Source organism: Scylla paramamosain, unplaced genomic scaffold (genome assembly GCF_035594125.1).
Source record: "Scylla paramamosain isolate STU-SP2022 unplaced genomic scaffold, ASM3559412v1 Contig45, whole genome shotgun sequence".
Taxonomy (NCBI): domain Eukaryota; kingdom Metazoa; phylum Arthropoda; class Malacostraca; order Decapoda; family Portunidae; genus Scylla; species Scylla paramamosain.
In genome coordinates, this window is record NW_026973710.1 from 604,052 (window position 1) to 667,500 (window position 63,449).

Here is a 63,449-nt window from a genome sequence, read left to right on the forward strand (position 1 = left end):
GCTGTCAGGTTTCCCCATTGCAACTTGATCAGCCCCACACTCACAATATGGCATGCCATCAGAGTCGCTCCTGGGGTGGGGGTGGGATCCCCCTCCCCCCCTCCCCCCCCTCCCTCCCCCCCCCCTCCCTCCCTCTCCCATCCCCCAACACTCTATTTACAGTCAGGGTCTCCATCCTGAAATGGATTGCCACTCCGGGTAATTGCCATGGGGGTCGAGCCCCCCTAAAAAGGCTTGCCACTGAGGTCCCCATGCAATGGGGACCTCAGTGGCAAGCCTTTTTAGGGGGGCGACCCCCATGGCAATTTCCCAACTACTGGTGTTAGTGGGTGACGCAGAAATACCAGTTGTCGGTAAGGATAACAGTGAGACTGAAGACACTGATAAACACATTGAGGATAAGCAGCACAACACTGGCTATGAATTACAGGAAGTTCATCGTGATACCTCAAGTTATTACCCCTGAGAACCCCAGTAATTCAGGTGCAAGTGAAGGAAGTATCAGGCTACCCACCACTAAACCAACTGAACGTCCGAGGGAAAAAGCAAGAATGTTACATTTAATGTTTTTTTTTTTTCTTTACATATTATTTATAAAGCTCTCCAACCTTCAGCTTTCTACAAGTTTTTGCATTTACATTTCGTCATTTCACAAGACTATGACAATACTAATGGTAACAGCAGCAACGGAGGGGAAAAATAACTTGGCTATGTTTCTGACGAAGGCATCAATTTGATCCTCCTGAAGATGGTAATAGTAACCTGATGCATTGCGTCACCGTCGCTTCAAGTACCGCCATCGGGGCCTAGCTGTGGGTCCCAAAACACAATGTGGCGTCGGCGTTGCTGAGACTTGGCCATCGACCGCTGTGGCAAGTTGTGGGTTTGACAGACAAGCCTCACTACACCTCCTGTCCCCTGTGCCACTCTGTCACCCACAATTTGACGGATGTTTGCTATATACAACTTTTTTGTTAGTGTTAGTGTTGTGGGGGGAATAGACAGTGAGGGTGAGAGAAGACGGTAAAGAGTACAAGATTAAGGTTGGGTGAAAATATGAAGGAAAGTCGTAGAGCGAAAAATGACGGAATAACCGTCAATGTTGAATGATAATATATATTTTGATATAAGTTTTGAGAGTTAGCGTGAATTAACTGAGTGGCGTTTGTGTCTTTAACTTGTTCCGGAGTGGTTTTAATTATCAATTGCCGCTGGACACTGTTCATTAGTTTCTTACCTTTGTATAATAGGTAAAGTCACTCGTGGTGAGTTTCTGTGGTTTTCATGTGAATGTCAAAGGTGAACGTATAAAAATAGGTATATTTAGATATATGTACAGAGGTGTGGAGAAGGGTGTGGCGCTACGGGACAACGGATGTCCTCTGCGTGGTGCAGCGTTACACCCTGGCAAGAGACTGCCGGAGCCGGCACAAGGGACGCTTAGCGCCTTCAAAAAGTGCTGACAGTAGAAATAGGGGCGGGTTGACCGCACTCACAGTACATGAATATATTCATAATTATAACTCTCTAATTACATAAATAAGGCAAGGGAAAAGCTACTTATAGCTAAGAGTAATACACGCCAAAATACATTAGGGAAAGATTATTATGGAGAATACTTAGATACTATGATGTAGGTGCTACTGATTACTTATCCATGGCAATAAAAGGAGTATGGAAAGTTCTATGGTGTGTGTGTGCGTGTGTGTGTGTGTGTGTGACGTAGGGTGGCGTGATCATGTCGGCCCCACCCTTATCCGCCAACAGCCACTAGCTACACTTATGCATATATGTATACATACACTTATATTGCTAACCAGGCAAGGCATTATAAATACAATACTTATTATTATTAATTATGTGACACCGTTACAAATTGAGTTAATTCATAAATAAATAAAATGTATGAGCAATGTCTGATACTCATGTGAGTGTATGAATAGTATCAATTTTGAAAGGTTTATGTGTATAATGATCTCGGTGATGCCTTTGACATAGTGTTGACTGGTGTCTTGAACCAGGCGTGTTGCCTTCCCTGTTCGTGCTCGTGTCTTGTGCTTGTGTACGTGAAGGCCTTGAGTGAGTGTGTGTATTAGTTTGTGTTTGATTTGGTTTCCTCTTGCGTATAGTGTTTTAATGACTGGGTCTAGTTTTGCGAGTGCGTGCAGTTCTTTGGAATTTTTGGTGTATGTGTATTTTTCATTATAAACGAAGCGTAGTGCTTTGTTCTGTTGTCGTTGTAACGATAGTGAATGTGATGTAGAGATTGCGTTTAGAGCATGTGCTGGGTAGGTAAGTAATGGTAGTACGTACGCTTTTACAAGGTGTAGTTTGATGTTAGTGTTTAGTGCATTTAGTGATGTCCTTTATGTGTTTTGAGTATCCGTGTGTGCCCAGCTTAAGCCCCAATATTTCAGCGTCTTTTGCGTATGGTATGTTGTTCCCGTCTATGGTGACTGGTCTCATCTTTTTCATTGTTATAGGCAGTAATGTGAATTTTTGTGTGTTTGTTTTGATTTTTCATTTGTTTTCGTGGTTGTTGATGTTTTTTTTCATTTCTCTTTATATTCTGTTTGCGAAGATGTTTTATGATTTACCTGCATATGTGATGATATGTGTGATGTCGTCTACGTATTGGATATTTGTGCTGTCTGTGAGTGGTGTTGCAGTGTCGTGTGCCTATAATTGTAGGTGTTCTCAAATAGAGTGGTAGATGAGTGGAACGGACTCAGTAATCATGTTGTTAGTGGTAACACATTAGGGAGCTTTAAGAGAAGATTAGACGGGTTGATGGATGGGGATGATAGGTGGAAATAGGTAGGTATATTTCATACTGGGACTGCCACGTGTAAGCCAGGTGGCTTCTTGCAGCTTCCCTTATTTCTTTTGTTCTTATGTTCTTAAGTCATAAAAAGAGCTGCCTGTGAGTCGCACATGACAACACCGCTGAGGCTTCTCTGACAGAGGAGACTCACAGCATCCAAGACATCGCGCAGCTTGCACAATGTGGAGCTGGAGTGAGGCGGCAGCCGATGGCCAATCCAGCACGCTTCTGGTGGTTCCGTGTCAGGAGAAAAGATTGCACATCCTGCCATCCCGTCTGCCTGCACAGACCCATCCGTGTACTGTACATGTGGTGCAGTGAATCGATGGTAGTGGAGACAGTCGCTATGGCTTCCAGTGCTAGGTGTTTCTGCAGGACGGGAGGGTGAGCCTTGCATGTGGGGGTGTAGCGGACTGCCGAGTTAAGGGGAGTGGACGCCTGTTACTCTTAGAGCTGACGTTCATATTTGTCTGATCTTCATGATTTTGGTGTGTGTGTGTGTGTGTGTGTGTGTGTGTGTGTGTGTGTGTGTGTGTGTGTGTGTGTACCTTAGTACCTACAAAAGCAAATTCCCAATTTTCGCTGAAATTCGCCGATTAGTTTTTGTAGTTTTTTTTTTTTTACAAAAAAAAAAACAAAAAAAGTGACCGATAAAATTTTTTCTCACTTGTTTTTCAACCAATTCCTATAAAATTTAGTGTCGGTAATATACATACATGTATCTTCACTTCCCCAAAGATAGATTTTTATTAGACATTTCGTTCTGAAATAAAAACTAAGATTTTTTTCTTCAAACTTTTTCATTTTTTTTGACAAAAAAAAAAAAAACCTAGCACAGTATGACGAGCCTTCTTTGAAAATCTCATTGGGGAAAAATATCCCGTTGTTTCCTCTTTCCAGCAATACCTTTACATTTCCATTATCTTGTAGGTCAACGAGGGAGAAACACTTCATGTATGAAAAACTTAAGTTTTGAGATACGAGCCGTTTTCTTCTGAGAAGTGTGTGTAATTCCATATGTTGGGTTTTTCTGGTAAAATTTTACATACATTAGGATAATAATTATATAAGCAAAAGGAAACCATCGTTTATGATCATATTGAGGGCTAACTGGCACCTGGTCCCCTACTGCATGACAGGATATTAGTCACTGGCAGGTGAGTTTATCAGAGGGCGCCACGCTCCTCTTTGTCGCCAGGATCATTAGCAGCTGCCTGGCTGGTAGTCTTCACTTCCTTCTCTTGAATGGGGCTTCTTTTCAGTCCTCTTCTGTACAGGAGTTGTTGTTCTGCTTTCTTGAATGCCTCACCCAGCGAGTGTTCTGTGAGGCACCAACCCACTATGAGTTAGTAAACTTGGATTCAAGTACCCGAAGTTGTGATGTAATACGGTCACAGCGGCAACAGATTTGACTCTTTTGGTCCCATCATACTTAGTTTTGCTGCATTTAGCCCATAGATGATAATGTTATGGTGGTGGTGGTGGTGAAACAAAGGCAGCGTGTGGTGGCGACCTGTTGCCACAACGCAACTCCTCTTATTATTCTTTTCCGTCATCTTGTTTGGCGCATCTATCCGTGCACGCTTTGCTTTATTATAACGAGGCATGCTCCCAAATACAAATGAAAATGAAGTAGCCTTGGATAGCAGAGCATAAACACATTCTGACCTCTGGCAGGACTGACCGCAGTGGCCAGCCTTCCTTTGAGTCCCTCGTGGCTCATCAGTGGTGTTGCTAACTGAACCTCCACATATATTAAAAAAAATAAATAAATAAATAAATAAATAAATAAATTTACGAATTTGTAAGCCAGGTGACCGAGCACGTGGCAAGCACGTGGCGCGCGGGACATTTAAAGCCCTTTAATAATGGTAAATAAAAGTGATTTTTTTAAATATAAGGAATAATGGTATCAACTTGTGGTTTTCACAGAAAACGCCAGACATGTTAAGGGTGACTATGATGTTAATAACTCAATTTTTAACCTCCGGGTCGAAAAACGTAATTTTTTAAGGCGTCTCCTCCCCTTACGACCTCAGGGAACACACTGCATTAGATTAGTAGCTTCCTTTTGGGTTGACTCTTGCAAGTTTCCATCAGTTTGGTTGGCGGGCAGACTGGGGCATGGAGTGTACCTTCTGATTTAGTGTGGGAATCAGTTTTTTGCTGAATTTCATACACTTTGGTTTGAGGAACAGAAGGTTTCAATGCATTTCTTTTTCAATTTTTTTTCAATTATCTCCAAGTCCGATTTAATCTGATTTAATTGTAGTCATTTGCAGCCATTAGGAATCTAGAAGCCTTATGTTTGTACCACAGTAATTTTTGGAATGAATAAGGTATGTTTTCTTTTTTTTTTTCACACTGCGATTCCACTTGTCACACGTCGATCATAATCGTTACAGATTCACAGGCGGACTGATGTTGGGTTCAGCTGTGCCTGTGCTTCCCCACTACATCGCCTGGCCTTGCTCTGTTCCCACTAATCGTGCATAGAAGGATCAATTTATCTTCAACAGTTGCTTCCTGGGGGTTGAGATTTGCCATTAATAAATATGCCCATCTTTGTTGTGTCAGACAACACCTTGCTGCGGAGCTCTTCACTCCCTTAATGGTGTCCCCATTAGTCTCTGCTTTCATGAAGATCTTGACAGCAGACAAATTTCACTATGTCACAAGTGCAGTTGCAAACATTACAGGTATTGCTACAGACTTACTGAATCCTATTGTCTGAGAGAGAGAGAGAGAGAGAGAGAGAGAGAGAGAGAGAGAGAGAGAGAGAGAGAGAGAGAGAGAGAGAGAGAGCCCAGGTAGCATGCTTGAGTGATGTGCATCCAGAGTGGGAGGTGTGTAATAAAAAGAATGAAAGAGCTGAGCAGTGTTAGGGAAGAAAGCATAAATATGATCAGGATGACACTAGATGAAACTGAAAGAGAGCTGTAATGCTATACTGAAAACAAATACTGGAGAAGAGAAGGCAGGCTGGCAGACGGAAGACACAGAGAGGCAAGGTTGTGAGGGTGGGAGGTGGATGAGGTGCTGAGTGAAGTGAGGGTGTGAGGCAAGCCAGAGACAACCTGCAGTACCTCCATGAGAGGAGAGTCACTGTATCTCACTTTTGTGATCCTGGAGTCTCACGCTGAGTCATAAATTCTTACCTTCCTGACTTTCACGCATTATTTCTTTGAGTTGCGTATGGGTCACGCATTCCTACCATTGGCATCACAAGTAGTAAAAACAAATACATACGTGTTATGTATAGTATACAGTGGGTGTCTGAGTTACAAGCATTCAGAGATACAAGTAGCTTACTTGCAGAATTAAATTGTGCTCAGTGTTGTTCCCTTTGCCAACCGTAAGTTTAAGATTGGCACTATGGACCAAATTAGTTGTTTTATGGCAGCCAAGGTGGCCAGAACACAACAACATTGTCCCCGAGGAAGGAATAATCTATCCAAAAATAAATGTTCTGAGTGTTTCAAGTGATGGAGAACATCATCATCAGAACAACTTTTGAGTACATACAAATGCTCCTTATACTGTTAAAAAAGAAAAGAGGGACCGTGTATGCGTCCAGTAAAGCTTGTGGGAGCAGGAGCATCAGGGTGTGGAGAGAGAGGGCTGAGGGAGTGCAAAGTTCCAGCCTTCACCACAGGTCATGTAGGAAGAGTAGTCTTGTCAGTTTTATAAAAGATTCAGTGATTTTTTCCTCTTATTTTTCATTATTCAATATAAACTTTGAGATATTTTTCTCATGCACTTCATTGTGTTGTGCACCTGCTGTGCCTCAGTGCTAATGAGATATGGGGGGATAGTATTACTAATTAGTATAGTCTTACATTCTGGGAAAGAAAAAAAATCCTATTTTGCAGGTTTTCATTGCATTTTATTTCTCACCATTGTAAAACAACTCAGATGATTGTTTACAATGAGGCGCTTTAATGGAATTGCATTTAACATAACATTTCAATGAATGAATCACTGTTTTATCCACTGTACCTTTTCTCCAAACACACATAAGCACAGGAATTATTTGTAAAACATCGTATTTGATGGCTCATAAGACGCATGGGCTCATAAGACGCACCCAGTTTTGCCAGACATTGAAATAAAAAAAAAGTAAATAAATAAATAAATAAATATTAATAAATAAATAAATAAAAATAAATAAATAAATGAGCGGACTTAAGCTCTGAATATGAAGTGCAGTATTTCACCTGACATTTGAAGACTCTCACATGCATTTAGATCATTATTAGATCCCAATATTTTGCATCTAAAAACTTTAATATTTGCTAGTAGCCTACTTACTAATCCTCTTGTGAGGTGTAAACATGTACCTGGCATATGGCGTCGGCAGCGACTGAGAGAGACTACGGGGGTAATAAAGTTTGTTCATAAGAATGTCAAAAGATAGATGTAATTTTAATTGTATGAAAGTGCGTCTTACCTCAAGGAGTAACGGCATCACAGTATTAAGAACGCAGTGAAGCTTGCCCGTGTCACCGGGTTAGGCGCGTAACCGACCACGTGTTTGTTTTGGTACATGCAATGCGTGTGCATGGTCACTTGGGCAAATCCTTCCTGACTGGCGTCATTCTGTGTGAATTACCGGTAAGTATGACCTAATATATATTGTTACCTTGAAAGAAAGACTTGTTTTGTGGTGTAGTATAAATCATCACTTTGTTTACATGTGCGAAGATTTCTGGGGTTTGATTTCAGAGCCTCTGTTGTCATAGTCTTACAACCAACCACTGCCTCAATGCTGAACCTTGGCCTCATAGGACGCAGACTCATTTCATGACACTTTTTTTTTTTAGTGGGGGGGGGAGAAAAGGTGCGTCTTATGAGCCATCAAATACGGTATAAAATGTTGCAAATAACACCTTATATTTTGTCATGTAGTATTTTAAAATAAGTAAGCGCTACATCTGGCAAGACACTTATGACAGACTTCTGATAAATGTATTATGAAAAGTGTTCAAAGTTGTGATACACATCTGTCTTAACTGTGACACATTGCATATCTCGGTGAAGAATATGGGCCCACTCCCTTCTACCTCCGCCAGCAGTACGACAAGATCTGGTGTGGCGTTACATTGTGGAATATGCAATTTTTTTAATGTTACCAAAAAATTATGATGAGTTTTGAGCAAAACGAGTTGCAAAGAACCTTCCAGAACGCACATCCCTTGCAACTCCAACATTTGCTGTACTCATCTCCATGTCCAGTTCTTATACCTCAACATACAAATCTTCATGTGGATAAACTACTTGTTAATCACAACACTAGTAATGCCTCAGGAACCAAGGCAATGGAAAGGAGCTAATGTAGTGCCAATACACAAAGGGAGAAATAAAATGGAAACATTAAATTATGGATCAGTGTCACTAACAAGTATTGGAAGCAAGCTTTGTGAAATAGTAATTAAAGACAGATTGGTGCAGTATTGAGAAGATGAAAAGATTATTACAGAAAAGCAATTTGGATTCAGGAAAGGAAGATCCAGTGTCACAAATCTACTGAGCTTCTACATGAGAGTAATAGATGGAGTGCAAGAGAGGGACGGATGGGTTGATGTGGTATACCTGAATCTCAAAAAAGCATCCGATAAAGCTCCCCACAAAAGTCGTATGTGGAAGCCAGAGAATGGAGGAGGGCTAAAGGGAGCAACATTGAAATGGATGGAGGACTATTTACAAGGGAGGGAAGTGAGAGATGGGTCGATCCGGTACACCAGGATCTCTAAAAAGCATCTGATAAAGTTCCCCTTAAGAGTCTTATGTGGAAGCTAGAGAATGGAGAAGGACTAAAGGGAGCAACATTGAGATGGATGGAGGATTATTTACAAGGGAGGGAAGTGAGAACAGTAATTAGAGATGCTAATTCAAGTTAGCAGAAAGTGACAAGTGGGGTACCGCAAGGGTCTTTGTTGGCACCTATTATGTTTCAGATATATGTAGATGATATGACAGGGCATCTATATAGTTATATAAATCTTTTTGCTGATGATGCAAAAATAATGAAAATAAAGAATGAAACTGACAGCAAGGAATTACAAAAGGATATTGGCAAGATACATGCATGGAGCCAAAGATGGAAACTAGAATTTAATGCCAGAAAATGCCACATGATGGAAATAGAAAAAGTAAAAAGAGACCATGGAATTACAAAATGGGAGGAGAAATAATAACAAAAAGTAATGAGGAAAAAGATTTTTGAGTAATGATTCAGGACACACTATCACCTGAAAGGCACATAATCAGAATATTTAGCTCTATATACAGCTTGTTGATAGACATTAGGGTGGTGTTTAACTATTTAGATAAAGAAATTATGAAGCAAGTTATAATAAGCATGATACATCCTAAATTGAACATGCAGCAGTAGTTTGAGCTCCACGTAGAAAAAAAGACATATGGAGACTGGAAAGAATACAGAGGATAGCGACAAAGATGGTACCAGAATTAAAAGACTTAAGCTATGAAGAAAGACTTGAAGAGATGGGATTACCAACACTACAAGGGAGAAGAGAAAGAGGAGACCTGATAACAATGTACAAATTAGTAATAGTAAACAATACAGAAAGAACAGACAGAAATGACTTGGTACCACAGATGGAGCAGGGAGAGAGACAGACAAGGAGGCATGGGAAGAAAATAAAGGAGTGTATGTTCAAGCAACGTCAAGAAATACAGCTTCCCATATAGAACTATTGAAATCTGGAATGATTGGAAGGAAAAAGTAGTTGTGGTTAACAGTGTTTAAAGACAAACCAGATAAATATGGTTATGGAGACAGGACAAAATGAGCTTTGGCTCGTGCCCTGTACAATACGGCTAGGTTAATACACACACACTGAAGTACACTGTGGACTACATGCAAGAATTAAATGTAAGATACAAAGTACACTTCCTGTTGTAAACAGGGTACAATAGTGCCACTCAATAAAAACAAGGGAGACATCCAGGATGTTAGTAATTACAGGGGCATCACCTTACTTAGCTGCATGGGGAAGCTCTTCACCTCCATACTTAATGAAAGACTTATGATTATTCAAACACCTTATCTATCATTAATGAAACATGAGCGGGCTTTAGACATGGATATTCCACTCTGGATCATATATTTTTGTTGAAATGTGTAATTGATTTATTTAACTGGAAGAAGAGAAAGTTATTTTGTTTATTTGTTGATCACAAGAAAGCCTTTGATATGGTATGGCGTGAAGGTTTATGGTGTAAGCTTGTGAAGGAAAAGGTGCAAGGGAAAATTCTAAATGTAATAAAAAATATGTATAATAATATCAGATCATGTGTCATGCTTAACCAGGAGATTTCAGACACCTTTGTTTGCAATGTAGGGGTAAGACAGGGGGAAAATTTATCACCGGTGCTTTTTGCTTTTTATTTGAATGATATTGAAAGTAAATTAATTGAATATAATTGCAGTTATGTAAATTTTGGTGATGATTTCTTAAACATGTACCTTAAACTATTTGTTATTATGTATGCAGATGATACAGTTATTTTGTGTGACAGTGAGGATGGAATGAAGCAGGCACTGGTTGCTCTGAATTTATATTGTAATGAATGGAAATTGAAGCTAAATTGTAACAAAACAAAAGTAGGGGAAGACAAAATTTATCTATGAATTTGAATTTGGTGGTAAAAACATTGAAGTAGTGACAGAGTATAAGTATATTGGAGTGTTATTAAATTATAATTGGAGGTTTCACAAAGGTGAGCTGGAGCTAAAAGAGATGGCCACAAGAGCAATGTACTCATTAATAAGTAAGTGTAGGAAGTTTGACTTGCCAGTGGATATACAACTCGAATTATTTACCGCCACGGTGTTACCTATATTGTCTTATGCATCTGAAATTTGGGGTTACCATATTGCTAGGGAGTTAGAGTATATGTACATGAAATTTCTAAAACAGGTTTTGGGTGTTCATAAGAATACTTGTAATGACATGGTGTATGGTGAACTGGGTGTATTTCCACTTGATATTTATATAAAGAAAAAAATGATAGGTTATTGGTCTAGGCTAATTTCAGGTAAAAATACTAAATTGTGTTATGTAATGTACCAATGTCTATTGCAGCTGGATAGGTTAGGGCTTTATATTTCTCCATGGTTAGCTTGTATAAAGAATATTTGTAATGACTGTGGAATGTTTGGTATGTGGTTGTTGCAAGATGTTCCTAATTCATGATGGGTGAAGAAAGCTGTGGAACAGAGATTGAAAGATCAGTGGCTTGTAACTTGGCATCATAATTTTGAAACAAAATCATTAAGAAGTAATTATAGGGTGTTTAAGACAGATTTTGGCAGAGAACAGTATTTAGAAAAGTTAACAAAGGGTGACAGATTATTAGTAACTAAATTTAAAACTTGTAATAATGGACTTCCTGTAAATGTTGGTAGGTATCAAGGTATCAGTAGAGAAGATAGGGTATGTAACAAGTGTAATGCTGAGGTAGTAGGAGAAGAATTTCATGTTCTTTTAGAATGTACGGATGTGGAAATTGTTAGGTTACATAATATGTATATAGCAAATTATTACATAAATAGGCCAACACAATTCAAATATGTTTTGTTCATGCAAAATACAAGTTCAGGTGTGATGAAGAAATTATCTTTGTTTTTGAGGATGGTGCTACACATGTTTAGGTAAAAAGTGTGCAAAACAGCCCAATAGTTTTTCTAATTTCTTAATTAATAATAAAATGTATCATTATATATGTATACACATTTTGTTTTATTAGTTTTTGCCATTGCTTACAGTGTATTTCATTTGTATGTATTTTTTTATGTAATATTATGCACATTCTGTATATAATTTATAGTGTTTGTATTCTTTTGCTTGAGAGCTGTGCTCCATACTTTTATATAAAGTCTGAGCTTACTCAATAAATTTAATTCAATTCAACTCAGTTCAGTTCAATTCACACACACACACACACACACACACACACACACACACACACACGCATGTGTGTGTGTGTGTGTGTGTGTGTGTGTGCATGCATGCACGCATGCACACATGCACGCACACACACACAGATACACACACACAGATTTAGATGCATTAGTGCTGCACTGCTGCATTGCCAGACTCAATCAAAACCTTTTGATATGTTTGAGGCAACAGTTAAAGTTTCACTCAAATCCTTAAAAGAGGATGACCAAGACTCAGTAAGGAAAGCCAGATCACCAGTAGAGCGGCAGTTATGGAACCCATACTGCCAATCCAATAGAAGGTTGTGAAGTGATAGATATTTAAGAATCTTCCTGTTAAGGATAGGATTCAAGAAATTTAGAAAGGCAAGAAATTCAGGCGATAGGACGGTGGTTTGAGGGATTAGAGCAGTCATCCAGTTTAGGAACAGGCTGAATGTAGGCAAACTTCCAGCAGTGACAGTGATGTTTGAAGGTGACTCATCACCAGGAAACTCATGCACAACATAATGTCTTCCACTCATAAGCTGGTCACAAATACACCAAGGTGACAGATGGACACTCAAACACTCCCTGGTGTTTTCCTCCTCCAGGCTGCACTTACACACATGCCACAGATCATATGGATAATATTCTGTTAGTGAATATAAAAATGGTCATAGTTTAATGTAATGTCAAATTTTAAGTGTCTCAATATATTAATGAGAAAATGAGCTGTAAATTTGGTGTTTAGGTGTCACAATGGGTTGTCTGGTAGATACCCATTCACTCATAACTCTGAAGATGTTAAGGCAACATGAGTCTCACTAACATATGTTAAATCATTCCGGGCTTTACTTACATTTGTCTTAGTGAGAGTTGACAGCCTTATAATTTATGCATTCATAACTACTCTCAGTTCAGCCCTGTCATGACCACCATTTCTCCTTGCTCCACTGACATCACTCTTGCATTTACCATTCTCTTCACATCATCCGTCTACTCCACTCGGCCCTATCATGACCACCGTTCTTCCTCGCTCTGCAGGAGAAGCCAGAGTCCAGGCAGGATGCCCTGCTCAGAACCAGCCAGGCTACCTCTGTGCAGCTTCCTCAAAAGGTGCTGCAAGACTGGCCATGGCATGTGCTGCTGGAAGTAGTGCTGTAGTAGAAGCTGTGAGGCTGGGCTGCAGTGTGAGTGACTGGCAGCAGCAGCAGCAGTCTGCCTGGGTGTGGGGAGGTGCAGGTGTGATGACCAAGGATCACCAGGAGGCGGGCAGCTCTAGCTACAAAGCAGAGAGGAAGTTTGAGTGCCAGCAGTGTGAAAAAACCATGGAGTCTAGAACTGGTCTGAAGCACCACGTCCTGACACACGGTAGTGTTGGAAATTATGAGTGTCCAGGATGTGGAAAGAAATTTATCAACAAGTCTAACTTAACCAGACACACCTTGACACACAGTGGTGTTAAAAATTATGAGTGTCTGAAATATGGAAGGAAATTTACTCAAGTCTAACCTCACCAAACACATCCTAACACACAATGGTATTAAAAATTATGAATGTCTAGAATGCAGAGAATTTTCCCAAAAGCCTCATCATGAGAAACTATGAATGTCTAGTGTGGGAAAAATTTACCCAAAAGACTGACCTCACCAAACACAGAGACACACTATAGTGTTAAAAGTTACAAATGTCAAGAACATGGAGAGAAATTTACGTGTAAGTCTTGCCTCACCACACAACATGACATCCAGTGGTGTTAAAAACTATGAATGTCTGCAGTGTGGAATGAAATTTCCCTGAAAGTCTAACCTGACCAGACACACTGTGACACACAGTGGTGTAAGAAAGTATGAGTGTGAAGAGTGTGGCAAAAGATTCACTACTGGTTCGAGGCTCAATGAACACACCTTCAGACACACTGGCTTGAGCGAGTTCCAAGTGTGACGTCTGTAGGCAAGTGTTTTAAGACAAAGTCTGAGATTACCAAGCACATGAAAGTCCACTTTTGAGGTAGTGTGGACAAGTGGACTTGTGGACAAGTGTGGTTACACCCATGCCTGTGGGAGTGTCATCTGTGGCAATGTGTGGTGGTGGTGGTGGGGAGTGTGTTGTGCCTGTGGGGGACAGCTAACTTGGCACACGAACAACTCATCACTTGGGTGAGTACATAATTATTTTTTGTGGTTTTACTGGTAAACAATCTGCAAAAAAAAAAATATATATATATATATATATATATATATATATATATATATATATATATATATATATATATATATATATATATATATATATATATATATATATATATATATATTTTAGAAAGTGTTGCCACATGACTGTTCTTTGCTTCTGATGGCAATTCTGGAATTGAATGGTAAGTCAAATGCACCAGTGTTGGTATGAGTTGTGAGTGGGCTGAATTGCTTCTGGTTTTGTCAAACTTTACTTGTATACATATTTCATTATATGCTCTGAGTCAGTGATTTTAAATAAGTTTGTAAATATACCCAACTTTCTTACAGTCACTGAAAATTAAAATGTGAAAAAAAATCCTTAAAATTTGCAAACAAGTTTTGATGCATGCAAGATATAGAGTGTTTAATGGTGCCTGATTACTGGGAAGAAAAGAATGAAGGCTGCCGGCAAGCCCAGCGTTATCTTTGTCACACTGAGGTGGTTGGGACGGTGGTGGCAGATGCACTGTGGCAAGACACCTCGGGATGTGGTGAGCCCCTGAAGGCTGCTGCATCACTTCATCCTGCACAAGACAAGTGTACACTCCCTTCCTGCTGCAGGGACCTGCTCAGGTGGGAGGGACAACAATCTCATGGTGGTGTGTTGGTGTTTTTCTCTCTGCTGTTGCAGTCTGGGGTTTTCTTCACTACCAAGTGATAACTTCATCCTCTCCTGAGTACTTGAGAGGTGGACGCTGTGAGGGGTGTGGTGGGGGCTGGGATGAGGTGTGGGTGCCAGAGTGGTGACCTGCTGGTCTCTCTTCCACTATCTTGCCCTTGCCTTGAGAAGAGACTCCTTCTTAAATAAGCCACTTCATATTACTGTGGTAGGAGAAAAGTCCCCACAATGACCAGAGCAGCGAGGAGAGTGGTGGTGGTGAAGGTGATTGGTGGTGCAGCCCCTCCTCCCACTGACCTCCCCAGGAGTGGTGGTCTGTGTTCAGCCATGTATGCTCATTAATGGCCTGCATAATTAACCAGTGTTCATTTACCTTTATCTTTTCACTCATCTTCACCATTACCTCATATAGTTTTGTGTTGCCCTCATAACTGCTTGCTTTCTCCACTCCCACACACACCACAGTGACCCACCATACTTCACCACGCTTCTGTAATGTTCTCTGTCGTAATGTCTTCTGTTGCATCCTCATTTCTTTTCAGTCTCTTTCTCCACTTCACATGAACGTCTGCCATTCTTCATTTTCATTAGTAGTCCAACTCCTCCCTTCTTTTCACCAGTTTATTCTTTGTCTCCCTGTTCCTATCCAGTCTTCCTCCTGCCACTCTCTATCACTGAGCCAGCCTGTTTCTTCCACTGTATCACGTCATACTCCTTTCCCTCCTTGATTACCTTGTTATTCATCATTTTCCTTCGCTCCATTCCCTTGTGTTAAGGAAGGCACATATCATCCGTGTTCCGCTCTCCTCACGCTTTGCCCCATTTCACGTTTTTCTCAATTTTGTGCCCACTCGATAATATTCCAACCGGTCCACACTCTTCCACCAGCCGTTGCACTGCTAATCTTACAGTTTCTTCAACATTTCCTATTTGTTGTTGTTGTTATGAGGTTATGAAAATTACTTGATCTTGACCCCTTAAAAAAATTGTCTCGACTCTGACCTCTTACAAAACTTTATCTTCAAGATGTGATCTGGAATGAAAGCCTCTCTCTCTCTCTCTCTCTCTCTCTCTCTCTCTCTCTCTCTCTCTCTCTCTCTCTCTCTCTCTCTCTCTCTCTCTCTCTCTCTCTCTCTCTCTCTCTCTCCGAACACTTTCCTAACCATACTTAAAAAAATCCAAATTAAGATTAATGTTATCGAGAGAGAGAGAGAGAGAGAGAGAGAGAGAGAGAGAGAGAGAGAGAGAGATGGTTATATCTGTACATAATTATCATCTTCGCCATAAAATACATTTGCTACAAGTTACATCAAGGAGACAATGCAAGGTGAAGAGCACATGAACTGGTTAAGGGCGGAGAGAATAAGTTACGACAACAACTAACAGCAAAGGACATCGCAGCAATACAAAAAAAAAAAAAAAGTGGGGGAGGGGAATTACTTGTTAAGGAGAAGACTGGAAGACTGGGGAGAGAGAGAGAGAGAGAGAGAGAGAGAGAGAGAGAGAGAGAGAGAGAGAGAGAGAGAGAGAGAGAGAGAGAGAGAGAGAGAGAGAGAGAGAGAGAGAGGTGCGTTAAACGAGGAGATAGTAGGAGAAACAGTAGATTAGTAGTAATAAAAGGAGGAGGAACAAGGGATATGATGAAAGAAAATGGGATGAAGAAACGTAAGAGAGGAAGAAAAGGAGGGGGAAGGGACGTGATGGAAGAAGGTGGGAGGAGGAAACGTAAGAGAGAAGAGGATGGGAGAGCAGAGAGGAGGAAGAATGTCGAAGGGGAAAGAGAAAAATAGTTGTTTGTCGTTAATTAACAGGAGGAGAAGGTGGAGGTGGAGGTGGAGGTGGAGGAAGAACAGGAGGAAGGGATGTGGTATAGGAAAAATTAAGTAAGAAAAGAAAAATATTTGTTTGACATTAATAAAAAGAAGAAGTGATGGGAGAAGAGGAGGAGGAGCGGAGAGGTAATACAATAAACTTAGGAGGAGGAGGGGTGGGTAATAGTTTGACAGTATTAATCTCTGTAGCAGGAGGGGGAGGGGGAGGAATAGAGGCAAAAAAAAAAAAAAAACAGAAGAACATAACAAATAAGGGAAGCTGCAAGGAGCCATCAGGCCTACACTAGGCAGGCAGTCCCTGTATGAAATATACCCAGTTGTTTCCACCTATCATCCCCATCCATAAATCCGTCTAATCTTCTCTTAAAGCTCCCCAATGTCTTAGCATTATTAACTTGATTACTGAGTCCGTTCCACTCATCTACCATTCAGTTTAAGAACCAATTTCTTCCTATCTCTTTTTTAAACCTAAATTTCTCAAGCTTGAACCCTTAAAAAAAAAAATAGGAAAAGATAGGTATTTTTAAATAATATAATAGTAAAAGTAGAAAGAGGAGGAGAGGGATGGACAAGTATATAGGAGGAGGGAGGGATGGGGGAGTAGGAGAGAGGGGCGTGGGGTAGGGAAGAGGAAAAGAGAAGCAGTAATAATAATCTGAATAGCAGGAGAGAGACAGAGGGGTAGAGGGAAAGAAAAAAAAAACGGAAGAAAAAGAGTAGTAGTTTAATAGATGAGGAGGAGGAGCGGAGCAAGGAGACAGAGAGACACAAGTATGTTGGAGGAGGAGGAGGGGAAGGGGGGAGGGGATGGAGGAAAAGACCAGTAGTAGTGTACCAATAATAATCCGAGTAGGAGGTGGTAGTGGAGGGGGTGGAGGGCAAGGAGGAGAGGGAGAGGTGAACTGTGAGGGAGGGGTGGGTACTGGGTAGGTCCATCATTCACATCTGAGCAAGGGAAGGCGGTGGACGAGGACCAGCAGGCGGAGGTAAGATTACGAAGATTACGTTTGTTCTTCCTGTCTCTCTCTTTGTGTCTATCCCTGTCTGTCTATCAGTATGTATGTTTGTCTGAATGTTTCTATTTTTGTCCTTGAGCGTGTCTGCCTCTCGTCTGTCTGTGCCTGTCTGGCTGTTCATGTGATGGTGAAGTTAGTGGCTTTACATAGCATTTAAACTAACACTGGTGATTTAGGATGTGGTGGTGGTTGTGATGACTGCGTGGTAGTGTCGGTAAAGGAAGCATGTGAGTGGTGGCGATGGTGACAGTGGTGGTGAAGGTAGTATGTGTGTGTGGTGGTTTCAGTGATGGTGGGTAGTGTGGTGAAGGCGTGTGTGGTGTGCGTGGTGGTGATGGTGTGTGTGTGTGTGTGTGCTATCTAGATGTTTTGTAACAGCCCTGGTTAAAGTTGTGTTCAATGTGTTGGAGTTTGTAATGGTAGTTTCAATAACGAAAATTCGGCACCTTTATCAAGCTCTAGGGAAAATTAATGGCGTTTTTACGAGTAGCGACAGTTTATCAAGTGTTCTGTTCTTAAAACAGGGTGTGCAGTGGAAGTTATCAGGGTTTTCAGTGGTGTGTTTTACATGTGCGTTTATCAAGCGTGCTACACATTTTGACAGGTTGGAGTGGAATTTGCGAATTAGTGGTTGTTTAACAAGCAGTCTAGATCTTTAACAGGCTGTACAGGGGAAGTATATAAGGGTTTTCAGTGGTGTTATTTTGAGTAATGGTAGTTTAACGAGCATTTTGTACCCACTTGACTGGTTGTAGTGGAATTTGCGAGTTAGTGGTAGTTTAAGGGGTAATCTGCACCTGTAACATGGTGTACAGTATGTTATTAGGTTCATTGCAATGTAAGTATTGATGTATCCTTTAAGTGCTATAATGTTAGGTATTGGGGTTTTCAATAACTTTTTTTATGAGAATAGTGATGGTTATAATAAGCATCCGTAGTGGAAGTTATTAAGGTTTTAATGTTTTCAAATGTTGTCCCGTATCGTAGTGGTAATTTTAAAGTCTTTGTACCTTTGAGATGCTGTAATGGTGACTATTGGGTTTTTCAGTTGTCCTTACAAGAGTCGATAGCTATAACAAGGAATCCTTAACAGGGTTGTCATGAATTTTTTTGGGATTCTTAATAGTGTTCACAACTGGAGAGCTGGTCTTAACAAGCAGTCTGCTTATTTTGAAAGGCCGAAATATAGGTTAGTAGGATTTTCGTTTATTTATTTTTTTTTATTACTGCAGATAGTTCAAGACATCCATAATTTGAACCTTTTTTTTTAAGGTTTTGTTAGATAACGCAAACTGATTATTTTGCTTTGTTCCTTAAAACCTTTTCTTTCGAGCGATCCAGTGACCCTCGTTCTCCATTTCTCTCTGTCTCGTGCTTGTGTAAGTGCTCTTGGTCATTAAACTTTCCCTCCTCCATTTCCTTTACAGTTCTCCATCTCGCAGTGTTTACACACGACTGTCCCACAGTACTCGCTCATCCCTTCTGTCTTTCCCATTCCCTCCATTTCTTCACCCAACTTTACATTTTTAGATCAATATTTACCTTCCTCGAGTCAACTTTTCTTTTATTTCCTCATCTCCATTATCCGTTCCTCCTTTCAATTTACTACCATTCTCTCTCTCTCTCTCTCTCTCTCTCTCTCTCTCTCTCTCTCTCTCTCTCTCTCTCTCTCTCTCTCTCTCTCTCTCTCTCTCTCTCTCTCCTGTTTATTTTTAAAGGATGTTTTCTGGACTGCAGTGATCGTTCAATGTGTATCCTAAATAGTCCCCTTGGCCTGAATATTGTTGCGATATTACAGGTGTAGGATTCCCGTCTTCTTTTGCCCTCTTTTTCTCCTCTCAATGTTCTCCCTTTATTCTCACCATTATTCGTCCACTTCCCCAGCTGTACGAAAAATAAGACTTTCCCCCAGTTACTAGTACCTTATTCCCTCATCTCCATCATCACTACTACTGCTACTACTAAATACTATTACTGTCACTATTACTAGTAGTTCTATTACATTCGTATACCTACTACAACATGTCTATTATTATATCTACTATCACTACATATCTACTATTACTATTATATATCTATTACTGCTGCATCACCTTTTGAACAGATAACACTCCCACCTCTGATCTCACCCCACCTCCACCACCGCCACCACCAGTGTGTTGGGTGTTGAGGCCATTGAGATAGGAAGGTTGGAGTGGCCTTGAGGCGTCCTGGGTGAAGCCACCCAACTGTCAGGCGGCCATATTGTCGTAGGATAGGCAGCAACTGCAGGGCAGAGATGAAACACGTCATGGAAGTATTTCGCTATGTTGGAATGTATGTATGACCCCTCTTTTATGTTGGGGTTGGGATGAGGTCCCATAGTTACTAAGGAGAGTCAGGTCCGTATGGGTTGGGCTATGATGAGTCAGGTTAGCTCGAGTTAAGCCTGTGTCAGGGTGCTTATTAAGGAGTGTCAGGTCTTGACCCAAGTCGACCTACACATACTCTCTCAGTCAATAATTCAGTAGAGCTCTCGTATAGAGAGAGTAAAGACAGGAGTGTTGCTCCGTGCGTGGTGTGAAATGCCGACTACCTGTGTTGCATTTGGGTGCAATGAACAAGCGAACAAAAAATCTGATCCATCCATTACATTTCACCAGTAAGTTATTTATATATTCATTTATATATATATGATGTTCTAGGAAGTGTGCATGATTTTCATAATGAAGACTGACGCACAGGAAATAGGCGCTTTGATTATTTGATCGCAGTGTTAGGAACATGTTTACAGGCTACCAAAGGACCCGAGCAGAAGAAAGGAATGGCTTGCAGCTATACGAAGAGACAACTACACCCCAGGCAAACAGGCACGGCTCTGCTCCAAGCACTTTAGACCTGATGATTTCGACAGGACGTCCTTGTGTTACGTGAGGCTGCGAGATGGTGTTGTTCCCAGCATATTTGAGGCTTTCCCTTCACACTTACAGAAAAAAACAAGCAAAAGGAAACCTCCCAAATCTCGCCCTCTCTGTGATCCTGCCCCACAAGAAGCGCAAGATAGTGGACATTCTACTTTAGCTGTGCCGGAAAATCCTGTGCAAACAAACTCAGGTGAGTCACCAACCAAAGCCCAGCTAAAGAGGAAGCTGGGAGAAACAGAAACACAACTCGTGAAGTCTAGAAAAAAAATTAAACTGTTGCATCAGAAAACAAGACGACTCAAGAAAAAAAATGCCGAATTGTGTTCTGTGATCAGTGCATTGAAACAAAAAAACCTAGTAAGTGAAAATAGTTTGAGATAGGAAGTATTGAAAAGATTAATGAAATGTTGCTTACTTCTCCAAAACCAGTCTTAGAATATCTTTTAACTTATAAGATGAGTCAGGACCATATTGAATTGTTTTTCAGCATGATAAGAAGTAAGGGAGGGTTCAATAACAATCCATCTGCTCGGCAGTTCTTAGCTGCCTACAAGAGGGTGTTGACACACTCTGAAATACAAGAAGTAAGTCGTGGGAATTGTATGCCTTTAGAGTCTGTCCCGATCCTCACCGCCTCGAGTCACTATTTAGAGGCTCCTAATGCAAGTGTACCTTCTAGCAGTGTCATCAACCATTCCCTTCATAAAAGCAGAGTTCTAGAGGCTGTTGTAACTGATGAAAACAAGGAATCTGAGGTGGGCAGCAAAAGCTTAGCTTCTGCCTGTGTTCTTTCTCCTTACTCTGACAAAATCGTTAGCTATATAGCCGGGTTTGTCAGTTTAAAGCTTAAGAGATTTTTAAATTGTGAGTCGTGTTGTAATGCTCTATTTAGCCATCATCCGGATGCGACTCACGGATTAATCTCAGTTAAAAATAAAGGCCACCTCTCTTTTCCATCCAGAGATGTTGTTGCCATTTGCCTTGTGTGTGAAAGGAAATTCAGAGAGAAAGTGTTACTGTGTAGTGACCAACCATATGCAAAGCTGTCAACACATGCTTGGCACAACATTGTAACACTTGTACTGTCTGAGTTCCAGGAGAGGATTGTCTTCTCCAGCCTGGCACAACACATGTTAGACAGTGAGCCTGTCACTAATCATCTCCTGTTACTAATCAAGGCTGTAGCCGAGACCTATCTGCAGGTCAGGTACAGATATGCAGCCAGACAGTTTACTGCAAGACTGATTTCCCGTAAAGGGGTCAAAAGTAGAACCACGATGAACAAATTAGTATTATTTAGTGGAATGTGATTATGTATATAATCTATAATATCTAGTTATAAGGACATGTTGGCATACAATATATGGGTAGCAGTAACACAGTAGTTTCATTTGACATATTATAAATGAGCATATTATAAATGAGTGTAAACAGTGTAAAAAGGGGTACAAGAAAAATGCTTGGTAAGTGACAGCTCCCACATCAATATGGCGGACGGGGGAGAGCGGTGGCTTCCTCCTGCCAGTACTGCCCGCGCGGCTCAGGGCCACTCCAACCTTCCTATCTCAATGGTTGAGGCGGCTGCATGAGCGAGGCGCCGTCAGGCAGGCTTGTGATGGCTGTTACTCTTGCCAGTCTCGGTCAAATTTCGCTCCTTGTAGCGCAATTCCCGCTGACGTTTTACAAAACTACTGTTTCATTATCTTGCATGTAAAAAAAAAAAAAAAAAATGGGAGTGTTTTAAGAGCAACTAAAATTCTGTTCTCACAATAGGATTTTTTTTCTCTCTAATTTCAAAACCGCCGATCATTGTTCTCTGCAAGAAGTTTGAGTGTTCTGAAAGCCCTGTTATAATTCTCTTCGCTGGTGTGGATAGTTGTGTTGATTTCTTTTCCTTTGGCCCGTATTCCTGAGTGAGGGGTTGGCATCGTGTACGAGTCTCCTCCAGTGATTTTGTTCCTTGCATTTTCGTGTGATTTCTGCCCTTTGCAATTCTATCCCTTCATCTCAGTATTTCTCTTGATCATTTCCCTCAACTGGTATTCTCCATTTTCTAATCGATCCCTGATCTAATCTTACTATCCAAACCATTTTTTTTTTTTTTCCCCTTACCACTTCCATAATGCAGTCCACTCCTGCCGTCCTTTTCACTTTAGCCCCATTATCCACATCAACATTGTCCTCTTCTTTCCAGTATCCTCTCATCTGTTTAGTGCCCATGTTTTTCTTCCATATATTACTGGTCTAAAACCATTCTCTTCCCTCACAGCACACCACCACCACCGCCACCAGTGCGCATCACCAGCACAGTCTGGAGGATAGGAGGAAATGTTGTTCCAGATTCCAAGCTTGAAAATCCAAGGCAAATAGACTTGTGTAAGTTAATATAGGTAAAGTTAGACAAGATATTGAGGTAATGATAATGGCAGGCTGGTGGCACATTAGTTTCATAAGTTAATGGTAATGGCAGGCTGGAGGCACATTACTTCATAAGTTAACATAACATACTCAGATAAATTCAATGGGAAGATCTTGTGCTTTCATGTTTTTATACTTCCTGAATATTTTACATACCCATTTTTCTATATTCCCATCACATGTCTTTCAGTAATTTAAGATTTTGACAAAGGAACATTTGTTAAGGAGAGTTATAAGGTCAAATATAAAGATGATCACGTCTTCACTTGAGTTTTATTGCATTTCATTCACTCAAAAGGTTTTAAATTTGTCAATCATCAATGTCAATCCTTTACAGAGATGTCTGGTGTTGCATTGTTAGAATCTGGAAGTGTGGATCCTCACTCCTTGATCAAGCAGCAGCAGTGGCAGCAGTCATTGCTGCCCAGAGGAGAGGATGCATCAGGATGCATCTGAGAGTGCTCACTGGCTGCCGGAGGCGATATGTCACTGATTCAATGTAACACGCAAGGCAGCCAATCACAGGAAGGCTTTGTGTTATCACCAAGAATGCCATGAGACATTGTTTATAAACTGTTATGTGCCCACAGCCACCAATCATCATAGTATTCCAGGGAGTAAAAAATAATGGCTAATGATTTCCATAAAAACAAGAACCATATTGATTCAAAACAGGCCAAAAAATACGAGAAATAAATAGTTTCATCCACATTAGAAAACTGGTGGGAGTAAAAATTAGCCCATTAGCATATTTGCTTATTATTTTATCTTGACCAAACTGTAAATTGCATATGGAATTTAGTTAACTAATGTTTTGGACACTGCTTTAAGTAATATGACCAAATTCCCTAAATGACTTTGTTGCATAATGGGAGATAAAAATTTTCTTTCTGCTCACCCTTTGGGATCCAAACTTCTAGAAAAAAGAAAATCATTTTAAACATGTTCTTCATTGTTGAGGTTAAATATATGTTCTACATTGTTGAGGAAGAGTTAGGTTAGGGTAGGTTGTTAGGTTGGTTAGCTAGGTCGGACTGATGGTAGCAATGCTTAAAACCCCTCCAAAGTTTGCTGTTGTGTACATGTTGTAATTTAATGTTGCTGTGTAAAATTTATCCAGATAGTTGATAACCATAACTAAGAAACTGCTAAGCACTGGATTATAGATAGCAGTGTGTACAGTAAGTACCTGTGGCAGTCAGGTCTGAGATGGTGACCACTGCAGTAATTAAAATCTTCAAGATGAGCACTTACGCATTCAAGTATTACAACAGGTGGACTTAGTTCCATGCAGGTGAAGGACCTCCAGAGGACACCACCTACACTGTTGTCCTGCGGACACTGTCACTAACAGCTGTTTGCAGAACTGCCAGTCCCTGACAAGTAAGTAAAGAACAAAAAAAAAAAAATTACATTTTGAAAATTACTACCATTCTTAACTTAAAGTACAGTAGTGTAAATGTCACAACAACCAAATTTGGTAAAGCACCAGCTTTCATGGGGCCAGCAGGGCAACCACTCAGATTCCTGAGTTTAGATATCTGCACACATGAATAATTATTAACCCAGCACAACTATGTAACAGACATAAACATGAATAAATTGATTATATATATATATATATATATATATATATATATATATATATATATATATATATATATATATTTTTTTTTACGTCTAGTTTTCCCTAGTCTGTTAGGGCTGAGACGGTGCCTCCTGATGAAGGACTTTTGGATTTGGCATTTGGGAACCGTTACCCTGAGTGGATGCCCTTCCTACCCTCGGACCGTAGCCAGGATTTGAACCCGTGCGCCTGATGACCACTTGGCCCCCAAAGCGCGCGCGGTTCCACTGTACCACGGCGGCTCCCAAAATCACCGTGACCCGTGAAGAGCCCCGGGGTCAGGTCAAGGACGAGGAAGCCTACAGGAGGCGCCTCTCCAAGACCGACCAAATGTTTCATCCCCAGCGGGATTCGAACCCGCGGCCTCTGGATTAGAAGTCCAGCGCGCTATCCACTGCGCCATGGGGACTGTTATATATATATATATATATATATATATATATATATATATATATATATATATATATATATATATATATATATATATATATATATATATATATATATATATATATATATATATATATATATATATATATATATATATATATATATAATCTTTTCTTCATTAACTTGTGTAACATTTGTGGTCCTGGATCTAATTTTTGATCAGTAGAATACCACCTCTCCTCTACTAAACCTCGTCATCTTTTCCTCACTGAAACACAGGTGTCTGAGGCAACTGACAGTAACCCATTTTCTGTTCCCTCCAACTTTCTGTCTCCATATTCAGTCCAAAGTTGAATGTTGTGTCTATGTGCGCAATGACTTAACCTGCTTTCGTGCCCCACGCTCTTGAATCTTCTGAGTTTTCCACCATCTGGCTATGACTACAGTCACTCTCTAAATTTATCTGTGCTGTATACCTCTCACCTAACTCCTCTGACTATAAGAAATTTTTTGACTACTTAATTTCCATAGTGGAGCACATTCTGTCTCTCTTCCCTTTTGCAGAGATCTCCATTCTTGGAGACTTCAATATTAATCACCAGCTTTGACTTTCCTCTCCCTTCACTGACCATCCTGGTGAACTAGCCTTCAACTTTGCTATCCTCCACAACCTAGAGCAATTGGTACAACACCCTACTTGTGTTCCTTACCATCTTGGAGATACACCCAACATTCTTGACCTTTTCCTGACCTCTACTCTAATCCTTCTGCTTATGCTGTCACCCTTTCTTCTCTGTTGGGCTCCTCCGATCACAATCTCATATCTGTATCTTGTCCTATCGCTCCAGTCCCTCCTCAGGATCCCCATAAGTGGAGGTGCCTCTAGCATTTTGTCTCGGCTAGTTGGGGGACCTGAGGAGGTATTTTGTTGATTTTCCTTGGAATGACCACTGCTTCCTTGTCAGAGACCCGTGTCTGTGTGTTGATTGCATAACAGAGGTGATAGTGTCTGGCATGGAGGCGTACGTTCCTCACTGTTTTTCTCGACCTAAACCTTCCAAACCTTGGTTTAACACCGCTTGTTCTTGTGCAATACATGATAGAGAGGTGGCCCACAAAAAATTACTCGAGCCTTCCATCACCAGAATCTCGTGTGCTTTATATTTCTGCTAAAAACCATGCCAAGTGTATTCTCTGACTAGCCAAAAACTTCTTCATTGATAGAAAGTGTCAGTCTTTCAAGATCTAACTCCCCTTGTGACTTCTCACATCTAGTCAAAGATATCTCCAATAACTTTTCTTTTTTTCCCTCCTTTGTTTCAGCCAGATGGCACTACTATCACATCCATCTCTAAAGCTGAACTCTTTGCTCAGACCTTTGTTAAAAACACTACCGTAGGCCTTGTTCCTTCCTCTCTTCCACCCTCTGACTACTTCATGCCTTCGCTGGCATAAACCCTCAGAAGGCTTATGGACCTTATACGAGTCCCTCCTATTATTCTCTGAAACTGCACCTCTGTGCTTGCTCTTGTTTAGTCAAACTTTTTCAACTCTGTCTGTCAACATCTACGTCTGTCAACATCTACCTTTCCTTCTTGTTGGAAGTTTGCCTACATTCCTAAAAAATTCCTAAGAAGGGTGAGTGTTCTAATCCCTCAAACTACCATCCTATTGCTTTAATTTCCTGCCTATTTTAAGTTTTTTTAATCTATCCTCAACAGGAAGATTCTTAAACATCTATCACTTCACAACCTTCTATCTGATTACCAGTATGGGTTCTGTCAAGGCTGCTATACTGGTGATACTTTGGCTTTCCTTACTGAGTCTTGGTCATCCTCTTTTAGAGATTTTGGTGAAACTTTTGCTGTTGCCTTGGACATATCAAAAGCTTTTGATAGAGTCTGGCACAAAGCTTTGATTTCCAAAGTACCCTCCTATGGCTTCTATCCTTCTCTCTGTAACTTCATCTCAAGTTTCCTTTCTGACCGTTCTATTGCTACTGTGGTAGGCAGTCATTGTTCTTCTAAATCTATTAGTAATGGTGTTCCTCAACGTTCTGTCCTGTCACTCACTCTCTTCCTATTATTCATCTATAATCTTCTAAACCAAACTTCTTGTCCTATCCACTCCGAAGCTGATGATACCACCCTGCACTTTTCCATGTCTCTAAATGTCCAACCCTTCAGTTCACACAGGGAAGCCACAGAATGCCTGACTTCTAATCTCTCTAAAATTTCTGATTGGGGCAGAACAAACTTGGTATTGTTCAGTACCTCAAAAACTTAATTCCTCCATTTATCAACTTAACACAACCTTCCAGACAAGTATCCCCTCTTCTTCAGTGGCACTCAACTGTCCCTCTTTTCTACATTGAACATCCTGTCTTTTACTTACAATCTAAACTGAAAACTTCACATCTCATCTCTAGCTAAAACAGCTATGAAGTTAGGTGTTCTGAGACATCACTAGTTTTCTCACCCTTCCAGCTGCTAACTCTGTACTGGGACCTTATCCATCCATGTATGGAGTATGCTTCACATGACTAGGGTGGTTCCACTCATACTGCTTTTCCAGACAGGGTGGAATCAAAAGCTTTTCATCTCATCAACTCCTCTCCTCTAACTGACTGTCTTCAGCCTCTTTTCTCAACTCCACAGTGTTACATCTCTAGCTGTCTTCTACCACTATTTTCATGCTAACTGCTTTTCTGATCTTGCCAACTGCATGCCTTCCACTCCTCCTATGGCCTCACTGCACAAAACTTTCTTTTCTCTCTCTCCTATTCTGTCCACCTCTCTAATGCAGGAGTTAACCAGTATTCTCAATCATTCATCACTTTCTCTGGTAAAATCTGGAACTCCCTGCCTCCTTCTGTATTTCCACCTTCCTGTGACTTGAATTCCTTCAAGAGGGGAGGTTTCAACATGCCTGTGCTTCAACTTTTGACTACTGCTTCGGACCTTGCTCAGGGATTGGCATCTCAGTGTTTTTTTTTTTTTTCCTTGGTGTTCCTCCTACATTAAGAAAAAAAAAAAGCAGCCCTCCCTGTATTTCTTTTTTTCCCTCTTTCCAGGAGAGTCTGGCTCTCTGTGAGGACCACAGCCATCCACCCACCAGCAGTAGTGTTAGAGTCATCCAGCCCTCATCTGCTGGTGTTGCTAGGGCCTCTGGATTCATTGTTGCTGTGGGTGCATCATGTGAAGTTTTAGCAGTGGACATCAGTGTTTGAAGTCATCCATCTTACAGATGACATCACCCAGTGGTGAATAACTGTTGCCACTCATTCATGTTAACATGTATTCAATTTTGTTCTTCAGTGCATACCTATGAACATTGTATGTACATTTAGCATATGAGCCATACTTTTGAATGGTCTGTATTACAGTTGATTAATATGGTAATTAAATGCCTTATTTGTGCAGTACATTATTAGTGGACAATTTGTTTAACCCTCATTTGTATGCTGTTACTTCAGCTGCCCAGCAAAACTGCAGCAGAAGGCTACTTTGGCTTATTTTTTGAGGAATACATCTCTCAGGTATTTAAAATACTGATTCCAAAAGTGTGTCTTGACACCACCTTGGGTATAGTGGAAAGGTCCAAGGAGCAAATGAGGAAAAAGGACACAGCAGGATAGCAAGACATGTAACTTGACACACCGTCAATCATCACCGTCTGCTATGTGTAGTGCTACTTCATTTCAAATACTATAAGATGAAGCAAAACCTGCCATTTAGTACTGCTAATTAACAGCTTCTATAAATATTTCCTGTGTTTTTATGTACTGGAAGAAGAGACACTGAATAGTGGGTAAAATAGTAATTCAGTCTTTGAGACGTGTGAAATGTGGTAAAACATGATCCCGTAGGAGTGCCTCAATGTAATTCAGTCTTTGAAACGTGTGAAATGTGGTAAACATGATCCCATAGGAGTGCCTCAATGTAAACACAGTTTTCAAGTGGTTTGGTGGCAAGGCTGGCTCTGTCAACAATCCCCAAGGCCATCACTGCTGCACAACTGTATCTTCCCAGCAGAAAGATATCTAAGTGTTATATGGTCACCTTCATTTCAGAGGCAAGTGGGTTGCTCCTTTCTGTGTCACTCTACAAGGCTTCTCTTACTAGATCGGTGACAAAGAGAATACCTGCATGATCTACATGGTATCTTTTGATGAGTTCTGTGTCATAAGTTCATACAATATAACCTATCTGGGTAAATAATTCCTGAGCTGGAGTTGTTGTGAGTGACCATCTTGGCAGCAGGAGCATCTGTCATAAGCTGCTAAGACAGGGTGGACTCAGTCTTACCATCCCATGTGGATTTAAGACCTGGCTATGACATATTTCATAGCTAAGACTTGCTACAACTGCTTCATAACTCCTAGAATAGACTACAAGAAGAGATGTGAGGCAAGGACTGTACACATGACTTTTTTTTAAGGGTCACTGGCCAAGGGAAACAAGAGGAAAAAAGATCCCACTAAGGGGCCAGTCCTGAAAGAGATGTCAAGAGAATCATCAAAAACTGAAGGATAAGTGTCTTAAAACCTCCTGCTTGAAAGAGTTGAAGTCACAAGAAGAAGGAAATACAGAAGCAGGCAGGGAGTTCGAGTTTACCAGAGAAGAGGATGAATGATTGAGAATACTGGTTAATTCTTGCATTAGAGAGATGGACAGAATAAGGATGAAAGAAAGAAGAAAGTCTTGTGCTGCAAGGCTGCAGGAGGAGGGGAGGCATGCAGTTAGCAAGATCAGAAGAACAGCATGAAAACAGCAGTAAAAGATGGCAAGAGATGCAACATTGTGGTGATGAAAAAAAGGCTGAACACAGTCAGTAAGAGGAGAGGAGCTGATAACACAAAAAGCTTTTGATTCCACCCTGTCTAAAATAGTGGTATGAGTGGAACCTACATACATAGACGGATAAAGGCCCAGTACAGAGTTAGTAGCTGGGGGGTGAGAAAAACTGGCAGAGATGTCTCAGAATGGCTAAATTCATAGAAGCTGTTCTAGCTAGAGATGAGATGTGAAGTTTCCAGTTTAGATTATAAGTAAAGGATAGACTGGGGATGTTCAGTGTAGAAGGGGGGACAGTTGAGTGTCACTGAAGTAGAAGGGGGGGACAGCTGAGTGTCATTGAAGAAGAGAAGATAGTTGTCTGGAAGGCTGTGTTGAGTTGACAGATGGAGGAATTGAGTTTTTAAGGCATTGAACAATACCAGTTTGCTCTGCCTCAATCAGAAATTTTAGAAAAATCAGAAGTCAGATGGTCTCTAGCTTCCCAGTGTGAACTATTTACTTCCTGAAGGGTTGGATGTCTATGAAAAGATGTGCAAAAGTGCAGGGTGGTATCATCAGCTTAGGAGTGGATAGGACAAGAAGTTTTGGGTGACAGGACAGAACCGTGAGGAATACCACTGTTAATAGATTTAGAACAACAGTGACCCTCTACCACAGCAGCAATAGAACGGTCAGAAAAGAAACCTGGGATGAAGTTACAGAGGATAGAAGCCGTAGGAAGGAAGTTTGGAAATCAAAGCTTTGTGCCAGATTCAATCAAAAGCTTTTGATATGTCTAAGGCAACAGCAAGAGTTTCACCAAAATTTTTAAAAGAGGATGACCAAGATTCAGTAAGGAAAGGGAGGTCACCAGTAGAGCAGCCTTGACGGAACCCATACTGGCGATCAGATAGAAGGTTGTGAAGTGATAGATGTTTAAGAATCTTCCTGTTGAGGACAGATTAAAAAACTTTAGATAAGCAGGAAATTAAAGCAATAGAATGGTAGTTTGAGGGATTAGAATGGTCACCCTTTTTAGGAATAGGCTGAATGTAAGCAAACTTCCAGCAAGAAGAAAAGGTAGATATTGATAGACAGAGCTGAAAGACTTTGACTAGGCAAGGTGCAAACATGGAGGTACAGTTTTGAAGAACAAAAGTAAGGACCCCATCAGGTCCATAAGCCTTCCAAGAGTTTAGGCCAGTGAGGGCATGGAGAATATCACTGTGAAGGATTTTAATAAGTAGTATGAAGTAATCAGAGGGTGGAGGAGAGGGAGGAACAAGGCCTGAATCATCCAAGGTAGAGTTTTTAGCAAAGGTTTGAGCAAATAGTCAGCTTTAGAAATAGATGAGATGGCAGTGATGCCATCAGGTTTAAATAAAGGAGGGAAAGATGAAGAAGCAAAGTTATTAGAGACGTTTTTTGGCTAGATGCAAGAAATCATGAAGGGAGCTAAATCTTTAAAGATTTAGATTTTTGGAGAACAGAGTTGGCATGGTTCTGGGCAGAAATATAAAGTGCATGAGATTCTGGTGATGGAAGGCTCAAGTACCTTTTGTGGGCCACCTCTCTATCATGTATAGCACGAGAACAAGCTGTGTTGAACCAAGGTTTGGAAGGTTTAGGTCAAGAAAAAGAGTGAGGAATCTACACTTCCATGCCAGACACTATCACCTCTGTTATGCGCTCAGCACACAGAGATGGTAATACCTCCTCAGCTCCCTCTGATTATCAGAGGCAAAATGCCAGAGCCACCTTCACTTAGGGGGATCCTGAGTAGGGAGTGGAGTGACAGGACAAGATACAGATATGAGATTGTGATCAGAGGAGCCCAATGGAGAAAATAAGGTGACAGCATGAGGATCAGAGGTTAGGTAAAGGTCAAGAATGTTGGGCATATCTCCAAGATGGTCAGGAATACAAGTAGGGTGTTGCACAGATTGCTCTTGGTCGTGGAGGATATCAAAGTTAATTAAAGGCCAGTTTGCCAGGATGGTCAGTGAAGGGAGAGGAAAGCCAAAGCTGGTGGTGAACACTGAAGACTCCGAGAATGCTGATCTCTGCAAAAGGGAAGAGAGCCAGAATGTGCTCCACCTTGGAAGTTAACCAACCAACAACACAATGGGACAAAACTCCAGCCTCAGCAGCATCTTGCACCACCACAACACAACACTCATTGAGAATCACTTATTACTTGTATGAGGCAAGTGTGGACACAACAACAGCAACTTGTGTTAGCAAGCTTGACAAGAACACCATAGTGCACCTCCCTGCATGAAGCTGAGGGGTGTATGCACAGTTGGAAGCCTCAACCTTCATCACCCAGTAGCTGCCACCTCCCTGTGAAGTACCAACAGCCTGATGCAGAACTCAGGACACCAGTTCATACACTCAGCCACAGATCAAAGCATTAAGCCAACTGTGGCTCTGTATTCTCAAACACTTTGGTGTTGTATCTTAATAACACTTAACTGGATGAAGTAGAAGTTACTGGACTTTCAAGATTCTAATGATACTTTAAAAAAGGATTTTCCACTAGTGATAAAAATATCCAGGGGGAACCTGACTCTGTAAACCTCTGTAAATCTCATCTCTGTAAACCTTGGAGATTGTTGCAGTGAAAGCCCACAGTGTTTAAGAACAGTGTTACCAAGCAGGGAAGCCTCAAGTCCAAGCAACAATCAGGTCCTGAAGAATACAGCCTCAGTGTTGTGGTCAGCAGTGGCAGAGGAGTGAGGGTGGTGATGGGAGGCTTCTACCACTACTGGAAGTGTCAAAGAGCTGTCTTGCTGGCATCCTGAACCATCTTCTCCAGCTCCAGGTCAGCCATCAGCTGCTCCAGAGGCTCCACTCCTGCTGTAGGAGGGAAGCAATAATGTAGGTTACCTGGCAGGGGACTATCATGTGACACTGCTTCACTAAGTCTGTAATAATAGTTTTGCCAGCTGAGGAAACAAGAACATGGTAACACGGCCACTGACCGACGCTGTCACTGGTCAGTTCATTGCCTGTCTTGTTTTGAAAAGTGTAGCTAAACTTACATATTTCTACTGAAGCCCTTACTTGACTATAATGTTTCTGAATATACAACTTACAATAATCATGTATTCTACATTATCTAATAGTCTTTGGTAGAGATAAAGCAACTTTTGCTGGGGATTCTAACCTGAACAGCATTGAATGCTTAAATCTAATGTACCTCCTGCCAAGTCAATGGAGTGTAAAATATTTATGTATTTTAATCCTTTTTTTGCATATGGTGGTGGGAGAGCTCCACTGCTCCTATGGGGGATGCATGCCATCACACTGCAGCAGCATTTCAGCCAGCCTGTCCTGGCCACACAATGACTACACAGGTCAGTAAACAGGCCAGACGGTGGTGGCTTCAATAAGTGTTTGGGAATAATACAGTTATCATTTTGTCAAGTTTTAACCTTGCCACAGTCAGTGTGCTTGGGTGGTGCAGAGCAACAGTTTCTTAGTGGCTGCAGCATAAGTGACACGTTCCATAGCGATCTTGTATGGGAGTGTCATATTGCACATTTAGTAAACATAGGAGATAAGCTGTAGTCACCAAGTGTTTCCACATCCCTGCCACTACTTAGTGAACTACCCACAGCAAACCCATGACCACAGAGAGAGGGGTGACTCACAGTATCAGCACTGAATAGTGACAAGACCCATACTCACCAGTCTGATATCACACACTGTGCCAAGGGCAGTACATAACAGGCTGAGTGACACACTACGTGGCACTGCCTGTACTGCCAGGTGACAGCTGGTCTGGGTGACGGTGCAACACAGGGACCAGCGCCAGTCCACTTCCCACTGCATTATGAGTATTATTGTTATTTTTCATGTTTTAGAATTCATATATGATCTTTATGCAAATGGAAAGAAGAGAGAAAAAACTGCTTAACACAGGCAAAATCACAAAATTAGGAGTTGCAATCAAAACAATACAGGAATACAAATGGCAAGTGCCAAAATAATGTTTGATGCTTCATGACAGAATTGTAAAAGTTTGCTCAGTGGCAGCCTGGTGACTGTTGAGAGCAGTGTCATGCATCCAGCAACTCACTCAAAGTTGAGACCATCCACCAGAACCACTGACCAACACTCATCTCTCAATTACAGATAAAGCATTTTGAAAAGCATCATCTCATTTCTTTCCAATAATTTAAACAGATGTGCACTGGTATGGATTACATTATCTTTGCAATGGATGGCAGAAAAGAATTAACTGAAGGACACACTGGAGTACTGTGACTTTACACAAGACAGACTGCAGTGGAGGGAACAGCAAGGATTACAGGTGTTAGGAGATGTGTGCAGAAGTGGCTGACAAAGTGTTGGGGAGGGGACACTAACACAAGAAGAGGCCAGAGTGAGGGCACAAGGCATCAGGATGCATACTAAATGTTATGAAACATTGAGAGGATACCCATCCTCAAATAACAGCAGGAGGACTGTGAGAACAAAACACCCACACACACGTGTCTACCAGAGTGGCCCACCGCTGCCTACACAACATCCCTCCCTCACTTTCACAGATGCCATTCTCCCAAAAAATCCCTCACTACCTGTACACATCAAAAGCTTTGGTACACCAGCCAAGAAATAACTACAATGGGTATGACAAGCTGGCAACAAGTGTCTTGGACCACTGTGTCTGTGTCCTGTAGTCATGGTAAACATGTGTGCCATGGACAAGGAATGATTCCTTTAGTTAATTATGGTGTAGGAAATTCAGTGTTTTCAACTAGAAATAAAAAAAAATAAAATCAAAACAATGATTTAGAGTTTTTGCATGACTTGTTCCTTGGGCCATTTGAAATGTGCACCAAAAAATCACAACTGCCTGCTGGACTCATAAATAAGAGGACTGGCCACCCCATTCCCCTGATCTTTAACCCCACTGCAAGTACCTGGTCCATCACTGAGAGGCACAGGTAGAGGAGGGCAGCCTGGACACCACAAAACTGCAGACAGGTATCAGGGAGGAATGAAATAATTCAAAGCCACAGACACTCATGGAACTTGCTGATCTGTCTCCTTCATGTCTTGGGAAAGGTGTAAGAAGGAAGAAGCCAGTCCATTCCTAGTTTCTCTATAATGGTTTTGTTCTCTTCATCTGAATTGTTTTCATTCACCTGTGGTCTTGCAGTTAACAATATCTTGCAATTACTGTCCACCAATCAGGGAGTGAGAGCATCAGTCACCACTAGTGTTACCATGCTTGTGGCTATCATGCTGTGAATTTGAAGCATGCATGAACATACAGTAAGAAGAGAAGACCAGGACCTGATTGAAAGAGCTTGAGAAAAGACAGTCAAGGGAAGAAGATGGAGGGAAAGACAGTGAAATGGAGGTATGTAAACGTGGCAGAGCTACAAAGGACGGGAGGCACTGAGGAAGATGCAAGGGACAGAAACTTGTACATGGTGCCAACCCCTAACTGTAAGGAAATGGCCAAAAAAGGTCTTGCAGCTGACAATATTTTGTACATACTGTAGACCAGTGGTTCCCAAAGTGGGCGGTACCGCCCCCCTGGGGGCGGTGGAAAGATGGGGCGGTGAGGAAGAAGGGGGCGGTAGGGGGGCGGCAGTCCGAAGATTTTTGGTTACAAAAAAAAATCTGTGACTGCTATCAAGTGCTGTGGAACAAGGTCAAGATGTACTTTATTGCCTTCCCAACATCATATTTAGTAGAACGGGGCTTCAATGCAGTCGCCTTGCTTCTTTCCAAGCAAAGAAACCGACTGAAAATTACTGACCGCGGGGATCTATGACTTCTTAGTGAGTTCTAGCCTGATGTTGAGAAGCTTATGTCCCTGCACCAAGCACATCCATCCCATTAATATTAAGTGTGAGACAATGAAGGTTACTGGTGGAATGTTTATTTACCATTCCATGTTGCTGAAACAGTTAAAACTGCTAAAAAATAAATTGGTTTACTAAATTGGGTTTTATTTGTGAAATACACATTTGTGTTTAACCTTTCTCTTTTCAAATTGCAGCATACCAAATATCAAGAAAGAGGTGTTTGTTTCCATATGTGTCTGTGTGTGTGGGGGGGGGGTACGCTAGGAATTCACCGGGGAGCCAAGGGGGCGCCAGCCTGCAAAAGTTTGGGAACCACTGCTGTAGACCAACCAGTGTGTGAGAGCATCTATCAATTTAAAACTATTTGTGAATTTGAACCACACATGAACATACAGTATACCCCACCTGTACATGCATCCCAATATCCATTCGTCCATCCACACTGTACAGGCTGTTCCATACACTAACCTTGCTTGATGGAAGAGTGGTCGCACTCCACTTCAAAAAACTCCAGTGTGTGGCGTCGCCTGTACGTGGTCTGGCTGCCCTCTCCATATTCAGCACTGGGGAAGGCATCACACGGCTCACTACAAACACCTCACCTTCACACCAGCATCAGTAGGGCACATCACATAATTTCTGCTAAGCTTAATTAATTCAGTGATGTTTCATGTAGAGATTTGAAAGAATACAAAGAACAACCACTAAGATAGTGCCAGAACTGGATGACTTGACACATGATGATAAAGATTAAAAGAAACTCGGATAGAAGAGAGCTTCCTAAATAACACACATCTTTCCACATAGGAGTAGTGACATATGAAATGGAGAAATGTGTGAAAACCCCTGCAGCTTTAGGGTTAGTCAACCAACCTGAGGAACCAGACAGAAATGCCCTTTTGTTATGGACAAGAGATGAACCTCAATATTAGAGAGAGAGAGAGAGAGAGAGAGAGAGAGAGAGAGAGAGAGAGAGAGAGAGAGAGAGAGAGAGAGAGAGAGAGAGAGAGAGAGAGAGAGAGAGAATGTTCAAATAATGCAAACATATCTTTCCATGTAAATATATAAAGATATAGAATGGATTAAAGGAGGAAGCAGTGAAAGGCAAAAGTGTACATCAATGAATAAAAAGGCTGGAAAAATAGACACAGAGGCAAATTACAAACTTAGTGGCCACGGAACTTTTACTAATGAACAATTTGGCGAGTCTGTCTGTCAGTGACCTCACTATCACTAACTCATACACCTGTTGCTGTCAGTGGAGGACAGTGGAGGGGTGGGGGAAGGCACTGCTTCTTCACAGGGTGAGCGTAGCTATAATCCGGGTCGCCGTGGGAGGGACGGTGACCCTGCCTGGCCAACAGTTCCTGTCCCCGTGACCTGTGGTGGGATGACGCACTTCTGGCCTCGTCCAAACTTTCCTCGTGACTGGTGGTTGACTCTGTCCTGGAGCGACCGCCACCCACCATGTCAGCCACAGTCTGGTAGTCCCCGTCTGGTGGGCAGGGCAGTGGTTAGTCAGCTTGGGGTGCAAACATATGGGTAAATAAGGGAACATATGTCGCTCGTTTGCGACAACAACGTCATAACTAAAAAAAAATGGATTTTCGAGTTATCCATATAGACATATTCATCTTGAAACGCAGATTTTTTGGCAAAAGTGTCATAATTGTAGTTAAAAAATTGACCGCTAGAGGCGCTAAATGTCATAACGACATAACATAATATGTACCAACTTCTTTGCGTGAAGACCGTTACATGTCAGTTGTGCTGTGACCATCGTTGGGGTAACTACACTCACGCTGTCATTTAGAGTGTCATATTTTGATTTAGAACTATGTTAGTACAAAATGTAAGTACTGAACTTATGAATTATGTTTCATGCAATAATGTGTTATTTTGATGTAATACGTTTTGTCTGCAAACATAGAGCTCTATATTTTACGTCATTATTCAAAATGTGTCATTATTGGTAAAAACAAACAGATCTGAATTATGTTTCATGCAATAATGTGTTATTTTGATGTAATACGTTTTGTCTGCAAACATAGAGCTCTATATTTTACGTCATTATTCAAAATGTGTCATTATTGGTAAAAACAAACAGATCTATGTTTTACGTCCTAATTCAAAATGTGTCATTATTGGAAAAAAACCTTGTGAATAATAGGTGTTGTATTTGAGTTATGACAGTATTGTTACAAACATTACCTCGTATTACAGCAGCACATTTTTGTTTAACTTAAATTATGTCATTGTTATTTGAAAATCTTGCGAAAAACTTAAAAAAGTTAGTGTATTATTTACATTGGTGACATTGTTGCAACAAAACATTGTATTCATAAATATCATATTTTTTTTCAGATTAAATGGGTACCATGTCATGTAGAGGAAAACTTATGCTAGAATTAGCATTAAAGGCTAAGGAAAACAGTGAAGAAAACCCTGAGAAAAATAGTACAGGTATATACTATCATAACCTTGATTATATTTCTATATAATTTGCTTTAAGGTGGGAGGTAAGCCTATTTTTTTTATTAATGAGCCAATTTTAATGAAAACTATTTTAACAATCAAAACTTTTGGAGGAGTAAGGCTTTGAAGTTTAAAGATCCAACTTTAAAAAAATGCAAAATAAAGTAAAATTTTCAGATTTTTTGGTTCTCATTGTTAAAAATTTGGACCCCCATCTGAGGAATTTATAGTTCCCCCCCAAACTAAAAAAAAAATGACATGCTGTCTTACATACCATAGAGCGTTTTTAACACAAAAAACAAAAATCACATTTTAGACCCATTTCTTTGTACTTTGTAGGATGTGAACTTGCTGTTGACCCTCAAATCAATGATGACCATCTGCTGCCATCAGCAAGCATTACGGGTGCAAGCTCTGCTTCAAATAACAGGAAGTCTTCTTCTAGTAGTGACTCGTCCTCTAGTAGTGACTCATCTTCTAGCAGTGAATCATCTTCTAGCAGTGACTCAGAAACTGAAGATATTGACACAGATGATTCCGTGAAAGATAAGGACTATATCCCAAGCAAAGAGGAAGAAGAGAGTTTTAACCTTGAAGAGAAGGACGCAGTTGATAAAATTCCTGTACTAGTTAGTCCGCAAAAGGGACGTAAACGTAAACAGCACCTGAGTCAATGGAAGAAACATAAAGTGAAAAAATGAAGGAACTCTGGAAAGGCTTATATAAGCAAAAATAAGAAAATAAGACCAGAAAGGAAAATGAAACTGCCATGTGGAAATAAATGTCGAATTAAATGTTCAGAACAGATAAATGAAGAAGAAAGGCAAAAACTCTTTGACTCTTATTGGGCATTAGGAGACATTGCTCAACAGTGGCAGTTCATTTCAAACTGCATTAAAACTGTTAGACCTAAATACAGGTATGTTCATGAGGGAGGCAACCGTCAACCTAGGAACAATAACAGTTCCTTTCACTTCATGGTTGGTCAGAATGAAATTCGTGTTTGCAAACTTTTTTTCAAGAACACACTTGATATCAATGACCGGCCAATAAGAACAGCTTTAGTAAAGCAAAGCAGAGTTGCTAATGTTCTTATGGAACCTGATAAGAGAGGCCAACATGGTAATCAAGTAACTGTTGATCCTGAAATTAGGAAAGGCGTCAAGGCACATATTGAGTCTATCCCTCAGATAGAGAGTCACTATACGAGAGCTACATCAAGTAGGACATTCATATGCGGCTCTAAAACAATTGCAGAAATTCACCGCGATTATGTTGAGAAGTCCAAACAACAAAAGGTACCTTATGCCAATTACACTCTGTTTTATTGCATTTTTACCACAGAGTATAATATTTCTTTTTTTGTTCCTAAAAAGGACCAATGCGATGTTTGTTCATCTTATCATAATGCAGAGAATGAAGAACATAAAGATAAAACTGAGAGTGAAGCAGTTGTTGCTGTTTATGACCTTCAGGCTGTAATGCAGATACCAAAAGGGGACATTTCAGTTTTTTATTACAAGTCAAAGCTGAATGTTTTAAATTTTACTATTTACAATGCTAAAACAAACTCATGTAATTGCTATGTCTGGAATGAAACTAATGGCCAACGTGGGGTTAATGAAATTGGGACCTGTGTTCTCGAATACATTAAAACCTTGTGTGAGGCAGGAGAAACTGACATAATTTTTTACTCAGATAACTGTTCTGGCCAACAGAAAAATAAGTTCATGATGGCACTTTACCTTTATGCAGTAAACAACTTACCAAATATAACTTCAATAACACACAAGTTTCTAATAAAAGGGCATACCCAAAATGAGGGTGACTCTGCCCATTCCCTAATTGAAAGAGAAGTAAAGAGAATTTTAAAAAGTGGACCCATTTATGTGCCGGAAACTTACGTAACGGCAATTCGAACTGCCAGAAAGAAAGGACAGCCTTTCGTAGTAAAAGAGCTTTGTTACAAAGATTTCTTGAACATCAAGTCTCTAGCTACTGAAATGGGACCTATCAATTGCAAGACTCTTCAACTCTCTGATGTTAAAGTAATGAAATTTGAAAAGCAGTCACCACTGTCAGTTTTTTGTAAACATTCCTATGGTTCAGACTATAAGGAGCTTAAAATTTTGAAAAACTCAAATAAAGCCACCTCCATTAATGACTTATTGCCATGTTACTCCAGCAAACTTACATTGCCTGCTAACAAGAAAAAAAGACTTGATGGACCTTTGTAATAAAAATCTGATTCCACGATGCCATCATAAATTTTATGAAGACCTGTAAATGAAATCAATCTTAATGAAATGAGTTAAAATACAAATTTAGTATGCCTATTACGATATTAATTTTTGTTGTATGCTAATTCATTAGGTACATATTATTTGAATGGAATATTAAATAGATGTTTATTTTAAAATGTTTTTTTTTATTATACAGTCCATCTTTCATTTATTTGAACATTTTTGAGTTGTCTAATTCCTTAGGCATATTTGAAAGAAATTATAATTAGGAAGAATCTATTAGGTTCAAGGATTTTTTATTTGAAAAAAATGATAATTAGGAAGAATCTATTATGTTCATGAGGATATATATATATATATATATATATATATATATATATATATATATATATATATATATATATATATATATATATATATATATATATATATATATATATATATATATATATTTGAAAAAAAATTATAATTAGGAGGAATCTATTATGTTCATAACAATGTTTTTTTTAATATCTTTTTGTGTTACAGTCAATATCTTTCATTTATTAGGAAGTATCTATCATTTTCATAATAAGAAAATGTATTATCATCAATCTTGTCAAAGTCATAAGCAATGAACAATACATAATTAAGTAACATATTGGTGATTATTTTCCTTTCAATAATGGCACAAAACAAAATAGTACATGAGAGGTCTACTATTTTTTTATGAAGAACGTCATATTAAAAAAAAGCATTATAAAAGTTTAAATAAAGATTTGATTAGTGAAGATATAATTATTTCAATTTCTATAAACTTTAAAGGACTATTTGATGTTTCAAAAAATGTTCCAGCTATGGTCTTTTGGGACTATTCACAATATTGAGAGTGTTTTCATTCTTTAAAATGGCTCTCGTGAAAAATTGCTATTTTTGAGTTATGACGACGTTGTCGCAAACGAGCGATGTATGGATGGATGGATTTCTTTTAACCCTTTCACTGCGATAACCTTACCTAACCTAACCTATAATTGAATAATACTAATTCATACAGTTTATCTTTGTTTATTAATCCCAACCTTAAATGTAAAAGCTGAAACAATAAAAATGAAGAAAAAAGTGGAAACAAATTTCCTTAATATTTATGTAAGCACAGTGACAGGTCGTGTTAAAGTGAAAAGATCACATAAATTCAATGAACCCTTTCCCTGTTGTCTGGCAAACCTTTCCTCAGTCACTCAGCACTCCAGCATGTCTGTTCCTGATCTACTCAAAACACTACACTACACTACACTAAGAATTGCAAAATCTATTCTTTTTTCATGCTCTTCTTTTTTTTGCACATGCTTATAAAGATTTCATACATATTTCTTAGTGCTGCAAATTGTTGCTTATTGCAGTGAAAGGGCTGAATTTATTATATTTTAAGTCACATTAAACTAATTAATGTAAAACAACTTATGCAAACCAAGAGCCACCAGTGCCAATGCCAGATTATTGGTCATGATGACTAACCTTGTCTTTTTCTTCTATCATTACTCATTAAGACCTTATTCCCTTATAAGAACACAAGAACATAAAAACAACAAAAGCTGCAAGAAGCCATCAGCCCTACATGAGGCAGTCAGTCCCTGTATAAAACATGCCTACCTATTTTGATCAATCACCCTGGTCCATAAATTTGTGTAATCTTTTAAAACTCACTATTTACTTGACACTAACAACCTCGTTATCATTCAATTACCACTCAATTTGAAGACAATTTTATTCCTCACTGTTTTTAAATCTAGCCATATTTCTGCTGCTTTGTCTCTCCTGTCCATCCATATACATGCCAGCCTGACACCTGCCTCAAGCAATGGTACACTCAGACCAGGCTATGTGAACTGTCTCTTCCCCTTGTACTTTTCTCAATCTCCAAGTGTTAACTCCACACTAACTGGCACTAAGCAGCACAAAACAGTGAGTGCTTTAGTCTATCTACTTTTCAATCTTAGGCAACTAATATAACAGTGTTTTATCTCCTTAGTTTAGGAGGAGTTCACAAGTGCACTATTGGTTTTGTAAGCTTGTCAGGAGCAAGTATTTTCACTTTATTTTCTGAGTATATGACCTGATGTGCTATGCCCAAGTTCCTGGGGTGTAGCAGAGTGGTCCACAAGATGATTCCTAACCACCAGGAGGTGACGGAACTAAGAGTATGAATGATGTGTGTATGAGAGTGTAGTGCTTTGCCTGGGCCACCCTATGAGGATTGCCTGTCTGGTATATAGAGAGTCAGGTACATTTTGCAGGTCTCCATTTGTGTTGGAGAGAATCCCTGCACTGTTCTGAAATATATGAGCTTCCCCTGACCATGACTGACCTGGCTTGAAGAAGGCAGGGACTCACAGGGCTCAGTTGTTGCCCAGGGCAGCACAGAAAGACACCAGGTCAGGCTCAGCAGGTGTGTCAGATTCAGTGGTGACCTCACTACTTGTCACCACACCTGCAAGGGAAAGGACCAGATGTGTGGTGGTGATGGCTGTCTGTCCTCTATATAGTGAAAAGTGGCACAGTATAAAAAGATGGGTTGCAATTTATGAATGAATGAATTGACTAATTGCTTTCAAGGCACCACAGCAAGGGTCATATGTCATCACATTAAAATATTAAGAAAATATGTGAAGAGAATTGTTGAATGTTCAGAAATATTTGTACATCAAAACTTCTGCACTGCAATGAACTGTAATCTTTATTTTTTTCCTTTTCAATGCATTTCTCAAGATTCATGATTTTTCTTTTTTTATAATTCTTAGCTGTAAATTTTGCAGTCATAAATCACAAGAAATCACAGGAAATGACAAATTATTTTACATCTCTCTCTCTCTCTCTCTTACTGTTCCCTAAGGGGTCCTCCTCCCACACTCCCAGCATCACCTTTAGTCAATAAATAAACATGAGTGCACTTTTGCTTAACACTCCATCACAGCACTCCATTACCATGCCATCACTCCCTGCCACAGCATCACCCCTCCCCTCCCACCCTGGCAACACCACCCAGCCACACCACCTACCACCTCAACACTGTTTTGCACCAGCCACATCTTAGTTAATCTCTTACATCACCTATAAGCCTTAAGCCTCCACACTCATCACACCACCACTCTCAGCTGCACTCCCACCCACACTGGCCAGACTTGAGTGTCGTTGGCCCTCCATTGGTGTGGCTGTGGGCGTGGTAGGCGCACACCAGCTCCTCATGGTTAGAACTGACAGATGAGCCACTTGCCTCCTTGCTGGCTGCACCTGAGGACAGTACAGGTGTGGTAAGGCTTTGACTTAGACCAGGTGTGTTAATTTGGTACCCTCTATTGGATCAGGTGTGTTAATTAGGTATCCTCTATTGGAGCCGGTGTGTGTATCCTTTATTTAATTAGGTATCTTGTACTGGTAGTGTTGTTGTTTTGTTTGGGCTGAAGGTAGATATGCACTATGTGTCACTTATTTTTGTTGCCCTTGGCCAGTGTCCTTCCTACATAAAAAAAAAAAAAAAATTGATTATGTAGTGTTTATGTATTGTCTTTTGTATTATGTATTTTTATATGTATTTAGTGTTATGTATCATTTCATTATGTAGCATGTATTATCTATTGTGCACTGTGTATTATTGTACATGACTTATTTTGCTGATATTTCACTTTGATGGTACTGCATCAAACACTGACTGACTGACTCACTGACTCACTCACTCACTCACTCACTCACTCACTGAGCATTTGTGTGCATGCTGGTGTACATTCTTTGTGTCCTAGTTTCAATGCAATTATGAATAACAAACAAAAAATAATGCACACTTTATTTTTTTTATTAATGGCAAGAAATATTTATAACAGAGAGCTTGTTATGGTCATTAATTGGAACTCTCTATCATAACTATTTTTATTATCACCATTATTGTTACAAATAATACTCCTATAACTGCAAATCTAAATGGAACCATGAAATAATAAGGAAAAGCAGAGGTCAGGAGAAGAAAATCAATCAAATAACCATAAAAGGAACTACTAGCAACAGACACACTAACAAACCCAGTAAATGAAATAAATAAAATAAAATAAATAACAACAACAACAACAACAATAATGATAATAACAATAATAATAAAGATAAATAAATGCATTAAAATCCAAACAAATAAATGAACAAATAAATAAATAACAAAACAAGAGGTAAAAAATCAAATACAGTGGGTCTTTGTAAATGAGGCAGCAGTCCCACAGGCAGCCAGTGTGAGCAGAGGCTGTGTCATGACAAGAGAGTCCTGCACACTGGTCATCTTTGTACAGTTGAGGTCATTAGCCGAGTGTACTCTTGCACTCACTTTCCTGATTGTGTGTTTTCCTGTAGTCTCAAGTCTAAGGACCAATCTATTCCCAGACTTTGTGAGGAGACTGTGAGCAGATCAGAAAACTCCAGACTGAAGGAAATGTCAAGGCACAGGAAGCTTGACTTCTGACTATCACCGCACTAACAACTATTGCTTTTCATTCATTTATCTTTTTTACTCTGGTCTTTCTTCCAGAGACCAACAGGGTTAAGAGTGTGAATGATGTGTGCATGAGTGTGTGGAGCTTTGTTTAGGCCATCCTGTGTCAGATTTTTGGCCTGTTATACAGATGGGCAAATCTTTTTATCTTTACTCTATCCCTTCACACCACAAAGCTGTTCTAAAAAGGAAAGACAAAAGAGATGGAACAGCCAGCTGCGACCTCACTGAACATTTCACAACCTGCCTTTTAAAAATTCTGTTCTTTCACACAACTCTACTTGCACCTAATACATGCACACCCTTCACTCAAAATTCAAAATTATCATGGCAACTCCTACACCAGCCTCGGAGTCCCCAGGACAAATGTCCCCAGATCAGACTGCTCTTCTGGTGAGTGTCTTGACACCACCCTCAACTTTTTCTTCAATAACTTCTGCAACATTTGTGGCCTTACATCTTCTTTTCAATCTGTAGAACACAACCTCTCTACTAAACTTCATCTTTTCCTCCCCAAAACACAGGTGTCTGAGGCAACTGACAGTACCCCCTTCTTTGTTCCCCCCTACTTTCTCTATCATTTTCTGTCCAAAGCTAGATGTTGCAACTATGTGTACAACAACTTAACTTGCTCTTGTACCCACACTCTTGAATCTTCTGGATTTTTTGCCGTCTGGCTATGACTACAGTCACTCTAAACCAAGATTTATCTGTGCTGTATACCTCTCACCTACAAGTAACTCCTCTTCCTATAAAAATTCTTTGACTACTTAACTTCTAAAGTGAGCACGTTCTGAATCTCTTCCCTTTTGTAGAGATCTCCATTCTTGGAGACTTCAATGTTCATTACTAATTTTGCCTTTCCTCTCCCTTCACTGACCATCCTGGTGAACTAGCCTTTAACTCTGCTATCCTCCATGACCTAGAGCAACTGGTACAACACTCTACTTGTATTCTTGATTGTCTTGGAGATATGCCCAACATTCTTGACCTTTTTCTCACCTCTAACCCTTCTCCTTATGCTATCATCCTATCATCTCCATTGGGCTCCTCCAATCACAACCTCGTATCTGCATCTTGTCCTATCCTTCCAATCCGTCCCCAGGATTCCCCAAAGTGGAGGTGCCTTTGTCATTTTGCCCCTACTGGAGCCAAGTAGGTATTATGCTGATTTGCCTTGGAATGACTACTGTTTCTGTGTCATAGGGTACCCATCTCTGTGTGCTGAGCGCATAACAAAGGTGATAGTATGTGCTATGCAGACATACAATCCTCACTCTTTCTTTTGTCCTAAACCATTGGTTCCCAACCTTCATTACATTACTTGTTTACTGACTTTCCAAGTTTGCATTATCCATATCATCAAGTGAAGGTACAGTACTAAATATCTGCTATAAAGAAACAGAGGTAAACCCTATAAAGCAATCACTCAATTGCATAGCTGGCAATGATAAAAAATTTATCACAATAAATAATAAATCAATGATGATAATGTTATCAGTGATAACTGATAACTCAGTAACTGATGATAAATTTATCGCCAATATTTGATAACCAATAAATCTATAAATTCAAAATTCTGATAGTAGTGATAACAATATTGATATTTTAAGTAAAAAAAAAAGAAAAATCCAAGCCTTTACTTTTATCTTGATCTTAGAAAACTTAGAAACATCTTCAAAAAATTTAAATTCAATGTTTATCCTGTCTCTTCACTAATGAAAAGTACTGTTTTAATTGAAATAACTACATTTGATTTCGAAAGTTAACAACTTCAACGTGCTCATGTTCCTAAAACTACTTTACGAAGGGGGGGATGACATTAGTAGCACTGTGTCGTGGGTAGTGAAGATGGGCATTGGCAGCACTGAAATCAGGAAGGAGTGAGCTGGTACTCGAGATGAGACCAGAGGTGGGAAACACTTTGATTGGCCGAAAGAGCAACAGCAGCAATTACTTCAGGCTACCCATTAAGATCCAGGGCTTGTTCCTCCCTCTCCTCTACCCTCCAACTACTTCATGCTACCCATTAAGATCCTTCGCAGTGATGCTTTCCATAACCTTGCTGCCCTCAGAAGGCTTATGGACCTGATGGGTCCCTCGTATTGTTCTCTGAAACTGTGCCTTCATGCTTGCATCTTGCCTATTCATCTCCACTTGTTCTGTTGTAATATAGTGTGGTGAGAGCCTTCCCTGTCACCTCTCCCCCAGTACTCACCCACTGAGAGCAAGTATCCACCTCACTGGCCGCCTCCCTCTAGCATTCCTTCATTTCATTCATACAAACTTGCCCAGAGTAGTAAAAAAGATCAGACAACTTCCTCCAAAGATCACATTCCAAATCTTGGTCTTTGTGGAACTCCTCATAAAAAGCAGTTTATTAGTCCACATACCAATAATTTATTTCACATGAAATTCACTGGAATTTGTGGCACCAATATTTGGAGAAACCATAAACATTTACAAACTCATTCACTTTTACTGTTACCATTTGTCCACACCACCTTACTGTGTTTCAGATTATTACAGCAGAACAGATGATGTCCGGAACTATTCTCTCAAAACCACCATCCTACTCCACACATCACTACTCTGTGCAGGAAAAGAGATGAGTGTGGAGGAACATGTACAATGTATGGCACTGCAATACTAACTGCTAGATTTAGAATACAAGATGACTGATATCAAAATGTTACAAGACTTATCCATGTATTAAGTTTGGACATCACTCCTTCAAAACAGTCACCTTGACCACCAATAAAGTGGTCCCAGTCCCGCTGTCACTGCTCACATGTGTTCAGTAAGTCTTGTTCTCAAAGCATGTTAAGCACCTTCTGTGACTCAGGCTCAACCTCTTCCATGGAACACAGGATAACAACATATGGAAATCAGAAAGGCTGCCAGAAGTCATAAGGCTTACCCGTGGCAGTTCCTGCACAAAATATACCTACCTATTTCCATCTACCATCCCCATCCATAAATCTTTTAAAACTCCTAAAGAACCAACACCAACAACCTGATTACTGAGTCCATTCCATTCACCTACCACTCCATCTGAAAACCAATTCCTTCCTATCTCCCTTTTAAGTCTGACTTTTCAAACTTAGATCCATCCTTTCTCATTTCATGGTGTCAAGATGGCATCCTTTTCACCCACAGCTTCCTTTATCTTTAGGAAGAAGTTACAAATGAAGTGTGGATCCAGGTCTTGTCCCCAGTGGAGACCCTCAACGTGAAGGTTGGGTCATCTGGCACACCTTCTGTTTGGAGATCAGAAGCCTGGGCACACATTTTTTCAGCTATGTGGTCATATTCAAATCAAACTTGGGGATTGTCTCAGCTGTTCTGTATGATGCACCAACCCTGACACCAACTCCCTTCGCTGATCTCCAACAATTCCCTTGCACGTCACTCAACCGTTTCCATGTTTTCAGTGGCTGAGCTCACGGAATATCATCCTGACCTCTTGTCATCTTCCAGAAATATTCTGTTGCTCCTGAAGAATACATGGCACTTGACGCACCTCACATAACTCACTGCTTCCTTGCCACACATGTGCTAAATCATGTCAAAGGTCTCTGCTGAATTTGACACACAATTTGGTGTTAACTCTGCTCTTGTTTGCAGTTCATGATGAAATATGAAGTTCAGCATGAGGCCACAAAACTCATGTGATATGGCTCACAAAGTTCACAGAAAGACACCAATTGGCAGACTGCTTGATAACTGTCACGGTCCAGTCCCATCAGACATGCATCCTTGTACAGCCACCTGTTGGTGTACTATGGAACTAGTCTTGGGGCTTTGATACCACCTCACACTTCATTTTACCCTTCAATCCCAACATGTCAGTGGTAGCTGAGGTAATCTCATTCTTGTGTATAGATTCCTTTAGTTACAAGGAATATGTATTATGTTGCTGGGACACTCACTTTGTGCCTCTCTCAAATGGATGATGTATAATAAGAGCTAAGATAAGCAACATTGTTTCAGCTTTTTTCTGGCACACACAGTCATCTATCAAGAATCTGGCAAAGCCTGGGATGAATATAGCAGCGTGTTATGACCACAGGTCTCTGTGCTCTTACACTGTAAATATGCACTGTGATGCCCCATGAGTACCTCTGGGGTGATAACACTCATGAGGTCCACAGCTGGCTGCTGCATTACCACACAACACAGTGCACCACTTGTGGAAGACATGAGGTCATTATGTACACTTCCTTCTCAGTGATAAAATGAATCCAAGAAATGTATACAGTGGAACCTCAGTTACTGAATGTCTCCCTCTCCGAACAACTCTGTTTTTGAACAAAAATTTTAACTCCTAATTGCTTTGATTACTGTACCATAATTTGGTTTTCAAACAAAGTTACTCGATTTCAAATACTACAACACGTAACAAAAGCTGCCATTTATTACTAATTTATAGTTTCTATAAATATTTCCTTTGGAGGAGAGACACAGAGGGTAAGACAGTAATTCAATCTTTGAAATAAGTTAAATATGATCCTACTGAAGAACCTCAATGTAAACAAACAAGGTTCGGGGCTCAGGAGTAATCCCAAGCCTCCTGTGGCTCTCCCGATGAGCCACAAAGCCATCACTACTACACAACTGCATTTTTCCAGTAGCTTTTCCCAGCAGCAAGATGTCTAAGTGTTATGATCACCTTCATTTTTGGCAGCGAGTGGGTTGCTCCTCTCTGTCTCTGTAAGGCTTCCCTCACTTCATGGGTGACAAAGAGAAAGCCAGCATGGTCTAAACAATATCTTTTGATGAGTTCTGTATCACTAAGTTCATTCAATACAGCTTTTCTGAATAAAAAAATTCTAAGCTGGAGATGCTGTGGAGCAGCCATCTTAGCAGCGGGAGTGTTGGTCATTACCCACTAAGACATGGTGGATGCGAGTCTGAGAATGGATTAATCTATTTTAGAATGACTCCTGTGGGGAAAATAGTATCGGTTTTCAAACATTTTGGATTTGGAACGACATTTACGAACAAATTAAGTTAAAAAACTGAAGTTCCCCTGCATAAGGATTCACTGTTGAATGAAAGATAAAGCAAAAGAGATAAAGATGAAGTTGAAACTGTCCTCCTCATATTCAAAGTAATGAGGAGTTATGGATACTTCCCTTGCAGAGTCAAAATCAGTTCAAACTGGCAGGAACTGTATCAGATGAAGAGGCTTGCTGACAAATAAAAGTAAAACAATGCAGATGTAACACAACTGCTCACTGTCAACTACGACAATGTAAAACTAGAGATATAAAATAGGAACACACTGATAAATAAAGCAAAAACAATTGACATGTAGGATATCTGAACCAACTGTATAAAAAAAAAAAAAAAAAAAAAAAAAAAAAAAAAAAAACTTCATAAAGCAACACAAACCACATGCAAAATGAAGCTGAAACTTTCCTTCTTGGCAGTGAAGTGACATACCTCTCTCAGCATTGCAAGGGGCCTGGGCTGCTCCCTTCCCCTTGGCCCCCTTAGAGGTTTTGTCTGGGGGTGTGTTCACTCAGGGCGGGAGGGGTTGGGGACACCTGCAAAATGTGGCCACTTGAGAGATGGGACAGCCACCCTTGAGGAGTCACCCAGCCAACCAGCCAGCCAGCCCACAGTGGACTAGTCAGCCAGATAGCCAGCCAGTCAGCTAGTCAGCAAGAAAACCAACCAGCCAGCCGGTCAGCCAGGCATCCAACCAGTCAGTTAGTTAGCCAGCCAGCCAACCAGAAAGCCAGAAAGCCAGCCAGCCCAAGGAAAACACTACACACAGAGGAGGAGAGGCACTACAAAGACTAAATTTGGTATTATTAAGAGAAGTGGACATTGTTGAACACATGAACTACAATCATCCTGTAGGAAAAAGTGATTGTGTGATGGTAAGGTTTCATATCAAAGAAAAAGAAGAGGAAAGTAGATGGGAAAATTATAAGGATGAAATATTTAGCTATGGTAAAACTAACTTCAAATAAATGATGAGATACTTTGGTAAGATGGACTGGAGTGCCTTTATTACAGCAAAAGATTTGCAGAAGTAGGAAGCATTAGTCACTAGGTATATATAAGAAAGAGTGAAAAGATGTGTACCAAAAGGAAACACAAAGATAAGATATAACAAAGACTGGTATAACAGAAGATGTGAAGTTAAAGTTGAAGGATGCATTTGACAAAGTACCACACTGAAGATTGATATGAAAGATATAAACACAATAAGAAGAAAATAAAAACACAAAGACTGCTATAAAAGAATATGTGAAGTAGTGAGGGAGGAGAGGGAGAAGGCATGGAATAGATGGAGGTGAAAAATGCAAAGATGTGGCAAAACTACACCACTACAAGAAATGACTGTGTAAGGGTTATTACAGAAGAAAGGACAAGTTATGAGAACGATGTTATGGACAAATGTAAAGAGGAACCAAAACTATTCTTCAGGTGTGTGAGGAGCACAATGAAAACAAAGAAGGTGAATGGTCAAATGTGTGAGGATCTGGCTGACATGGCAGAGATGATGAATAAGAGTTTTCATTTAGCGTTCACAATGAGAGGATATTTGTGGGGCAAAGTGAGATGAGTGAAAAAATGGGTCCAGGGAAAATCCAGGTGACTGAGGAAGACATGTGGAAACAGTGTGAGGGACTAGATGTTAGAAAGGCCCCTGGACCCAAAAAAGTGTTGGGATGGATACTGAAAGAATGCAATCAGCAGGTGACATGGGTGGTGCACAGTATTACTGAGAGTTCCTTAAATGAAAGTAGAGTCCTGTTTAAATGGAAGAGAGTAAAAAATAATTCCAATTTATAAAGGTGGTAACAAGAAGAGGCGATGAACTACACACCAGTGTCTCTAACAAGTGTGGTATGTAAAATGTCTGAAAGATTAAAGAAGGATAAATTAATGCACTACCTAGAAAATGAAGTGATGATAAAACAATTTGGATTTAGAAGACAGAGGTTGTGAATTATAAACCTGATGAGTTTTTATTCAAGAGTGGTGGATACAATACAAGAGAGGAATGGGTGGGCAGACTGTGTATATTTAGACCTGAAGAAAGCCTTTGATAAAGTGCCACACAGGAGACTGCCATGGAAGATGGAGCATGATGATGGTCTGAGGGATGGCCTGCTGGGATGGATGGATAATTTCTTGACTGAGAGAGAGATGAGAACCGTGGTAAAAGATTGGGAGTCATCACAGAGGAAAACTGAAAGTGGAGTACCCAAAAGCTCAGTGCTGGCACCAGTCATATATGAATGATATGATACAGAGTGTGAATAGCTACATGAGCCTTCTGTGCAGATGATGCCAAGTTCCTGAAAGAGTTGAGAGTGAGGAAGATTGTGGAGTGTTGCAAGAGGATCTGAACAAGATATTGGAGTGGAGTCATAGATGGGAAATGGAGTTTAATCCAGAGAAATGTAAAGTAATGGAATTTGGAAAGAGTGAGAGAAGAGTAAAAGGAAATTATGTGTTGAATGGTGAGAGGTTGAGTAAAGCAGAGGAGGAAAACGATCTGGGTGTTACGGTCAGTGGAAATCTGATCCCAGAGAAACACATTAGCAGAACTACAGGAGAAACCTATAATTTGTTAAGCCTATAATTTGTTGAGAGGAATAAGGCCATCTTTTGAGTATAACAATGAAAAGATGATCAGGAAGATGATTACATCACTGATTTGAACTAGACTGAAATATGCAGCTGTAGTGTGCTCATTCTACATGAAAAAAGGATGTAATGAAGTTGGAGAAAGCTGAGAGATGGTACCAAGAGTCGTTTGTCATGCGAAGAGAGACTGGCAGAGTTGCACCCACCAATACTGGAAAAAAGGAGAGAAAGGGGAGACTTGACTGCTATATACAAAGCACAGGAGGAAGTGGAGGAGGTGGACCAGAGTGACTTGATGGTTTAGGATACGTGAGATATTAGAGGACATGGAAAGAGGCTGAAGAAGAGTACTTGTAAAAGAGACATAAAAAAAATATAGTTTCCCACAAAGAAGTACAGATGTATAGAACAGTCTGGATAAGGAAATAGTAAATGCAAGGAGTATACATGGATTCAAGGCTAAACTGTATATTAAAAGATATGGAGATGGGATAGCACCAGCATACCTCTTGTCCCATAAAATTGGATATTGAAGGAATGTAGAGAACAACTGGCTTATAAAATTCAGTCTAGTGGTGACACCACTATCACAGGGAAGAGTACCAAAAGATTGGAAGAGAGCAAATATTACACCAATATTCAAAAGAGGAAATAAAGAAGACCCAATAAATTATAGACCAGTGTCCTTGACTAGTGTTGTAGGAAAACTGTGAAAGAAAAATAAAGGAGAGATAGATGGAACACTTGGAAAGAGATAAAGTTTTGGTAAATTGTCAATTTGGATTTAGGAGGGGAAGATCATGCTCCATGAACTTACTGTCCTTTTATTCAAGAGTAGTCGACATTGTGCAGGAGAGAGACAGATGGGTGGATGGTGTCTACTCAGACTTGAAGAAAGCGTTTGACAAAAGTACCACACCAAAGATTGCTATGGAAGATAAAAAAATGTGGAAAAATTGGAGGAAGACTGCTGGAGTGGATGGAGGACTATCTGGATGATAGAGAGATGAGAACTGTAATACAAGACCAGAATTCATCTTGGCTGAAAGTAACTAGTGGTGTCCCACAGGGGTCAGTGTTGGGACTGATAATGTTTGTAATGTATGTGAATGACATAAATGAAGAAATAGACAGTTATATGAACTTATTTGCAGATGATGCTAAGCTGATGAGAAGGATAGAAAATGTAAATGACTAATAATAATAATAATAATAATAATAATAATAATAATAATAATAATAATAATAATAATAATAATAATAATAATAATAATAAACAGTTTATTATTTAGGCAGTTAACAAACTGGAAATGTATATAGGGGGTGGAGAAATACTTAACATTAATCCTAAAGGTAAGTCTAATCTAGAAGGGACCACTGATTGATGGCTCGCACCATTGTGGGAATCGCACGGTTTCTGTACCGGTACCAGTACTGGTACTGCAAGATGATTTAAATAAGATAAACAGATGGAGTAAATCTTGGCAAATGGAATTCAATTTAAGTAAATGTAAAGTAATGGAGTTTGGTAAGAGTAAGAAAAGATTACAATATCATTATGAGATGGATGGTGTGAAGTTACAGAAATCAAAAGAGGAAATGGATTTGGGAGTAACAGTTACTGAAAATTTGACTCCATACAGACACATTGATAAAATTACTGGAAAGATGATGAATTTGTTAAAAAGAATGAGAATGGCATTCTCACATTTGGATAAAGAAATTATAAAAAAGTTGTTGATTTCTATGATAAGACCAAGACTGGAAATATGGTCTCCTCATACAAGGAGGAATATTATAAAATTAGGAAGAGTACAAAGAGTAGTCACTAAGATGGTTCCAGAGTTGAGCAAGTCAACCTAGGAAGAGAAATTAAGAATGTTGGAAATTCCTACCCTTGAAAATAAGAGAGAGAGAGAGAGAGAGAGAGAGAGAGAGAGAGAGAGAGAGAGAGAGAGAGAGAGAGAGAGAGAGAGAGAGAGAGAGAGAGAGAGAGAGAGAGAGAGAGAGAGAGAGAGAGAGAGAGAGAGAGAGAGAGAGAGAGAGAGAGAGGAGATTTAATAAACATCTATAGAATGGTAAATGGTATGGAAAATGTATTTTATAACTTTAGACACACAGAGTACAAGGGGACACAATAAGAAGTTGAAGAAAGTTAACTGTAGAAGAGACATTAAGAAGTATAGTTTTCCTCACAGAAGTGTGAACAAATGGAATGAACTCAGCGAAGACATTGTCAATGCCGTAACTGTCCACGCTTTTAAGACCAAACTAGATAGGTGTAGAGACGAGATACTATGAGATCACTCCCCTCCTTACCACTCAGTCATGAACAAAATAATACTCAGCAAAATAATCAAACAAATAAAAGAAAGGTTTATAATATTTTAAGTTTTCTTGATCCACATCACACTAACACTTCTGGAAAATCTTTATCCCCTTAATAAGGATCCAGTTATCTACAAGTGCCACCTCAGGGCTCCTCCCTAGATGGCCTGTAGACTGTACACGGGGACTTTTACAATACCTGAAATGCATTCCTTCCCAACAGTGGTGAGAGGCAGGGGAGTGATATGCTGTGACCCTTCACAAAGGAGCACCTCAGGCTGCTGCCTCACACCAGCATGGTCTGTGGCTGGGGAAGTGTCCTCTCCAGGCTCCTCCCCAGATGCAGAGGATTCTGGAAAGACAAAGACAACTAACTTATATAGAGAAGACTACATTAAGGTGCCAATCTCAATAGAATATGATTATGAAGAAAAAAATAATCAAAATTTGATAAGTGTCATGAGACCATCTTCATGAAAGAACTGAAGTTACAGGCAGGGGGAAATACAGGACCAGGCAGGGAGTTCTTAAGTTTAACAGTTAAAGGAATGTAAGACTGAGAATACTGGGAGGTGGACAGAATAGTAGCAAGCCTTGTGCCACGAGACCACAACAGGAGGAGAGGCAGACAGTTAAGATGATCAGAAGACCAGCTGCCATGCAAGAAACTACAGAAGATAGCAAGAGATGCAACACTGCAGGAGAGAGAGAGAGAGAGAGAGAGAGAGAGAGAGAGAGAGAGAGAGAGAGAGAGAGAGAGAGAGAGAGAGAGAGAGAGAGAGAGAGAGAGAGAGAGAGAGAGAGAGAGAGAGAGAGAGAGAGAGAGAGAGAGAGAGAGAGAGAGAGAGAGAGAGAGAGAGAGAGAGAGAGAGAGAGAGAGAGAGAGAGGGGGGGGGCAGGCAGTCTGTAGACAGTCAGTCAGAGGAGTTGATGAGATGAAATGCTTTTGATTCCACCCTAACCAGCTGAGCAACACGAGTGGAGTACCCCCATACATGTGAGGCATACACCATACATTTATTTATTTATTTATTTTTTTGTTGCCAAGGGCAAACAAAAATCCAATAAAAAAAAAAAGCCCACTGAAATGCCAGTCCCATAAAAGGGTCAAAGCAGTAGTCAGAAATTTATGGATAAGTGTCTTGAAACCTCCCTCTTGAAGGAATTCAAGTCATAGGAAGGTGGAAATACAGAAGCAGGCAAGGAGTTCCAGAATTTACCAGAGAAAGGAATGAATGATTGAGAATACTGGTTAACTCTTGCATTAGAGAGGTGGACAGAATAGAAGTGAGAGAAAGAAGAAAGTCTTGTGCAGCGAGGCCGACATGGATGGATAAGGCCCCTGTACAGAGTTAGCTTCTGTGGGGGTGAGGAAAACTGGCGGAGACAACTCGAAGTGCTTAACTGTTTTAGCTAGAGATGAGATGTGAAATTTCCAGTTTAGGTTACTAGTAAAGGACAGACCCGAGGATGTTCAGTGTAATAGAGGGGACAGTTGAAGGTCAATGAAGAGGAAGGGATGGTTGTCTGGAAGCTTGTGTTTATTTGTTAGATGTAAAACTTGGATTCTTGAGGCACTAAACAACACTTAATTTTGCTCTCTCCCAATCACAGGTTTTAGAAAGGTCAGAAATCAGGCATTCTGTGGCTTCTTTGAGTGAATTGTTACATTCCTGAATGCTTGGACATCTACAAAAAAAATGTGGAAAGATGCAGAGTGATATCATCAGCATAGGAGTGAATGTGACAATGATTTTTGGTTAGAAAATTATTGATGAATACCAGAAAGAGTGGGTGACAGGACAGATCCCTGGGAGGAGAAGAATGGTGACCAGTTAGAAGATTATTGATGAATACCAGAGAGAGTGGGTGACAGGACAGATCCCCGAGGAACATGACTTAGAAGAATGGTGACTGTCTGTCACTGGAGCAATAGAACAGTTAGAAAAGAAACTTGACGTTAAGTTACAGAGAAGGATAGGAGTGCAAAGAAGAGTTGGATGATGGTGTTTACAGGGCACAGCACAGACCTAGGTAATTGCAGTACACATTACATACCTGGGGACTTTTACAATACCTGAAATGTATTCCTTACTGACAGTGGTGAGAGGCAGGGGAGTGATATGGTGCGACCCTTTACAAAGGAGAACATCACGGGGAGTGATATGGTGTGACCCTTCACAAAGGAGCACCTCCATTTAATTCTGTGGGACACGCCCATCAAACATTCCTTGGCATGCCAACCATTTCCTTAATTAATTTCTCATCCACTGCTAAACACTCAGTCAGACTTTTCTGTTCACCATTTTAATCTCGATATCTCCTCCACGTGAACCTGTGGATCACTATGGTGGAAGGTTTTTTAGCACACAACCCTCAAATCCATGCATACGTAACTATCCCACCACAAGTTTGTTCATTGTAACATGACTCGCTCTCTCTGCTGCACATAAAGGAATTAAATATATGCACCATTCAATCCCCTATTCATTTACTCACAAACAATATATCAGTATGGCACAATAACGTCAATTTGGGCTTGTTCCCTGACTTACCCAGAGTACGTTGTGTTGAGGACCGGATACATGTCCATTATAGCATAACTCGCTATGTTTACTGCACTTTCAGTAGCAAGGTATATGAAACATTAAATTTTCCATCTATTTACACACTAACAATATTTCAGTACGCCATAACGCCAAAATGAGCTTCTTTCCCGGTCAGTCATGGCCATCACTATTTAAGGACCAAATATACGTGTAATACTTCATATTTGCTTACTTTTCTCTGCACACAATATTTTTTACTGCATATACAACATTGCGATACATACATTGCTAGTAACTGTACACACTAAGCATGCACACCTCCATATTCCCGTTGTAAGCCGCCACGCCACACTAAAGAAGGTTTCAGCAAGTCCTGGCGTCGTCTGCTGCCGGGCCGGGGATGCACAGAAGACGCACCTCAACAAGAACAGAACAGAACAGATAGGAAGTTGGTGAAGAGTAAAGAGTTTGGACAGAAGAAGACAAAAAGAAGGGAAAATGAAAGACAGTAAGAGAATGAATGTTTGTGGGCAGAACAGATTGTTATTTTTCTTTTGTTGACTAATATTGAGAAGGCGCCAGCTCGTATTCTGTTAATTTAAGCATTTTTTACCCTGCCTAAGAGGTTGTCTTTAATTATTTATTTATTGTTCCGTATAACAAGTAGAACCCAACTAAACAGTGTCCACGCCACACTTTGTACTGGCCGCCTGACACCCACGGAACAAGCTCTCCGCCTAATGATAAGGCATAATTTTGCAATGTCCTTGATAGTTTACACCCATTCTATATTCACAAATTATTCTTGAACATTTCTGCTAATGGTCCCACGTACTCCTGGATTATAACACTGTCTAATGATAATTTTTGGATCTAAATATTAACAAAGAATTTCTTTCAAAATAAAGAATAGTATCAGTACTGGCATATTTTCTCTCAATCTACAATGTTTAGTGATTGTGATTTTCCTGTGGCTGGCCCAGGAGAACCCGGGAATATGGTTATTTTCCAGTGCCTTGTAAAGTAAGGGATATTACTGTGCCATTTCAAAATATCAACAATTAATTTAACAATTTGTAGCTTATAATTTCATTTAATTTTCTTGTTCTAAAATTTTATTGATTCCAAAAGTATATACAAAATTTTGTTTACATAACCAAGAAGTAAATTTTTATATTTATGACCGTTCCTTTAGGCTATAAAAAATATTTCATGGCATTATTATTATTTGGATGGTATTGTCTTCTCTTTTATTCTTTTTTTTTTTTTTTTCCTATTGGTATTTTGTGCCATGACATCCACACAAGCAAATCTCTGCCTATAACGTGTGCTGCTCATCGCTTGCATCTTGAAACACGATTCCTTCGTATATATTGGCTAATTACTCGTTTTATTCCTTATTTTTTTAGATAATTCTAGATAAAAGAACTGCATCCCTGAGGGAGGGCTGTACACAAGGCTATCCCGCATGCTGCCTCAGCCAGCCGCACACCAGGTAGAGAGAGAGAGAGAGAGAGAGAGAGAGAGAGAGAGAGAGAGAGAGAGAGAGAGAGAGAGAGAGAGAGAATTATTATGGTTTTCAATTATTATCATATTATTATTATTATTATTATTATTATTATTATTATTATTAGAGAGAGAGAGAGAGAGAGAGAGAGAGAGAGAGAGAGAGAGAGAGAGAGAGAGAGAGAGAGAGAGAGAGAGAGAGAGAGAGAGAGAAAAATATTATCTACAGTTCTTCTTCTTCTTCTTCTTCTTCTTCTTCTTCTTCTTACTACTATTACTACTACTACTACTACTACTACTACTACTACTACTACTACTACTACTACTACTACTATCACAATCACAATTATTATTATTATTATCCTTGCAGGTGCCTCCTTACTACCTATATACTGACTGACCACCGTCTTGACTACCACCACAGTAACCACTATTACTACTACAACTACCACCACCACCAACATTGTTCGCCACCACAGTTCGTCTGCCACAACCACAAGTGCATCCTACCACAATTTAAATGTGATGATTATGACCACTGTGGTGATGGCAGTGATGAGATGGATTGTGGTAGTAGTGGTGGTGGTGGTGGTGGTGGCTGGGAAGTAATGTTGGTAGGTGGAAAACATGACTATAGTGGAAATGTTATGGTATGTACAATTGTAGTAGTTATAATTGTGGTAGTTACAATTGTGGTAGTTACAATTGTGGTAGTTACAATTTTTGTGGTTACAATTGTGGTAGTTACAATTGTGGTAATTACAATTGTGGTAGTTACAATTTTTGTGGTTACAATTGGTGGTAGTTACAATTGTGGTAGTTACAATTTTGGTGGTTACAATTGTGGTAGTTACAATTGTGGTAGTTACAATTGTGGTAGTTACAATTGTGGTAGCTACAATTGTGGTAGTTACAATTGCTGAAGTTTAAGATATTTTAATTAAGAATTGTGGTTACTGCTACTACTACTACTACTACTGTTACTAACCTAACCCTTTACTCTTATTCAGATTCGCATCATCAACAACAACAACAACAACAACAACAACAACAACAACAACAACAATGATGGCAGTAGTAGCAGTAGTAGTGAATGGTCATACATATGTGATGACTATTTTGACTATCAGGCGGCCGATGTTGTGTGTCGGACTATCGTCTTAAAGGAGCCGTAAAATTTACTAGGAATAACTATTTCGGTGATAGTAATAGTGGTAAGCAATAGTAGTAGTAGTAGTAGTAGTTAAATTTTCTACTGGTTAACTCTTGCATCAGGGAGGTGGACAGAATAGTGGTGTATGACTGAGAATACTAGTTAACTCTTGCATCAGGGAGGTGGACAGTATAGTAGTGAAAGACTGAGAATACCGGTTAACTCTTGCATTAGGGAGGTGGACAGAATAGTGGTGAATGACTGAGAATACTGGTTAACTCTTGCATCAGGGAGATGGACAGAGTAGTGGTGAATGACTGAGAATACTGGTTAACTCTTGCATCAGGGAGGTGGACAGTATAGTAGTGAAAGATTGAGAATACCGGTTAACTCTTGCATTAGGGAGGTGGACAGAATAGTGGTGAAAGACTGAGAGTACTGGTTAACTCTTGCATTAGGGAGGTGGACAGAATAGTGGTGAGAAAAACTGGCGGAGACGTCTCAGAACACCTAACTTCATAGAAGCTGTTTTAGCTAGAGATGAGATGTAAAGTTTCCAGTTCAGATTATAAGTAAAGGACAGACCGAGGATGTTCAGTGTAGAAGAGGGGGACAGTTGAGTGTCATTGAGGAAGAGGGGATAGTTGTCTGGAAGGTTGTGTCGAGTTGATAGATGGAGGAATTGAGTTTTTGAGGCATTGAACAATACCAAGTTTGCTCTGCTCCAATCAGAAATTTTAGAAAGATCAGAAGTCAAGCGTTCTGTGGCTTCCCTGCGTGAAATGTTTACCTCCTGAAGGGTTGGACGTCTATGAAAAGACGTGGAAAAGTGCAGGGTGGTATCATCAGCGTAGGAGTGGATAGGACAAGAAGTTTGGTTTAGAAGATCATTAATGAATAATAAGAAGAGAGTGGATGACAGGACAGAACCCTGAGGAACACCACTGTTAATAAATTTAGAAGAACAGTGACCGTCTACCACAGCAGCAATAGAACGGTCAGAAAGGAAACTTGAGATGAAGTTACAGAGAGGATAGAAACCGTAGGAGGTTAGTTTGGAAATCAAAGGTTTGTGTCAGACTCTATCTGTTGTCCAAGGCAACAGCAAAAGTCACCAAAATCTCTAAAAGAGGATGACCAAGACTCAGTAAGGAAAGCCAGAAGATCACCAGTAGAGCGGCCTTGACAGAACCCATACTGGCGATCAGATAGAAGGTTGTGAAGTGATAGATGTTTAAGAATCTTCCTGTTGAGGATAGATTCAAAAACTTTAGATAGGCAGGAAATTAAAGCAATAGAACGGTAGTTTGAGGGATTAGAACGGTCACCCTTTTTAGGAACAGGCTGAATGTAGGCAAACTTCCAGCAAGAAGGAAAGGTAGATGTTGACAGACAGAGCTGAAAGAGTTTGACTACGCAAGGTTCAAGCACAGAGGCACAGTTTCGGAGAACAATAGGAGGGATCCCATTAGGTCCATAAGCCTTCCGAGGGTCTAGGCCAGCGAGGTCATGGAAAACATCATTGCAAAGAATTTTAATAGGTAGCATGAAGTAGTCAGTGGGTGGAGGAGAGAAGGGAACAAGCCCAGAATCGTCCGAGGTAGAGTTTTTAGCAAAGGTTCGAGCGAAGAGTTCAGCTTTAGAAATAGATGTGATAGCAGTGATGCCATCTGGTTGAAATAAAGGAGGGAAAGAAGAAGAAGCAAAGTTATTGGAGATATTTTTGACTAAATGCCAGAAGTCACGAGGAGAGTTAGATCTTGAAAGGTTTTGACACTTTCTGTTAATGAAGGAGTTTTTGGCTAGTTGAAGAACAGACTTGGCATGGTTCCGGGCAGAAATATAAAGTGCATGAGATTCTGGTGATGGAAGGCTTAAGTACCTTTTGTGGGCCACCTCTCTATCATGTATAGCACGAGAACAAGCTGTGTTAAACCAAGGTTTAGAAGGTTTAGGACGAGAAAAGAGTGAGGAATGTACGCCTCCATGCCAGACACTATCACCTCTGTTATGCGCTCAGCACAAAAAGACGGGTCTCTGACACGGAAGCAGTAGTCATTCCAAGGAAAACCAGCAAAATACCTCCTCAGGTCCCCCCAACTAGCAGAGGCAAAACGCCAGAGGCACCTTCGCTTAGGTGATCCTGAGATGATAGAGATATGAGATTGTGATCGGAGGAGCCCAACGGAGAAAAAAGGGTGACAGCATAAGCAGGATTAGAAGTCAGAAAAAGGTCAAGAATGTTGGGTGTATCTCCAAGACGGTCAGGAATACAAGTAGGGTGTTGCACCAATTACACTAGGTCGTGGAGGATAGTAAAGTTGTAGGCTAGTTCACCAGGATGGTCAGTGAAGGGAGAGGAAAGCCAAAGCTGGTGGTGAACATTGAAGTCTCCAAGAATGGAGATCTCTGCAAAGGGAAAAATAGTGTGTGGGGAACTATCTGTCACGATAGTTTCGGTCACGCGGAGGCTCAGGTACGATGATATTATTATTATTATTATTATCATTATTATTATTATTATTATTATTATTATTATTATTAGTAGTAGTAGTAGTAGTAGTAGTAGTAGTAGTAGTAGCAGTAGTAGTAATAGCAGTAGTAGTAGTAGTAGTTGTTGTTGGATTTTTTGTGAGTGTTTTTACTACTACTACTACTACTATTTTATATATATATATATATATATATATATATATATATATATATATATATATATATATATATATATATATATATATATATATATATATATATATATATATATATATATATATATATATATATATATATATATATATTAGTACCAGACCCTCCAGCCAGGGGGGTCAATACTTAGGATGAACACTGTACACATATACACATATACTGGGTGTCCTAGGAGGGAGGTCATACTTTGTCAGCAATGAAAGATCAAGTTATTCTAAGTCAGAAATATTCTATGTTGAAGTGCTTTTAATGCTGTGGTTTAGAAGTCACTTCCAGCATGAAGGAAAGGAAGATGTTGACAGAGCTGGAAGAGTTTGCCCAGGCAAAGACAGTGACAAAAGCACAGTTTTGGAGAACAATAGGAGGGACCCCACCAGGTCCATAAGCCTTCCAAGGGTTAATGTCAGTGAGGGCATGGCAAACATCATTGTGAAGGATCTTAACTCTCTCATGCACCAGTAAGTTTCACAAGTTTTCTGTCCAATACTTCTGTTGGCAGCCATTTGTAGCCTCTCTGTGCACCTTGCAAAACTTTGATTTAGAAGTTTTCTTTCTTTTGAGACTTATAAGAAGGCACATATTATATATCACTAGATTCACAAGGAAATTGTCTTTTTGGTGATTGCCAAAAATAAAATTTCACCCACTTTTTCCCTCAAAAATAAATACAAAACAAGAAAGAATGTTCACAATTTTGTAGCTCAAAACTTTTCCTGCAAGCATTTTGTGGGCTGTACATTACCTAAACTGTCTTTTTATGGACTTTACAGTGGTACTGTTGACATTGTGATATGTCAATTAGATCTCAAGAAAATAAAGGAAAACTGAAATCATTATTTGTCACAGATTGCAAGCAGACAGCCTGAATCACAGGCTGAAACTGACAAATGATCTAGCAGTCTGCCTATTCTGAGAAGCATCATTGTTACCAGTTCATTACTTCTGT

At 40.0% G+C, this 63,449-nt stretch overlaps 1 protein-coding gene, 2 long non-coding RNA genes and 1 other non-coding gene across 8 annotated transcripts; 1 reads left to right on the forward strand and 3 right to left on the reverse strand.

Annotated features, from left to right (window-relative positions):
* The first annotated feature begins 17,388 nt into the window (after positions 1-17,388).
* On the forward strand, positions 17,389-28,248 carry LOC135098103 (uncharacterized). Of its 2 annotated transcripts, none has more exons than XR_010266569.1 (4): positions 17,389-17,448; positions 22,651-22,757; positions 23,137-24,182; positions 27,890-28,248. It is a non-coding gene; the product is annotated as an uncharacterized LOC135098103 (long non-coding RNA). The 2 variants fall into 2 exon arrangements; XR_010266570.1 differs by lacking the exon at positions 27,890-28,248 and adding an exon at positions 24,494-24,848.
* Positions 23,056-37,151, reverse strand: LOC135098102 (uncharacterized). 3 transcript variants are annotated; one of them, XR_010266567.1, is made up of 5 exons: positions 36,661-37,151; positions 35,891-35,985; positions 33,288-33,425; positions 32,248-32,453; positions 23,056-24,175 (listed from the first exon to the last, which is right to left on the reverse strand). It is a non-coding gene; the product is annotated as an uncharacterized LOC135098102 (long non-coding RNA). The 3 variants fall into 3 exon arrangements; XR_010266568.1 differs by having other exon boundaries at positions 32,248-32,450; positions 35,891-37,151; XR_010266566.1 differs by having other exon boundaries at positions 35,891-37,151.
* Positions 24,763-24,835, reverse strand: Trnar-ucu (transfer RNA arginine (anticodon UCU)). The gene has a single exon. It is a non-coding gene; the product is annotated as a tRNA-Arg (tRNA).
* A 5,333-nt stretch (positions 37,152-42,484) lies between the features above and the next one.
* On the reverse strand, positions 42,485-57,704 carry LOC135098112 (uncharacterized). Of its 2 annotated transcripts, XM_064000319.1 has the most exons (6): positions 57,145-57,704; positions 56,667-56,934; positions 54,789-54,941; positions 50,096-50,199; positions 43,288-43,407; positions 42,485-42,607 (listed from the first exon to the last, which is right to left on the reverse strand). In XM_064000319.1, the coding sequence occupies exons 2-4, from the start codon at positions 56,785-56,787 to the stop codon at positions 50,171-50,173; spliced, it is 303 nt and encodes a 100-aa protein (XP_063856389.1). In that variant the 5' UTR covers positions 56,788-56,934; positions 57,145-57,704; the 3' UTR covers positions 42,485-42,607; positions 43,288-43,407; positions 50,096-50,170. The 2 variants fall into 2 exon arrangements, 1 of the variants encoding a protein (XP_063856389.1); XR_010266581.1 differs by lacking the exon at positions 56,667-56,934 and having other exon boundaries at positions 57,145-57,703.
* Between the last annotated feature and the right edge of the window lie 5,745 nt (positions 57,705-63,449).

What these genes read in the sequence shown, in the direction of transcription:
- LOC135098112 (XM_064000319.1), bottom strand. Translation starts at nt 56,787, where the DNA reads ATGGAGGTGCTCCTTTGTGAAGGGTCACACCATATCACTCCCCGTGAT. An exon ending in CAGTAAGGAATACATTTCAG is followed by an intron (nt 54,942 to 56,666) that starts GTATTGTAAAAG and finishes TTGTCTTTCCAG; the next exon opens with AATCCTCTGCATCTGGGGAG. An exon ending in TGGGAAGGAATGCATTTCAG is followed by an intron (nt 50,200 to 54,788) that starts GTATTGTAAAAG and finishes CACATTTTGCAG; the next exon opens with GTGTCCCCAACCCCTCCCGC.